The following is a 70310-nucleotide window of genomic DNA, read 5'->3' as shown; positions in this document are numbered from 1 at the left end:
GAGCGTGGGCACTGGTCCCTGCTGGCTGCAGTGGCTGTGGGCTACCACTGTGGGATGTGCTCTGACCTGCTGTGGAATCCCTCCATCCTGCCCCAGGATCTCCTGGGACCTGCTGTGTCCTGTCCCCGACTTGCTGCATGATGTCCCCCAATATGTTGTGGGATGTTTCCCCCCTAACCTGCTGTCGGAATGCCTCCCTGCTCCCTGATCTGCTGTGGGATGTCCATAGCCAGCCTTGGGATGAGCCCCTAGACCTGCTGTGGGACATCCTCATACCTGCCGCAGGGTGTACCCCAACCAGCCCTGGGACGACCCCAGCACACCTTCAGCCACACTCTGGGATGTTCCCCCAGAACTGCTGTGCGATGTTACGTCCTACGCTCGGCTCCCCCAGAGCTGATGCGGGATGCCCCCAACACGCTATGGGGTGTCCCCAACACGCTGTCGGATGTCCCCTGAGCCAGCCCCGGGCTGGCCCCATCCCCGCGCGGCCCCCCCGCCCTTTTCCCCGCAGCCGCGCACCTGGGCGCGGTGTGTGCGCGCGGCGCCCGCGGCCGCGGCGCTGCCGGGCGGGGGTGACTCAGCCCCGGCTTTATAACGCCGGGGCGGCTCCGAGCCCGGCTCCGCTGCGCCGCACCGCGCCCGCGGGGAGCGCCGGGGCCGCGGCACCGCACCATGCGGAGCCTGCGCGGAGCCCCGCCGGCGCTGCCGCCGCCGCTGCTGGTGCTGCTGCTGCTTGTGCTGCTGCTGGCCGCGGGGCACGGCGCCGTCATCACCGGGGTGAGCGCCGCCGCTCGGCACCGACGGCACCGACGGGAGCCGGCACCGGCACCGGCACCGGCACCGGGAGGGCTGGGGCGGGCCAGGGATGCGGGGCAGGGAGGGCTCCGCCGCCGCAGCGGGGATCGGAGTCCGTGTTTGTTCGCGGGGACTGGAGGAATCTCCCGGGATAAGGGGTGCCCGGAGAGAGGGGAGCGCTCTGCCGTGCGGGATGCCCGGAGAGAGAGAATCGCTCTACCGTGCGGGATGCCCGGGGCTGGTCTCTCTGGGTGAGCACCGTCGAGACTCGGGGTCTGTCCGCAGTCAGAGATGCCAGGACGGAGCGGTGTCCAGTGCGGTGACGGATGGCCGGAGCTGGGATAAGTGATAACGGGGACGTGGGAGGGAAAGCATGCCAGGTGATGAGAGGTGACAGGGCTCGAGGGTCCGTCTGGGATAAGCGGTACAGGACGTGGCATCCCTTTAGGGATGAGGGATGCCCGGAGCTGCGGGTCGGTCTGGATTAAGTGGTATCAGAGCCTGGGGGTCTCTGTGCGGTGAGTGATGCCAGGATGTGGCAGTCTCTGCGGTGGGCAATGCCAGGACTCGTGGGTCTCTGAGGTGAGGGGATGCCACAACGTGGGGTCTGTTCCTTAGGGGAGAGGGATGTCGGGACTCGGAGGGATTGTCTCCAGGCTGATCCGGGAGCGCGCAGAGATTCCTGCTGCTTTTTCAGGGCTGGAGCTGTCTCCCCACGCAGCCCCAGCTGTCCCCAAACCAGCTCTGAGAGGCTCTGGCTCAGGGCATTGCACTGCCCACTGTGCACCCCAAGTTCCTCCAGCCCTTCCGTGTACAGAGCAGGATTACAATCCTCGGAAAACGCTGTTTTCCTTCTTTTTTTCTTCTTTGTCTATGACTGTGCTGCTTTCCCCCCTCAATAGCCACCCCTTGCAAACAACTCTCTGTTGTTGCTGTTTTCAGGCTCAAGATTCGCTCTGGTTGTAAAAACACATTTTTTTTCTCAAGACGTTATTAAACCCAAAGCATTGCATCACTTTTTAGTAAAATGATTTTTTAAGTGTTTGCTTTGGATTAATAACTCAGCACTTGCATTCCTTTGAGAGTTTACATGTCTTTTGTAACCACCAGAAGTTGCACTCACAGCAGTGGATTTCTCTGTGGCTGTCCAGGCTCCCTGTCCGGACCCCTGAAGTCCATGAAACAGCTCGTGAGCATTTTTCTGGAAGTCAGATCAGTTCCCAGGACTGATTATTTTTTTAGAGCAGAGAATGTGAAGGAATTTTTTAATATTTGAGGATTTCAAGTTTATTTTAAGTAGAAAAATTCCCAGCAACAAGAGGGGCAGTTTATCTGTTATTAGAGTTGTGGCTACACCTTTAAAGCATAACTAATCCATTAAATAAAGGAACTGTGAGGCACTGAATAATAGATCAAGGACAAGGCAGATTCAAAAAGTAAAAATAGATTAGAACTAGAAAATGTTACTTTATTAACTATTGCTGAGCATTTCTGCTTAAACCACTTGGATTCATTTTTGGCTTTTGATGAACAGACAAATCTCAGATGAGAGCTGACGTAGGTGTTCCCCAACCTCTGAGCCTGCAAGGTACTTTTGTTTTGCAATTTAAGGATTTTTTCAAACTTTCCTCACTTCAGTGGTGGTTCTTGTGCTGACACCTGCTGCCTTTGCAGCTGGCATTTCACTTAGGACATATCCTTGGGCTGATTTTCCAGAAAACAGTGTTTAAATGAGGTGCTCATGTGGTGTTTGGGGAAGTTTAGGAGTAGCAGCAGGAATTACACATTGCAGATAAGGTGTGGGCAGGAACGCTTGGGTTGAATAGTTTCAAAACTTGTCATACATTTTTGGAAAGGGAGCCTTAAAAGTTCTGCCAGATGTAAATATGTGTGTGTGAGTTTAGGAAAGAAATAGTTCAGCCTGGACATTCAAGACCTTTGCTTGGTAGTACATGCTCATGTGGGTTTTTCATCTGAGTGGTGTTTCACCCCAGGACCAATCCCATAGAGATGAGTGGAGTTTGAGATATACAACTGAGGAAAAAAAGGGAGTCAGGAGCTGACAGGTGAGAAATAGCAGAGCCTGTGACTCCAGCCTCCAGCTGAGCAGTGGTCACTGGTGTGCTGGGGGCAGCCAAAATCACTGGACCTGCATTTTTATTTGTGACTCGGGCAAAATAATATCATGAGTGCTTCTTCTTCTTCTTTTAAATAAGAGAGAGGTCAGGAAGTGAATGTTATCTATCTAGCAGGCTGGAGTTACAGTTTATGGCCATATTAACCTTACAAGCAAATGCTCTGTGTTTGGGCTTACCAGCAGCACAGAGCTCTGTGTTTAGGAGCTGTTTGGGTCACACACACTTTTCAATAGTGATCTTAATACAACAGCTTCTTCCTAAACTACTGGCTGATCTTTACACAAGTGTTTTGATCTGGCTTCTGCTGGTTAGTGCAATATTTACCCAGTGAGTACAGTCTGAAGTCATTTATCATGTAAATCCCAAGGTAAGATCAGTGAGTTTTTTTCCCCTCAAGAGAATGTTTACTCTGAAATGCGCCTTCCCCAGAGCTGTTATCATCATTTACGTACGTTTTTGTGAGTTTCCCATTTACGTAGTGCTGACCAGTGCCTTTGGTCTCTCACTGCTGCTGTCAGACACCCAGAGCAGTGAGTTAATCAAGCTTGCATTTGGGGTGTAATCAGAACCTTTAAGTGATGGCATTTCTCACTGGAGAAAGGAGACTGGTTTTTGCATTAAATCTATACAAGCTTTTGTTTAAAAAGTAACTGAAAGATGTGCAGCAACTTGTTTTCAGACCTTAATGTGGCAATTGCTCTTCATGGTTTGTGGGTTTGAAAACATACCCACTAGTTTGCATTTTGGTTTTTGCTTATCTAAGCTTTATTGGGTAAGTGGCTAAAGTATTTTTTTGCCTCCCGTGAAGGGGAATGCTACCACAGCAGCATTTTTTTTTTGGATGTGAGCACTTATGCAAAGCCTTCCTTAAGACCTCTTTTAGCTATGTGTAATTCTAGATAACCACAGAATCCATCTTTAAACTTCTGTTTTAGCTACTTCCACTTGGACTTCTCTAACAAAACTATCATGCAGTCTTGCAAGGGCACTCACAACCATGGTATTATCATATAAAGTTAGAATGAATAGTTACCTAAAAGACATAAAATTAATGGATGGTTTCCTACCTTAGCTTCTCCATAAGACTGGTTTGGTGAGTCTTTTGGTGACAAGTTTAGTGTGGTTGGTCCTTACTCCTGCCTGAGCTCTCTCAGGCACTGATCTGGGAGTAGGGAAAGTGAGTGGCACATGGCATGGTCTATCAGTGCTCAGAAGTTGGGACTGTAAATCACTGACAGTCCTGGGTTTTGCCCAGAGCAGCTCCATGTGTGGTCCTGGCTTTAAACAACCTGGTCTCAACTCCAAAATGTGCCAGGAGCCCGCACGTTCCAATCCACGGGAGACACAAGTATCGCAAATCAGCCTTAAATCTTATTATTCAGCCTTAATGAGCCATGATAACTTAGGGGTGCCAGACGCAGCTCCTGAGCCCCTGATCTGTCCTATTTCTGGACTACACTTATTATTAATTTAATTTGCTTAATGCTGTGTTGGACTCCAGGCCTGCGAACGGGACCAGCAGTGCGGAGGCGGGATGTGCTGCGCCGTCAGCCTCTGGATCCGCAGCCTGAGGATGTGCACCCCGATGGGAAACCTGGGAGACGAGTGCCATCCCTTGAGCCACAGAGTGAGTACCTCACCTTGGGGGGGGGGGGGGGGTGTGCTGTGGGGTTGGAGGAATGTCCTGAGCTGTGCATCACAGGGCATAAACCCACATGTGGTGGAAAGGCAGGGAAAGTTCCCATTCCTTACGATATCCAGCCATCTGCATCTGTATGGGAACAGTGGTGAAGGTGCCTACGTAAGGAAGTGCATTACTGTCAGAATTATGCTGAAGAGAATCTGAGGATGAAAGCGCTACACGCTTCCCAGATTGTTTTCTTATTAGTTTGTTGTTGCTGCTTTGTTTCGCTTAGCGATCCAAAACAGCGTCAGCAGCTCCCAAGCCCAGCCCTGCCAATCCTTACTGGTGAGAGCAGGAACACAGCAAGTGCCACCAACCTCAGTGGCAGTGGACGAGATCCTGTCACAAGCCTAAAAATGTCACCAGTTGGTGTTGGGACACCTGGTGTGTTGAGAAGGCCTTGACACACATTTGGACTTGAGAAAAGTCCCCACAGGCTCTCTTTGTTTCCATTCTACATATTAATTTCAGATATTTTGTATGTACACATATATACACACACACTGTATTATTAATACAATGATTTTAACGAGTGCATTTATTTAAGGCTATGTAATTATGTATTTGTTATGCAGTGTGAAAAAAGCTGCTTATTTAAAACACAAAAGACTGAATGGGATGTTACCAGGGAGCTCGAGAACCTGGTGCTCTTCAGAGCCATCCTCAGGGAAGAGCACAGCCCAAGAGCCATCACAAGTAGAAGATATAAGGCAATAAATTCTGATCATAAATGTGCAGCTAGTTAGCTGACTCTCTCATTGTTTTGTCCAAGGTCTGGCCTCTCAACTGAGTGTCTACAGTTTATTTTCTCAGTTTTAGGAAGTTTAAGGCTCTATTTTATTGCAATTTAACTTTTAAAATTTCTGCCGTGATATTGGGGACCAAACTGACATTTTTACTATGTGATGTAGCAGGTTTTTCTTGTAAGGCCTCTTTCCATTACCTGGAATTAGGATAAAAGAAATTGTCTTCTAGAGGGGTTTATGAGCTTATTGTTATTGGGCAATAATTTAAACTGTCTGATATATTTCAAGCTGAGTGCCTGGATAATTACAATCAGAGAAGATGCCTGTCCACCCCAGACTTATTCAGTGATGTTTATAAGCTTTATGAGGTTAATTTTAGATTTTTGATTCCTCACCCTGTTGATCTTCCTGAGAAACACAAAGCAAATCGATTTACTATAGAATGTGAAATGAGGTTGTTCTAAGGATGGAGGGTTTGCTCAGTGGTTCCTCTCTTGTAAATACTTGTGTAGGGAGAAGCTGGGTGCCCTGATCACCAAAACCTTTCATTTACCTGCAGGAAAGGTCAAAAGCAGGCACCACCATGGCACTTGGGGACATCCAGAGGAGCCAGGAGATAACTGGAGGAGATGGCTGGCAGTTGGGGCTCTACCTTCCAGTTTCCTTCTCAGCAGCTAGATGGTGATGGACTGATGCCATTAGCAGTCCCAGCTGGAATTTCCAGGCTGGGTTTGAGGCAGGGCCAGGCAGGGTTTTCAGGCAGGGCCAGGCAGGTGAGGTCTGGCATTGTGGGAGTCCTGCTGAAAGGAACATTTTCTTGCAGCAAGTGGAATGTTTGGATAAATCACCCAAGCTGTTGGAAGAGCTCAGGGTTTGGGTTTTGCTGCAGGGCTGTGTGTGGGCACCCAAAGGGGTGAATCCCATGGGGAGCCCCCACTACATATGGTTGTTGACTCTCTGCTCACACTGAAGCAGAAGGGCTGTGGTGGGTTGTGAAGGTTCTTGCTTCCTTTTTTCCTTGCTAAGGTCAGGATTAATACATGGAAAACGTAGATTCTGAGTTTGGACTTGGATGTTTATTATTTCTTATCTATAGTACAGTCTCACGTGTCGTGAGTTCTAACTAGCAAGGTGAGACATGGCTCTGTCTATAACTCCTTCCAAGGTCTCTTAAGCATAATTTGTCCAATAATGAGATGACACCTAGATTATTTACATTTTTGACCCAATAATGACCACCCAAGGCCCGCAATGCAGACCTTTTTCACCCAGTTAGAAAAAACCACCTGAAACCATGAAGAAGAAGGAAAAAGAAGGTGAAGAAAGAACAAATAACCTCCATCCTAAAGTCTCCATCTTGCCCCATAAATATTACTATGTACTAAAACCTAAAATCCTCAGTTTCCACAATTCCAAGAGCGGGTGGCATGGGGAAACCCACAACATCCCTTGCCCTGGGGCTGCTCTGGGCAGGAGGCTGGCGCTGTCCCAGGGCACTGCAGGGGATGTGAGCCCTCTGCCCACCTCCTGCACCCAGCAGGGTGTCACTGGAGTCAGGCTGGTGCTTGGCACCATGCACAGAGGACTGTGTGGGACTTTGTTTAAGACAGAATTTGTACACTGACACAAGAAAATCTTGGAATATTAAAATTCTAGGCTTCAACCACACAGAAATCTGGAGATGAGGGAATTAGAGCTGCCTGCTTGGCTGGTAGCAGGCAGGTTTTGTACCTCTGTGCCTTCTTTGCTGCATCCAGGGAATGCTCAGTGTGTGCAGCCAGCTGGCAGCACCACAGCTCCCAGACATTTCCCACTTGGCTGTCCTGCTTGGCTCCTGTAAGAGGCAGAGCTTGTGACCAAGTTGTTGAAGAGTGTCAGTACATGTGCATGTCATGGCACAATTAAATTAGTCTAATGTACTCCATATGTGCTCCCTGCAGCACAATGTGGCTGGAGGAGGGTGGGATGAAATGAGAAACCTCTGCCCTGTGGTGAAAAGGATCCTGCCCTAAGGGAGGTCAGGCAAGGTGACATCCAGAGGTCCCTTCCAGCCTGTTTACCACGGGATACCGAGGTTCCCAGGTCCCGCCCTGTGCCGTGTGACAAGGCAGGATTCGGGACACGCAGAAAGCCGTGCACAGTGGCACCACAAAACGTGATGTTAAAGGCCAGTGTAGTTTCACAACGAACTCCTTTATGAAACAGGAGTAAATGGAGACTATGTGTCATCACAGATGTAGATTTACACAGCAACATGACTGTTAACATCCTGCTCTGGATGGATGAGGGCGTACAACGGGGCTGCCTTTGCCATCCACTCTGTGCTGCAGCCCGTGGGGAACAACTCTGCCTGTGAATGGGCAGCACTGCCCATATCCCCATTATTCCTCTCATTTCATCCCCCCAACCACCAGTGCTGTGGTTCTGCCTGTCACTGATGTCCTTGCTTTGTCCCCAGGTCCCCTTCTCCGGGCGGAGGACGCACCACAGCTGCCCGTGCCTCCCGGGCCTGGCCTGCCTACGGACTGCTCACAGCAGGTTCAGGTGTTTACCTGCCTTCAGGAAAGAAGATGTCTTTTTTTAGCAGGAACTGTTCTGCACTAGAAAGAGCCGCTCAGTATTTTTGTTCTCTCGTTGTTGTGACCCAAAAAAAAAAAAAAAGAAAAGGGTACTTGCCAGGGGAAACCCTTCACCACACTTTCCTGCCTCACTAACATCAGCTGGAGATGAGACGCTGCTGTTGTGGCCAAGGTTTTCAGGAGGGATTCGCAGTGGAGGATGCTTTCATTTTGGGGTAGCCAAACCACATCTACTAGAGCAGGGGCTGATCATTCCTGAATCATTTTGTGGGCTTCACAGTTCCAGTTTGACCCCAGAATGAAAAAAAATCCAAGTTTATAGCCAGTTTTGGGAAAATTTGGCCACATCTTTACACTTTGGAATACCAGAATTGAACTGAGGGTTGGATAACTGCATAGTGTGAAGCATATGACAATTGCCAAAAGAACTGTATTTATATTGTATTTTGTATCTTTATTAATATAATTTTATTTGTAAGTTAGGCGCATCTCTAGGGTAAAGATTTAACCAATAGATGTAGTTTTACACTTTTAAAAAGTGGCAGGTGGAACCAAAGCATTTCAGTATTCAGAGCATTAAAAGACTTTGTTATTTTAGTATTCTAAGATGAGAAGTCGTTGTTACTTGAATTGGTGTAAAACTACCTGATCATCTCAAACTGTGTATTAAGATGTAGTTTATATTAAAGAAAAAAGGAACCCTGAAGTTTATTGTAATAGGCTGCCTGACTTCTTGTATATGTATCAAATTTGCTGTGCAAAAATTCTGTATCAGAATAATGGCAGTGTATGATTTGATTTATTTTAATATTATAACATTATTTTGTCATTGTGGTTTTTCGTTTTTATTCAGTGTAATCTGTTATCCCACACTTGATTCACCCAAGCTAGCAGAGCTCCTTATGAATAGCTTAGAAAAGATTATGTGCCTCTGGCTGTTTCTTGGGAAACTTGGAATTTACAAGGCATGAACTCCTCAATCAAGCTGCAGTTTCAGAATTTGGAGGAATCTTGGTGTAAATAATACGAGAGGTTTTTCTTGGCTCGTGCCTCAAAGGATCAACTTTAGCTCAGCAAACATAAGATTTGTGGGTCTTCTATGAAATACTGTGCGACTTCATATTTACTTGTCAGTCCCCAGAGCTGAAATTCCAATAGTTTGTGTGAGATTCACATGTTTCTTGCTCTCAGACATGCAAATGTATGCTGGAACTGGAAAAGTGAAGTCATTAATCTTTCAACAACCAGTGCTTTGCTACTGGTGGAGATGGGGGGGTTGGAAATGTGAGCACACTATATATCAAGGCCAGACCTGTAAAAAGTAGAGGAGAATCATCCCTGTGAGTTACCAGGTACCTTCTACTGGGCTCCACAACCTTCCTCAGGAGACAGATAACAGTAACTGGATTAGTTGTTGCCAGATCCTCATGGATTCTGTGTATGTTAGGGAAATAAAAGTCTTGAGAGAGGTCATATCCTCCTGGCTGAACGCAGCCCATCCCCAGGGTACCCTCTGTATTTTGCCTCCCCCTTTGCAGTGGTGATACTGCAGCTGTGCAAGTGGTGACAGAAAAAAAAAAAAAAAAAAAAAAAAAGGACTGAAGTGGCACTAAAGGGTCATTTTACATCTGGTTTGCATTAATGTGCTCAGGTACAAAGTGCCTGTATTAGATCTGAAGTCTCAGAGGGGCTCAACACTAACCCAAGGGGCTGGTGAAAGGCCAAGTAATTTATTGAGTTCAAAGTGACATGCCAGCACTGCAGAAATTTCATAACCTGGATTTAAAACCAAACCCCAGGCCTGATTCTACCACTGTCACTAAATGGGGGGAGGGGGTGTCTCCCCAGACACCCTGTGCACCCACAAACTCTGGGTTTGCAGAGAAGGAACACACTGAAAGTGTGGGGGTTGCTTTTCATGTCTGTCCCCATAAAATAAGCACAATACCATGGACTTCAATTTACACAAAAACAAGAAGAAAAATAGAAGCAGTCCAAATGTGCCTGTGTCCCATCTCTTGCTCCATTTTTAAAAATCAGAGCACAAAAAATGAACCCTAGAAGGAAACAGTAGCCCTGCCCTTCATCTCCTGCTGGCATAATCCACCAGTGACTGAAGGCAGTGACCCTGGTTTATATCATTGTAAATGAGTGGACAGTTATACCTAAGGACTGCCTCAGACCTGCCAAACTGAAATCCTAGGAGAGTTTATCAGACAAGAGCAGAGCAACTTTGTAGTTGTAATTTGTGCCAATTAACTTGTGGGATTAAGCATTTATCTGGGTAACGAGAGCAGCCCCAATTACACGAGTTCAAAGTTCACCCCATCTGTAGCAGGTGGAAGTTCCTGTGTCCTGCAGACACTCCTGGACAGAGTATTTGGATGGCGCAGCTTTGAGAGGTTCATTATCCCATAGTTGTCCTTGAGGGGCTTCTCCACACCTTCCCAGCTGATGTAGGAGAGATAAAGGCAAAACCTCACTGTCCTACATCCCCACTATATTCACTCGGCAATAATTATTACGATTCCCCTTTTAGTAATTTAATTTCCATTAATTGACACTCACAATGGAGGTTAGTTGAATTGAGAGAATCATTCTGGAAGGAAGATTAAGCTTTTGCATCCCCATTATTTCCAAAACTCTGCCCTAATCAATTATCTTTTCTCCCATCCTAGGGGAGATTTCCTCTCCCAAGCACACCTGCAAAGTCCCTTTAATTTCTGTCTGCAGTGGAAGGGTCTAGGAGGGCACCCTTTTACCTTTGCTTTACTCAGATAATAGGCAAACCAGTGACCACAAGTATTTCCAAACATGAATGGCCATGCAGTCCCCTCTGCTCTTCCCTGGGGCCAACTTTTGTTTTGAGTTGCACAGCAAATGACTCAGGATGACCCACAGAAAAGGCCGCCAGCCTCAAGCCAATCCTGCCACAAAAAGCTTTCTGCAGTCCCCTGTGCAGCTCAATTTGCCCCAGAATCAGCCTGGAAATTATCTCAGGCCAGGGACAGCCTCCTCACCGGCCTTGAAGAAAGGCAAGGGGAAAGGCACTTGCAAGAGAAATCAGATGAGAAAATAGAACAAAACTTCTGCAGGCCTGGAACCTCCTTGGTGCAGGGGAAAAGCCTCATTCCCCATACCCACAGCCTGTGAAGAGAGAGGCTGGCTTAAACACTTCCCTTTATTCACTGCACTTAGATCTCTGCCAATGTGTGTTTTAACTTTATTAATATTGCAGTAATTTCATTATTAATAGAAACATGTGCATTAATTTTTAATATTATATGAATATTGATATTACAGATACGCTATAGAATAATGTTGATATCCCGCCACACTGGAGGCATTTCTATGTTTATTACCAGATTTTGAGTTAGCAGAGAGGCCTTGCAGGAAAGGGCACCACAACATATAATGAGTTGCTGCCTTAATTTGATTACATGCTTATTAGGAAAGGGAAAATAAGGTGTTTGGGGTTTGAGGGTGCACAGCTGGCTGAGCCAGCACACACCTGTGAGCCTGGGGGGCTGCAGGGAAGGTTCTGCTGGCAAGCACCAGCAACCCCAGCTGAAATCCAGCTTCATCTGCATCCTCCTGCCCACAATTCACCCCTGGCAAACTTTGCCACTTCCAAAAAACAGTGTTACCAATTTTTGAGGGAGGAGATGACACAAAAGTAAATTATTCCGGTTGTGTGGCAAGGGGGATTTAACTCTGCCTGGGTCCATACAGAAGAGACAGGTCACCCTAAGCAAATACTGGTTTTACAGAACTAGTAACTAAAAGGAGATTAACTGGCTGAAGGTTATTGTGGTGTTTGAGAAGATAAAAGGGAATAATGCATACCTCTGTGAGGAACACTTTAAGGTAAGAAAAGTGATTATTGTTGGTATTGTTAGTTTGTAGTGGTGTGGGAAACAGTAGTCTTGTTGTAGACCCCAAAGCTCTAGTGTTTGAAGATCGTATAACATTCCTTGTCAAGAGGTACTTTGCTAATTTTCTGCATCAGCACAATCCAACAAAGCAAACGATGACACCAGCAAGCGTGACCCCATCGGAGGTCCTTGCCAGTGCCTCCCCCCTGCCCCAGGAGCTCTGGGATTTGTTGTTTCTGCACAGATGGATATTCAAAAGAAACAGAAGGTGCTAAGAATCCCTTGATTTAAACAAGATGTCTCAGGAATTTGATCTTGACAATGTGTAACGTGTTTTCCAGGAGGAATTAGAAAATTGCAAGAAGAGAATAGACTGTGCAAATGCAAGAGGATTTTGGTAACAGTAAAATCAATGTGCCTTTCTCTGTTACATAGATATGAAATGACAAAGCAGCAGGGGTACAGTCGTTAGACTGATCAATAATTCTGAGCACAGGAATGAAGATGAGTTTAATGCACATCAGCAAATCACCTGTGGTTTCTCAAGGAGAGGCACGAGTGCAGGCAGACCTAGCCCAGTGCAGTAGGATACATTCCAATGATGTGGCATGTCTGCCTCGGAGGATGGTGGCAGCCTTTGGGTCACTGTGCCCAGTCATCAGGGCTGGGAAAGGCTGGCTGGGAAAGGCTGAAGCTGAGTAATCCTGGTGCACTGAAGGGAAGAGGGTAGACGGCAGCTTGTTTTGTGACAAGGAGTACAATGCAGGGTGACAGCAGAGTGTGCAGGAGAGGAGGAAAGAGCAATATAGCCACAGAGGACAGGTGTAAACCCTCCTCCTCTGGCAGGGGTTTCCCAAAAATCTGAGTGTGAGCAGCTTAGTGGGGCAAAAAATGAAGGCAAGCACAATGTCAAAAGGACAGAAAGTCTCCTCTGCCAAACCTGGGAAACTCTGTGCACATCAACTGTGTGCCAGGAGTGCCCAGAGCACCCCAGACTGATGCTCCATTGCACTGTGGCACCAGATATCAGAGTGTTACAGGCATGTCCCTGTCCCCAGAAGTTTACGAACCTCACAGACCACAGAAAGCAAGTGCCTGAGCTGTACTCAGCGTGTACCTGCATCGCTGCAGCCTGAGTTAGCCTGGGCTGCAATGCTGTCCTTGCCCTGCATCCCAGCACATGGTGCAGGAAGGACGGGCCCTGTGGAGCTCTGCACTGCACTGCTTGGGCAGTGTATCTCCTCCTGAGCTGGGAATCCCACCAGATCTCCCAAACTCTGGTGCCGTGCCTCTGCCACAGCATCGTAACACACAGAAAGGATTAAATCTGCTTTTAAAGCACAATGTGGCTTTGTAAATCCCAAGGCAGTAACTCAGTGCAGAAGCAGACTAAAAATATGGCCTGGTTCCAGCCCAGCAAGCAGGGCTGAATCTTCTTTATTTACTTTTTCTCTAGCACATGTGAGAGCACTCATGTCATTTCATGCATAGCTTTGTGGGCTCTTTCACCACAAACAGGCAGAAGTGCCTCCTGCTGCAAGGAGTTTCCAAACCAGCAAAGCTGATATTAATTCCAGGGGGTGCAGGGTTCACCCTTTATTTACTCCTCCAGGCTACTTGGGAGCCCAGGCAGCAGAGCACACCTCTGACCTCTTTCATGGGACCAGAAGGGTCAGCTCAGGGAAAGGTGTCAGTGAGGCAGCTGCCAACATTCTCACTCTTTCCAAAAATTTCACCGCATCCTGTAAAATTAGCAGGTTTTTAAATTTTTCCTCCCCAATTTCTTTTCTCACACGGATGAAACCTTGATAGAAAGGTTCCCTCACGCCTTCAAATCCAACAGCAAAATTTCTTGACTGTGATGATGCCATAAATCCAGCTCCCTTCCCCACCCTTTCATTAAACTCTCCAAAGTCACTAACAAACCTTCCACACATTGTAGCAGAGCCTTCAACTATTTGGATTTGGTTTATACCAGCACTTAGGTTCTGACAAATATTGAACAAACAGTAAGAAAATGTCTGTCCTGCTGAGTATTTAGGATCTTCTGAGGAGGAAAATCATTGCCAAACCCTGTGTCCCCACTGGAGGCTCTGTTGGCAGGTCCTGCAAAGCCCGGTTTCTGCAGCCTCCCTCATCACCCTTTGGTGATGCTCAGCCCAAACATGACCCTCCTGGCTTTCACATCACAGCTCCAGCTTTACCTCTGCCTGTGATGCCGCTGGTTCCTTGGCTCAGGTGCCCATGTTCTCCCCCTGCAGTCACTGCAGCTTGGCTGAAGACATTCCCTTTTTGCCCACGCCCAGATGTCTCCTGGGGCTCTGCTGGAACTGGCTCCTGAGGGCAGCTCAGCCCTGTGGGCACCCAGAGCTGGTCTCTGCCCCAGGGCCATTGCACCCTGTGGCACCCAGGGGACTGTCCCCTTGCCCTTGGCAGAGCACACTGAGGGACCTCCTGTGTAGTGTGAGCGTGCAAAGCCTAATGAGAGAGGGAAAGGAAAAAGTCCAGTTGATTTACTCGATTATCAAGCTACTCAACGGTTTCCTTTCCAGTACCCTCGTGCAAGTGCTCAGTGACAGATGGGGCAGATTGAGTGGTTCGATGCAGTGAGGTAATATTCCACTAAATCACTCTTCTTTCTCTTACTGTCAAAAGGCACCCAGACTTCAGCCCTTCCTCTGAATCCTCTGGTGTTTCCCTCTTTAATGACAAAGCCATTTTAGCTCTACCTCTGCTAAAATTTCTGAGAGAAGCGAGCACTGCTGTTTATATGCTGTGATAAAATGGGTGTTGTAAAACAGTTAGCAAAAGGAAGGAGTGAATCACCCTGAGACAGAGAGGGTTCTGGTGCTGTTTACTGGTGTTTCTGATTTCTTTCTCTTGCCTGTGTGCTGGGGCTGAGCCCCAGACCCCAGCACAGGGACCCTGGCTGGGCAGGCAGCAGGCTCTGGGCAGGTGTGCCGTGGGCAGGCGCGCAGGCTCACACTGCACGTCTCACAGATGGAAGATCCGTTTTTTTTCCTCTGGGTGATTTGTTCCAATGGTTAATCATCCTCACACAAACACAGCATTGTTTTTTTTTTAATGACATACCAGTAAAAAACATTCAGAAACTTTAGGATGGGCTTTCTCTCCACTGGGCAATCTCTTGATTTCTGCCTACTCTATGAATGCCATGATGAGTGCCTAAAATTAGCTGTGGCTTCACAGCTTCCCTGTGCCCTTGCAAGACTAGCTTTGAACTTGAAAGCCTCCTACACAAAGTGCTTTGTGCTGTCAACCTGGTCACGGCAGACGAGAAAAATGTGGCACTGAAGACAGTGGTCTTCCAATAAATACATCCACAGTACAGCCATGCATGACTCGAGATCAAAGACAGAGTGCAAGTGCTGAGGTCATTAAACATTAATAGAAATACAGAAATGCAACAGCTTGCATGAAAGGCTGAGCTTGACTTTAAAGTGATGAAAGCTTGTATAGTCAGCGATTGTTCACCCGTGATAATGCTCTTGCCATCAGTGGTTCTGTGCGTTAGAAAGGTGAATAACTAATCATTCTTGGGATAAAGCATCGAGGTGTGGGGCAGTTAATGACTTGTACCTAGTGAAAATAGGGTCGGAGATGCTCAGCATCAGCAGCTCTAGGGAAAGTCAGAGTGCCACAGATGTCAAGTTGGAAAATCAGCTCAGGGTCACCAGTTCTACAACTGATGGATGAGTAAGGATTTACCCCACACAAGTCCTTCAGGAATGACATGGCATCAGAAGTCACCAGCATAAAAGGAGGTTTGGGGTAAGATATCCATAAGCACAGCCCCAACCCAGCACGACTCAGCACCAGCTTTTAGGAGACCATCTTCACGGATGGTCTTTCTCGGATGGCTGCATTTCTTCAACGTATCATATATTTTTTAATATTCTGAAGCATAAGAACGCTTCAGCATTCTTAGCATGGGAAATGCTTCCTGGTTCCTATCACAATAGAGTTAATTATAGCCTGTGCAGTGTTTTGAGCAACTACAAAGGAAGCTGTGCTAAAAATGATGACTTTAGGAAACCTCTATTAGAAAACAGCCCCCTGCCATGTTTCTAATAATTTTTTGATTAGCAGCATAACTATCTAATAAGGTTTCTGGGGTATTCTGATACTGTGTGGAATGATCCAATCTGCAGCCTGAGCTAATGAAGTGATACTTAGCATTGCATTCTGCCAATATGTGTCTGTTACTCTTGTCTGGAGCCACTTCCCTCAGGGCAGTTTGTTGGCAATTCTGAGCAAGCGCAGGTGCCTCCAAAGAGCAAGGTGACTGTGCTTAACCATGTGGGGTGAGTGGCAGAGGTCCAGCCACATCCTTTTCTGGGAAGAGAGGGAAAATGCCAGCTTTGCTCTCCTCTGAGCTCTGCACAGTGTGTCCCAGAGCAGCCCCACAGCATATGGCAGAGCAGCCTTCTGAAGATGTAGCTGTACCACATCCAGGTAGAGCCTCAGGAAGGAACTGTTGCCATCAGACTAAGCCAAATTCCCGCCCTTTTCCTCGAGGCTACTGGCTTCACACCATTTTGGGAGGCAGCTTTGCCTCCTCTGTGCAGACCTGGCTTTGGAAAAGCAAATGATGACAGCTTGTGGGTTACGCATCCCCTGCTCATCCTCCACCTCTAGCATGACCACTGAATGAGACCCTTACCCAACAACATAATTTGGCTGAGGCCAAATGTTTCAGCTCCTTTCCTAGCAAACTCTTTCCAAATCTAACAGCAGAGCTACAAGCACCCCAGAGTACTGCAGGCACCGAGTGCTGTAAATCAGAGATCATCCTAGCTGCTAACTGGGATTTCAGACCAGTGTCATTTTTCAAGCTGGCCTGACATTTAAGTCTCTACTAAAAACCTCTGCTGACTTCAAGATTTTGATGGGCAACGCTTGTAAGGAATGTGTTAAATACCTGGTGAGTGAAGATGCCAGCAGCAATCAAGATTTTTCTGGAGCAGCTCTCAGCACAACTGCAATCCCTCACCGCAGATATGCAGAAGAAACATGCTGTGACCTCTGAGCCAGACTGTGAAGAATCTCTGGGGGAGATGATATTGGTATTTCCTGTGGTATTCAGCACTTGTGGTGCCCAGAATATGGGAAACTATCATGCAGCTGCCTGGAGGGGTGGAGAGAAGACTGAATGTACATTCTGGTGAAGCACAGGTCGATGGAAGAGCTGGGAGAGCCCCGCTGCTGTGCAGCCCACCAAACCTTATGAGTACTTTGTGTTTTGGCCAGTAGGGATGGGGAGAGGGGTTCAAACCATCTGAGTCTTTGCAAGAGAGCCCAGGACTTGTACAAGCAGCAACAGCTTCTCATGTGGGAATAATTATTAACACCCAGATGTCACTGAGTCTCAGCCACTGGCACTTCTCAGTGACACCAAAAGTGCTCTGGTTTCTGTTGGATGGAAGATTTACAGCCACACCTCACAGTCGCAACAGCAGCAACCATCTCTCCCTATGCTCATTCCATCCTCCCCAACATCATTTCTTTCTGTGTGGTTTGTTTTTTTGGTTTTTTTTTTTTTTTTGGTTTTTTTTTTGGGTGGTTTTTTTTTTTTTTTTTTTAATCCAGAGCAGGTTTTCATCCACCCCAACACCCCTTCTCTGATCTTGGTCAAAGCATTTAATCTCTGTGACCCACTTTTCCCCTATGCAGACTAAAGGCTGCCATGAGAACATGTGAATGCTGTGCTTAGGAAGTGGTTTTTGGGTGGTGTTTGTTTGTTTGTTTTAAACTTTCTTATATTTTCTCAGATTTCAGAAGGAATATTTATCCTCTGGTGCTTCTCCAGCCCCTTCTGGTTTTCCTTACTTTCTTGGTGCACTCTCAGCCAGCAATGTGATGTTTGTTGGTGTGCTGGCACTGAATACTCCTTAATTTTCTGCCACGTCCTTGATATTTAGTTTCACGTCTTTTGAAATTAAGCCCTATTGTACAACACCCATCTAAGCCCTGAATTAAAGCAACTGGAGTTCCTTCTCTTTTGTACTACCACAGCTAGGATCATAATCTGACTGACATCGCAAGTACCTAAAATATAAAATTAACTTCAAACATGAACTTCAAACAGCACTGATTTTGCCCTCAGAGTATATCAGGAGTCCTGAGACAGCCCTGGAAGCTGTGTGCAAGCAAAAGACATGGTATACAGATAATTGGTGGGTGGTTTTTTGTGGGGCTTTTTTTTTGGGTTGTTTTTTGTTTGTTTGTTTGTTTTTGTATGCTTGTGCTGTAGCAAGGCTGGGTCTGGCTGCCACTGATGGGTGATAGCAAAGCACCCGTTATCTTCACCAGATAAGAACCAACTCACCCATCTTGTGAGGGCATCACTGAGCTGGGGGATGCCTCTGCACAGAGCCTGGCATTCAATACAGCAGCACTGCTTGATAAGCCAAGCCTAAATAAAACCATCAGGTCACCCAAAGGTGAGTTTTCATCCCCCGCATATATGATTGACTCTACGACTTGTGCTCATTTTTTCTACAAGTGAAAAATCTGGTCCTTGCAGCTTTTAAGGAGGTTTTAAAATAACTATTTTCCCATCTCTGTGGTTTAAATAGAATCATAACCATACTACTTATAGCCTGGAAGAGAGAGAGTATGCCAAAATATCAGACATTTTTAATAGAGTAAAGAGACAGAAAATATTGGCTTGGTTACCAGCAGGATTAGGAAAAAGATGGCAAGATCTGAGTTACAGATCACAGTTCTAGGCCCCCACTATGTAGGCAGCTTCTGAGGGAAATACGAGATATGAGAAAAGTTCCAAAAGTTGGAACCCTGCAGAAAATGCCTAAAAGTAAACCAGGGGTATGAAGTACACTTGGAACACAATTCCCAGCAACAGCAACCATGCCTTGCCCCACAATCTTTGTAACACAGCTCTACCCCATTGCCATACAAGACTCCCTAAGCTATTATCTCATATTCCAGCCTGAAAATATAATTAGCACTGATAACCAGCTGCTGGTGTGATCTGAAGTATGTGACAGCTTTCCTTCTGTACCCAGGTACATTTTCAAAATACTTTAGAAGATTTAGAAATGATCCTTAAGTCTTTGTTTTCAAGATACCCCATCCATGGTCATATTTCTTAGCCCAGCTCTGGCAGCACTGGTACTGCAACTGTACCAAAAAATTCGAATTGCACCCTTCTCCTTATGAACTGCAGGAAATGCTGCCTTTCTGGTGTCCCACTCCCAGCTGGGGGTGGAAAACAAGACTTAACCCAAACCAGGAGTCCCACCTCATTTCATTCCCCGCCTCAATCTGAAGCCGCCACCTTTGCCCTCTTCTGATCTGCCATGTCTCTTGTGCTCCCTTCAGAGTCACAGGACAACATTTCTCAGGTGATGTCTACCAGTTTTGGACTAGTCTCTACTCAGCAGATACAGATTTCTTCACGTAAGTTGAGGTTGTACCCCTGCCATTTTGTGTGAGACTTGCTCCAGCACATGTTTGTTACATGCTGCATGATCCATCAGAAAGGGAAGCACCTCAGGGACAGCTTCCTCTGAGATAGCTAAGAAGTTGTGCCAGGGTCCTGCCATCAGGTTACTGGCTAAAATACTTTCAGAGACGTTTTTGTGGAACAACAGAGCAGGTTAGAATGCCATGCTTAATAAATGTGAGCTTCCCATTAAGAATATAGTTCACAAATGGGTAGGGTATTGACCAAGCCACAGCGTTAAAAAACTGCTTTGCCAACTAAAATTAGCCATCCACAATTAACACACTCTTTCCTATCATTAACAGAGGAGCAATTAGCTACAACAGAAATTTGGTTTCAGCAGACACAAAGAATTGTGCTATTTAAACCTGTTGCCCATCATGAATTTAAGTCTTCTTAAAAATAGCTTTAGTCACTTTTATTGGTATAAACACCTAAATTGAGATCTAACAGCAAATAAGGATTGTGCTTGTCCATAATAACCTTAGCTGTGAAATCTACTCAGACACAAGACATACAACCTTCCACATACACAAGTTATTTGTCAGCAAAGCAGAATGCTGCCATTCTGAAACAATTACATACAGTAAAGGTTTTCAATATTTTATTAAAGAAAACAGTCAAAATGTACAAGTATTACCCAGGTTTGTAGATAACTTCCTATAAAGGCAGTAAAATATGAATTTCAATCTAGGTTTTAAAAACTGCTATAGTTGCTTATTTTTAAAGTTGGTATTTTAAAATCACGTTTCACAAATAGTTCTGAAATATTACCAAATGAATAGTGCAACAAGAAAAATTGAAATTAGTTCTACACTGTTTGCATGTCAAGCAAAAGTTATAACTAACGGCTTCAAATACTCAAACCATTTGAGAATGAATGAACCCAACAGCTCCCACCAAAACTGACTTTTGACCACATTAGGAACGTCCTCTTCATGTTCTTCACTTAAAATCAAATAATAATAAAACAACACCTCTTGAGGTCATCAAAAATAACTTTAGTATAAAATTGTCTTGGCCCTTATCAAATATTACATGAGTAAAATTGTTAAGCCTTTATCAAAACAGACAGGAATAGGGAAACAAAAAAAAATGTCATGGCCTTAATCCGTATCTGTTGGAATCATGTTTAGAAACGTTAGAAGCAAGACCAGAAACTCGGAGCCCTGTTTTGTTTTTAAAAACCACACAATCACAAAGAAAAAAAAAAACAACAGCTTCTTACTGCCTAAGGTTTAGGGGTGTTCTGCTCAAGTACCTGTTCCCATAGACAGCAACCTGTTATGTTCTGAAGAGAGCATACGCAAAATATAGAAAAATAAATAAAATAGCTTCTTACAGCCTAAGGTTTGGGTGCTGGGTGGTGGTTTAGTATGTCCCCCACAGGTCACACTCTCTTGAGCTCATATGCAGAAACATGGAAATTTATATCCATCTTTCTTTTTTAGAAAGAGAAAAGCCCCCCTACATCCCAAAGCTCTTGAGATCGCAAAGGATGGTGCCCTGGGTGCTCTGGATGCTTTGGCAGCATGGGAAGTGGGCTCGGAGGCAGACCCTGAGCTCCTTGTTGAAGATGAAGCACAGGATCGGGTTGACCCCTGCCTGGGCAAACGTCATCCAGACGGAGGTGGTCAGGTACACCTGGGGGATGGAGCTGGCCTTAATGAAGACCCGCAGGTAGCAGGCCACAATGTAGGGGGACCAGAGCAGCAGGAAGAGCAAGGTGATCATGTAGAACATCTTGCAGAGCCTTTTCTCCATCTTAAACTCCTCCAGCACCAGCAGCCTCTTGATCTGGCTGTGGGTGGCCTGCCTTATGCCCACGAGGGTGGGCGGCGTGGGCCCCCTGCCAAAGCCAGCCGTCCAGTTCGCCGCCGCTTGGCCGGTGGCTCCCGGCCCGTGGAAGGTCCAGTTCTGGCTGATGGCCGGTACCAGCTGGGCCGGCTTCATCTTGCGGTGGCCGTGGATGAAGAAGAGCAGCTTGATGTAGACCAGGTGGGTGGCGGCGATGACGGCCGCCAGCATGAGCATGAAGCCCAGCGTGTCGTTGGCCTTGACGTAGCGGTGCTCGAAGATGCACTGTTCCTCCTCCCGGATGAACTTGTAGGTGCCCACGTCAAAGACGGGGGGAAAGGCCATGGCCATGGAGAGGGTCCACACCATGCACACCACAGCCAGGCAGGTCCAGCCCGTCATGCGCTTGGCGTAGAAGCGGTGGTGGGCGATGGCCATGTAACGCGTGACCCCCACGCAGAAGAGCAGGAAGGCGGCGTGGAAGCAGAAGAGCACGGCCAGGAAGGCCAGCACCTTGCAGCTGAGGGGCCCGTGGGGCCAGGCGGCCCCGCTGCGCACCGACAGCATGACGAAGGGGAAGCAGGCGAGCGAGCGGAGCCCGTCGGCCAGGCAGAGGTCCAGCAGCAGGTAGTAGGGCGCGCGGTGCAGGTGCCGGTCCTTGAGGATGAGCCAGGCGAAGAGCACGTTGCCGGCCAGGCTGACGCAGAGGATCAGCCCCAGCGTGGCGAGCTTCAGCCCGGAGGCGCTCAGCAGGCCGCCGGCGCTGGGCAGGTGCGGGCTGCTGCTGCTCCCCAGCTCGCTGCTGTTCGCCATCGGGTCCTTCCTCCTCCTCCTCCTCCTCCTCCTCCTCCTCCTCTCCTCTCCTCCTCCTCCGCGCGGGCAGGGCCGGGGGCTCAGGGCCGGGGGCTCAGCGCCGCGGCAGCGCGCCGGGGCCGAGGGCCGCGCCGCCCGGCGCCCCCATGCCCGCAGCCGCCGCCGCGCTGCCGCCGCCGCCCCGGCCGCCCCGGCGAGGCGGGGCGCTGCCGCCGCGCTCCCCGCGGGCCATGCGGCTCCCGCGCCCGCGCTAGCTCCGCGCCCGCCGCCGCCGCCGCCCCGGGGGCATCGGGGATGCGCTGGGGGAGAGAGGGGGGCGCGGAGCGCAGCGGAGCCTCCCCTTACCGCCGGCAGCTGCTCCTCCGCGCCGGGCGAGGGGCCGGACGAGCCTGCGCACAGCGGCGGCGGCGGCTCTGCCCAGCTCCCGCCGAGGACAATGGGGTAAATCCCCCTCCCTCTCTCCCTCTTTTTTTTTTTTTTTTTTTTTTCCCTTCCCTCCTCCTCCTGCTGCTCCTCCGTCCCTCCGCCCACGCCTCCGCCCCCCGCGCAGCCCGGCCCCTGCGGAGCGCGGGGCTGAGCCAGGCGCGCAGCGGCGCGGAGCGGCGCGGAGGTCCCGCTGCCGCAGCGGGGATGGGAGCGGGACCGCGCTGGGCGGAGCGGAGCCGCCCGCAGCCGGACCCCCGGCCCCCGCCCTTCTCCCGCCGGGGGCGAGTGCGGGCATGGGGCTCGGGGGCAGCCGCGGGGTGCGGTGGGGCGCGGTGAGGTCTCCGGCGCCAGCGGCCGTGGCGGGGATCCCCTGCATCCCCTTCCGGAGGATGATGACGTTCACAGCTGATGGAGACAGTGTATCTGGGCATGAGATAGGTGTCTATGTGCCCACATACACACGTACCGGCACCTATGGCATGTGAATTGGTTCAGTATAGCCACACATTAGTGATATACCCGTGTCACAGTCACCAGTGTGCTTCTGCTAGATTTGGCCATATTAAATGGCCATTTAACTTTGTGCTCGAAAGCAAGTCCAGCAGCACCTGTTGCAGTGCAGCATCTGGGTGTGCTATCCCATGCTGGGCAGGGGATTTTGCAGGGGAACCTTGCAGCAAGCTTATAGGGCAAAATGTTGCAGTGTGAACATCAAGGAAAAGGTGCCTCTTCAAGTCAGGAGCCTGACATTTGGGTTCCTAGTGGAACCTGTCATTTGGGGTCTGACTAGGGTTCTTAAGAAGGTCAAACAGGATGCTCTCCACGTTTCTGTGTTGTTCAGGGGCTTACCAGCTCCCAGGCTCTGTTACACAGGACCCACAGAGGGTCCTGTGTAACAGGACAGGGCAGGTTTTGTGAGCTGGATAAACCACATTTGACCTGACGAGCACAGAGCATCTGCTCATGCACCTGTTCCATTGGTGCAGGTTTATAATGGGCAGTTTAATGTAGGCCAGTGAGACGCAGATCCTTGTGCTCTGTCTCCCACTTTGCCATCCTTGTGTTATGTAGGGCAAGGCCTCTCTGCGTGCCTTGTAAGGCATGCACCAACGCACGGCCCTGGGCTCACTGGAGATGCTAATGCAATTATCGTACTATTACTGAGTTTCCTTCATGGCCTCTTGTGAAGGACACGTCTGAAATCCTTTTTGAGCATTCTATTAAAAGCCATCAGTAAATTCAGCGTTATTCCAGAAACTGTAGCAATTAAGTCATCTGCATCAGCCCCAAAAGTGAAGGCTGGTGGAGCATCTTTCGAGCGGATCTTTCTGGCTGGTTTCAGAAAGCCTCTCTGCATGTAGTGGGGACCAGGCTCTGACCCTGATCGTGCCACCAGACGTCCAGAGTAGCTCTGCTGAACTCCTGGCATTTTAACAGTGGTGAACCAAAGCCAGACTTTGGCCCAAGGATGTGTCGAGGGCAATCTGTATCACACAGGACTTTATTTGCTCCAGGATCTGGTTTGTGTCCGTTATTTATTGCAGTGTTAGGAGACCAAAGAAATCCTGAGAGGGGGAAAAAAATAGGTGGTAGATAATTGAGGCTGTTTTTTGCTTCCTACCAGTGCATCTGAGCTGTTTTCAGTTGTTAGGTTTCTCATTTGCACCGAAGTTTTACTGTGACAGAGAATTGCCCACGGGTTGTTCAGTGCTTTGTGCAATTTTCCAGGCGTTTCTCACATTCATGCAGTGACTCGAGTGCCGGGTTCGCGGTGTCCCCTCGGCAGCCCTGGCACCTCTGTCGGGAGCACTGTCTTTGCGGAGGAGCTGGGACACCGCGTGTGTCGCTGGCCCCCGGTGCAGCACAGGAACAGGCTCTGCCAAGGCGGGCTGCCAGGAGCCGATGTGCTTTGCCAAACATGAGTACGAGGATCGATTGTCCTTGGGGGCATGTGGCTTTTCAGAGGAGCAGAGGAGCCCTTATGGCCCGTGTTAGCTCTGTGGTCTCTGCCAACAAGTGAACAAAAGGGAATAACACACCTGCTTCCCTCCTCCGCTCCTGCGGGAAGGGTTTCTCTTCTCCCTGAACGCTCGCCAGCGCAGCTGAGCTGGCTCAGGAGCTGCCGTAATTCACTGCTATCTTGCCAGGCCAGCAGCAAATTGCTAGCTCATCTTTCTTCCACCTGTAGCGAGAAGAGAGCCGGCAGGGAACGGTGTTTCATCCATTTTCCCAGGGCTGCTTCCCTGATGAGCCTGTTATATAGTGCTATAGGAGGTGCGAGCCTAGAATTTGGCTGACTGAGAGATGTGACACTAAAGGGACAGCCAGAAAGAGTGGAGAAAATAAGGGGCAGACAGGGGGTTAATAGTCTTTATATGAGCAGGCTTCTCGCCTCCCAAAGGGGCTGACCTGGCATTAGACCCACCAGGAAAACTCTGCCTGTTAGTTACACCCTGCCAGGAGAAGAGCCCTCCCTGCCCCACCACACAGGCAAGCCAACACCAATTCAGGCTGCTTCGTGTCTTGTTGCGTCAGACCCATCAGCTTCAAGTAAGCTCCTTGTCCAGACTCAGTCTCAGCTTGGACATTAGTGCCAGACTTACAGCATTTGACTGAAAAATAGAAATAGGGTATATTGTTACCCCTTTGCTGTTGCAGAGGTGCTCAAGGAGCTCTTCCCACCTATGGACTGCAGTGCCTGTGGAAGTGTCAACCACTGAGAGCCAAGAGGAGCAGCAGGGACTGCTGTATCCACATGGCAAAGCCTTCATCTTTGGTGCTGCTTGGCTCTGCCAGGTGTCCAGCCCTGAGCCAGGCAGGGACACCTCTGTGCATGGGTGTAGCCCTGGACACTGAAACACTGAGCACCTACCTCCAGTGCTCTGGCAGGGGCTGGAAACACGGTGCTGTCCATTGATTTGGGAATAGCCAGATAAAAGCCAGACCCATCACAGCAGTTGTGGGGAACGGGTAATTCCCAGACATTTTAAAGGAGAGTGTTAAACTATTTTCCTTTTTCCCTTCAATCACTTCCACAAAAGGAGTTTAATGAAGAGCTATTCTCTGCTTACAAAATGGTGCTGCACAAGCTAGATGGATTCCTCTGACCTTTCAGTGTGCTTTACTTGAATTGGCTGCCTCTTCATGTTCTCCTCTCACTGCCTTGAACGGGAAAGACAGCTGAAATAGGGACTCTTACAGCAAATACTGTGGCATATTGCCTTCTTTCTATCAGTCACTGGTGTGCTTCCTGAATCCTTATCTATTTATTATTAGTGGTTTTATTTGTGTTCCTGTGGCTGGGAGCTCTGCATAACATTTCTGGAAAGAGAAGTGTCCTGTACCCCTGTAACAGTGTAGTAGAAATCATTTTTGTCCCTGGTGTGATGTAAGGGAAGAAGTAGGAAATGTCTGGACATGCCTGAAGGACAATCCCTGAGCTCCACCATGGCTGACACGCCACAGGGAAGCAGGACAGGTGAGAGCAGTCAGCCAAAGCAATTTTGCTGTCACAGATAATTCAGGCAAGGAAAAGTTTTCAGGCTTTGCAATCAAGGAGATGGAAAGGTCAGTCTGGAGCAAAAAGGGATAACAGAGGCTTGAGGTGGATCTGGCACAAAAAGATTAAAGGCCCTCCTTCCCAACTTCCTGTAATTCCCAGAAAGCTCTCTGGATGACACTCATTATTTGTGTTATCTTTGCACCTACTGGAGTGAGTCAGGGAGACCAGGGTGCTACACAAGCAAAACAAAGAGCTGTCCTTTTGCCAAGGAAACCTAAAATCCAACAGTGCTGTGGGAGAGAGAGAGCTGATACGAACCCTAGAGAAGGGGGAGAATGAGCAAACCACGAGGCTGCAGCCTTGGGAATGGCATCGGAATAACGGTGGCTATCAGTCATCCCTGGAAGGGGAGGAGGGAGTGTCAGGAGCTAATGAGGCAGGTTTGTGGGTGTTTACAAGGATCATGATAACACTTTGTGGCAATGACAGAACAGAAGAAGACACATTAAGGTAATGTTTGGGCACTGGGTAATGTGAAAACAGCGTGAGAAGATTAAAATCCGCAAAATTTACAGTACTACCCAAAATAACTGCTCTGCACAGGAGCCATGTTTGCCCTCTGTAACCAGGGCACAGGTATGGTACTTGCCAGCAAAATGAAGGCAGATTTAAACAATGCTGGAAAACCTCCACTCTGCCTCTTGCTTGCAGAGGATCCAGATGTCAGATTGGGAATGGGGCAGTGGGCACTGCCATCAGGCTGGGAAGGGCATAAGCCAGCAGAGCCCAGATCTGTGCTCAGCAAAACACTAATGAAGGATTTTGGATGTGGTTTTGTTCCCATAAATATTAGCACAGTAATGCAAAATGTACAGATGACACCAGAGTGGATGGGAGTATTAATGTCACTGTTGAACGCTGATTTCCTGGATGGCAGCAGAGGATCTGCAGGGGAACAGTCACAGAGCTGCATCTCTGTGACAGAGGGGTATCTGACAGCTAGCGATCACATTTTTCAAGGGCTTATTCCTGGCTGTTTAATACTTCACATGCTCTCTTGGGGAGGGAGGAGGGAAGAACGGAGGAGTATATTTGGCACAGCAGGGAAGTGGACTCGGGTCTTTTCCATCCCTTAGTGCTGTGCTGTTGCAGGGGGAGAGAAAGCCTCCTTCCACAGCAGTACTAATCCTCCTCCACAGCAAGATGAACGTTTTGAACTTGAACAACTCCTCTCATTTTTCCCCCATGTGATTGTGAGTCAGGCTGAGCTTCTCTATTCTTCTCCATAATTGAGTAGGAGATTATTTTGACTGGAAATAACCAGACACAGGTATCATGGCTGTGAAAGCCTCCATGCATGCCACTTGCTAAAAGTTCTGTAGCCTTCTGCAAAGGGACCTGGTCTTTAAAGGCTTTGCTCAATGGAGAGGGAAGAAAAGCAGAGGGGAAGAATAGCTCCTTCCTGCTCACTTCTATCACTGTCTCTGCTAAGCTTAACCTGCTGAATTGTTGGTGACACACTGTTCTTCAGAAGCAGCTCCTTTGTGGAAGACCTCCCCTGTGACACGGGGAATAGCTGCTGTGAGACAGCAAATATCCCTGACATGATGGCTTTCTACAGGAGCTCATAGCTGCTATCCAGTCCCATAGGCATGCTGAGATAGTTACGAAAAGCCGTTCCTGTAAAACCTCCCCAGGCACAGATTTTCCTGTCCTTCTCTTCCTGTATCCATAGTTGTCTTCCATGGGATGCAGGCCAGCTGCTTGGGTTGCATTCCCTCCCCTCTGTCCCAGAGGCAGTGAGTGATGGAGGAGTGCAGGGCAAGCAAGAAGCAGATGCAACATGAGGCTGTGTCAGGGCATGTGGCTGCCTCTGCTGCCGTGGCAGGGGATGCTGCCAGATGCCAGTTCTGGCTCTTGGTGGGTACCAGGGAGGGGGGTGCAGCCTTGTGGCAGGGCTGAGTTTTAGCTACACACACTCCTACCAGCAAAGCCAGACACTAAGGAGCATTTCAGAAGATCAGGCTTTCTCCAGTATATACATAAGTGGGATTTCTTCAGGCTATTGAACCAGCCTGCTGCAGACTAGCCAAGCCCAGAAGTTTTATCTGTGCTGTGGCAAACTCATGCCACTGCTGATCTGCTTGTGCATCTAATGTCCCAGCTGCTTGCTGAAGAGCTAATGAGCTTTTGGGGATACATGGGTGCTATAAACTCCTTAGGCCAGAGATAAGCAGCTTATTGCCTTTAGGAGCACTGCCAGCCCTTGGCTCTGCTGCTGTGGTGCCTCTCAGGCCCAAGTTCTTCGTTAGCAGGAAGGGCTGTAAAGTCTTGAAATAAGTGTGTTGCTGATGACACATGTGTACATGTGCATGCTGCAGCCATCTCCACAGGGTGAGGTAAAACCAGGCAGTGGGACAAGCAGGCAACATCAGGCTTTTCACACTGTTGTCACATCCCCCCTCTGTGTGACTTCAACCCTCACAAAGCACATTCCCTGCACTGAGGCTGTGCTGTGTCATCTGTACAGGATGAATCCATCACCCTCATCACAGGAAAATGGCCTTTGGCACCCAGCAGGAAATTCACCATGGACAGTGTGGGCAGCTTCAGAACAAAAGGTGGCTATGTTGGTCATGAGCCAAATTATTTCCATTGCTATCCTCCCTTTGCTTTTGGATAGACCTACTGTGAATGTCTGTCTAGAAAATTCACTGGGTAAAAAGAAATGGAGGTAATGCACAAATGAAAGTTCACTTGCAAAACCAGTGTGAAGGCAAATTTTTGTTTTCTTCATATGAATTCAGCCCTTGCTGTTCTCTAGTCGTTGTCTGCAGTATCTACCACCAAAAGCCATCCCATAGCAACTGGCCAACAGGCTGAGGTTACTACTCCTGCTAAATGCTACAGAGCCTTCAAATCTGCTTGGCTAGTCAAAGCATCCCCATCCTTATTGTGTATTTTAATTTTTTCCTCCTCTTTTACCCAGGTATAAAGTAGCCAAACAGCTCTCTTTCAAGGCATAACTAGGAGCAGAATTTTGTATGCAACTCTCCAATTTTTATTCATTTGCTCTCATTGGAGCAGTTTTGGAATTAATCTACTCATCAGGGAGAGTTATTGGAAGTGCTGGAAGTACCTTCTGATACCATCTTTTAATATGAGTTGATAAAAACTGAAATCTGATTTCTTTGCTGCTCCATTGTCCTTACATGATACCTTTCCTGTTGTTTTACACTGTGCACAGCTTAGAATGAAGCCAGAACTACTCCCTTATTTCGGCACTCTGTGCAAGTGGATATCCTCTCCTTGCCTGTGGCCCCTTCCCCCCACAGTTGGTGGAAACGAAAGGATGAGCAATGTAAAACCTTTGGTGTGACTAAAACTGTGAGATTTAACTGTACCAGAGAGTCCATGAGCACTGCTTGAATGCTAAATTCACAGTTAAATGGGTGTTGTCTGTTGAGATAACGCCCTTGCTGGGGTGTTGGAGTGGGATGATGATGTGGCAGTGTTCCTGTGACACAGTGAGGTCAGCTCAAGGCTCTCCACCACCGCTGCTGGAGCAGCACAGACAGTTCAGTGCCATGTCTGGAATTCAAATCCAGCCATCAGCAGATTCATGCTCATGGGTTGAAAGTCACTAACTGACCCTTCTGCATTTAAATCACTTCTTCAACAAAGGCGTCCTCTTGCCATTTAACTTTGAACTGTAGGAATAGAGCACATTAAAAGGTTTTCCAGTTTTAAAGAGTTAGTGGGTCTCAACCAACTTTGTGGGATAAAGTAAAGCATGAGAAACATTTTTTCACCAGACTATCCTATCAACTGAGCTTTTGAGGCAGAATGATGAAAAGGAAGCTATTCTTTTAATAGTGCTTTCTCTCTGGTAAAAGGTCTTGCTAACTTGTTGAAGCGGAGCTTGGAATAACAGATGAAAACTGTCAGAAAAGCTGTGATGTACTTTGGATCTGAGTGAAAATTGTGTCCAAAATCTGAGTCTGCCCAAACCCTGAGTTATTTGCCAAAACGCCCCAGGATTCCTTGGATCATCATGCAAGTTGATAAGGGTAAGAGCTTATTTGTTTGGGGTTGGGTTTTTTCTTAGGCATTCCTTTTGTGCAAAGGGGTTTTCTTTGGAAGTGTTGGGTCATTTAATTTTTTTTTTTTATTTGGCCTTTTGCCTTTACATTTTATCTAACAAACTTCACTTCAGTGATGCAGGACTGATGAGGAAAAACCTCTCAGGGCTGTATTAAACCTGAAGTCTCTATACCTGAGAGAAGCAGGGCCTGGGCTTTTGGGAAGATCCAGCAGGATTGTGCATTTTTTGAGATCTTGAAAAAGTTTTTTGGGGTTAAACAAAAACAAAGCTTAGGTAAAAAAAGGGACATTGGTTATATGCATGGCACAAAAGCCTTGTAGAAAGCCTCTGGATGCCACTGGCATGCCAATTGATTTACCTTTGCAATAAGGATGTGATCACTGGGAGGATCACGGAGAGCTGTACGAATTCTATCGGTGCAATGTGCGAGCTCAGCCTGGGAAACAAACCTCATCTGCCAAGTTCTGTAGGGCCATTTCCAGCTTTTCTCCTCGAAGGAGAGGCTCTGCTACCAATGAATAAAGTGGGAATTTTGACACTGATTTCAAAGGAAGCTAAATTGAGCTCCATGAAAAGGGAGCAGTAGCACGCAATGCTGCTCTTCGTTTTTTCTTATTAATGTGACTAATTAAATGTTTGTATTTTTCAAGCACTAACAGTTTTTTTGATAGTCGTTTAGAGACTTTGAGAAAGTCAATAATTTTGATGAAATAGGACTGGAGACTCCAGAACAAAGTCCACATGGAATCCGTGATGTTGCTAGGATACAGCTATTAGTATTTTCAGTGGCTGGGTTATTTTTTGGTTTTTTGTTGATTTTTTTTTTTTTTAATAGAGTTGGCCTAACCTCTCTTACAATCTGTAGAAGAACACGTGACTGCCTGATCCCATTTACCTGATGCTCCCTCGGTTTACCTTGATGAAGCCAAACTTGACCCTTTAATTCCAGCCACTTTTATGTGTGAAGAAGAAACACAAAGAGCAATTTTGACCCAAATCTTGGTTTTTTTTTTCAATGAATGTGCAGGATTTTCTCCCTGTGGGTGTTCCATTGCTGAAGCCAGTCTCCCTCTAGTGGTTTATTTCCAGAGGGGGCCTTTGCTTTGCTGGCTTGGACAGGTACCAGTTATGCTGGTGCGATGCCGAAAGTGGAATGATCCTTGTGAGATGAACCATAGAGCAGCGAGCTCATATAAAAATATTATGTCCTGTAAGTTTTATCTGTTAGAATGTACTTTTTTTTTTCCTTTTTAAAATATCCATAGTAGTAGGGGGTTTCCATCAGACTCATTCTGCAGTCCAGGCTAACATGGTTTGTGCAGTGTGTAGGATGTGACTCTTGCACATTATTTCCTTCAGCTGTATGCTGGGAAGCCTGTAAAAAAAAGATCAGTGTTTAAGCTCATGTTCCACATCAAAGCCAGTGCCAGATGTGGTGCCAATAACATTATGACACAGAATAGCATTGAGGATGGTGCTATTTTGGGATCCTCATGTTTGGGGAAGCAATATCTAAGTGAAACGCTGCAGATATTTTACTGGAAAATCAGGAAAAGAAAGGTATTTGGAGTTTGTTTCCAACATATAGCTTTGAGATCTGTCAGGTTTCTTGCATTTATGCTCCTGACCTCACTTTTTCTGTGCATCTCTTTAGTGCCTCAGGGAGCCCCAGTGCTTTCCAAGTGTGGGGAACAGGGAAGGATAAAAGCAGAAGCCCAGTATCCAAAGCTAGGCAAGGAATTCCAGTCTCTTAATACGTGATGCAGGGACTGGATGTTGGGTTAATCCAGTTCAGCCCCTCAAAGATGGCTAGGTAAAGAAATAAAGATCTAATCTAAAGCATGATGAAGTCAATCTATGCCCTTATTTAACTGTAAAGGGTTTTGGATGAGGCTCAGCCTTCCTTCACAAGTGGTGGTAACCAGAGAGAGCTGTGATTCTGGAATGCATCAAGGATCCTGGAAAGACTGATATCTTTCCAACTTGTACACTAACTTGAGGTAGGTACTGCCTTCTTCACGCTCATATCTGGCAGAATTCCATCCTGTGATTTGCTTTTAATAGACCAAAAGAGTTATTGGACCCATTTTTTCCTTTATTAACTGTAATTAGAAAGCCTGTTGGAATCTAGGATCACCTGCCCCAGAAGTTAGCAAGCTCCTGTTCCATTTCCACAGGAGGTCATGAGTGCCATCTCCTTCCCATGAAGCATTTTACAGCAAGTTCAGTTATGTAACAACTTGAAGGGTAAGGTTTTACTTTTGTTTGCCTTTTACTTAATGCTCAGCTGCTATTGGGCAATCAGGACTCTTGGTCCCTTGGGAGATGTTAAACCACCTTCCTTTGGATGCTACTTCATAAAGTCTGCACAGTGGTTTCCATGAGAGTGATTTTGGAGCCAATTTTGGATTTCATTTTTGTTTTCACTCCTCAGGATAGAGTTTCTACACAGTGTCCTAGCCAAAGCCGACTTGTTTTTAGTTTGTAACTTGAGCAAGAACTATTCAATTTATTTTTGGTTATATTAAAAAAATGCATTTATTCCTAGGATGTGGACAAAGTTCCTTGTTTGACTTGGGCAGGTTCATGTATTTGAAGGAAGACTTCTCTGGGAACTTGCAGGCACCAGCTGCTTGAGGAGCCTCTCTTGTGGAGCAGCTACTGTGTGGAAAACCTTCTGTCCCAGGCAGGACTGGACACAAGCCTGTAACCAGGGGCAGTGAGCCAGGTTGTTTTTAAGACAACAAAGTTATGCAATATCATTTAGTTCTGACATGTTCCCAATATGCAGCAAATGAAGAACTCACTAAATACAGTATATCTCTGGCCATATCATTTGAATAAAACTTGTTTCCATGACAACCTCTGCTTAACAGCTTGGCTGATATGAAATCATTCCTAGATGAGGGAGCTTTTGCCAAAAGCATTGGGATTCAACACTTTAGTATTGTCTTTTAGGGTTTAAAAAACATTTATTTAAGCCTCTGGAAGCAAATATCAACTAAAATCCCTTCATCCTCACCTCTGTTTCGGCTCTCGGTTGATCAGTTTATCTTCCTGGGAACCTCTCAGAAGCAGCTCCTGTGTTACTTAATATGCTTCTGAAGTCCCAGGCAGTGTTTCAAGAGCAAGTGATCGTGACACCAGCATTTGGTAGAGAAATTACATTTCAAGGCTGTTGGCTCAGGCTGTGAGGCAGCAGCGGCAGCAGCTGGGCACAGCAGCCGAGGCTTGTGCTCCAGCCATCCCTCAAGTCCAGGAAGGTTTATGTTCCAACCAGCTCTGCCTCAGAGTGAAAAAGAGGATCTTCAGCTGGAGAGAGGTCTAGCTGAGGTTTCACACCATCCATTTTTTTGTCAGCAGTACTGAACAAATGCACGTTATCTCTTAGATATTTTTTAAGGTGCGGTACCTGTCGCCTCAAACAGCTGTGGAACACTTCCAGGGTGGAAATGCACTGTGACTGCTTATGTGGTGCTTGTTCCCTTCCTCCCTTCCAGGTGCTACACTATTAGAATATAGCTAAAATAAGCCTACTGCTTGCCTAATATTCCTTATGTGTGCAGGCATTGCAGTTGCCACAGTGATGGTGCACAACTGTCAGCAGGGGAAAGGGAGGTCCTGATGGTTTTAAGAGGCATTCTGCCCCCTCAAAACACCATTGTATTGTAGCAGGGGGATTTCCTGCACCAGCTGGGAGCAGGGACTACAGCAAAATCTACTGGAACAGGCAAATAATGTTTCAAGCACATGTAATGCACCCATTGCTGTCAAGATTTTGGGATCAGCAAGGATTATAAGGGTAGGGATTTAAATCTCAAATGAAACCATGGAAAGAGGTATGAAGTATTTATTGTTTCTTCTGGCTATAATGTGCCTTCTTCAGCTCTAATTCACCCCAGCATGGGGCAACTTGGACCTTTATGTGGCAAAAAGGTTCAGGTGTCTGAAACTGGGTACAGACAAGCAGTGCTAGGAGCATATAATATGGGGTAGAGCAGTATTCCCCGCTCCAGTTTGTTGGGTTTTTTTTTCTCCCCAGTTGTTACCCGGGAAAATTTCAGCTGTTAGCCATTGGAAATGAGCTCAGCTAATCTAATCCTGCTCTCCACCCCACAGTCTTGCTTTGTAAGGCCTTCACAGAAAATTAGCGGCTTACCTGCAGAGCCCTGCAAGGGAAAAGAAGATGTGGCTGGGAGGAGAGGTAAGGAATGGAGCCACAAGCCCTTTCTGTGGTGGTGAGCTTTAAGCAACTCATCTGTGCCCCATCTTGTAGCACAGGGCTGCACCATAACACAGTTTGCTTCTAGTAAAGCTGCTTGAGAAGTAGGTACAAGAGCACAGGAGGCATCACCAGGGTTTCCTTAAAAAGAAACCTTCCAAATATGTCGCAAACACCGATAAAATACATTTTTAATTCAAGTCTTATAAATACCTCTCTGAAAGTGATAATAGCTTCCTGGGATTTTTAATCTCTGAAATGATTTCACTCAAGGTGTGCTGGCAGCATGAGGTAGCTGAGCAGAATCAGGATGCTGTGCTCGTGATCATTTTTCCTTGTGAGATTCATCTCAGGAGACTCTTTTTTCCCTCTGTATCACGACTTCTTAGAAGTCTCTGTAGGCAAAGGATGCGTTAATTTGATGCATCCTGTGATTGCCCTTCCTCCACAACCAAATTAATTTACTGTTAGTTGAGATTCCCACAATGTTCCTTGTGCCACTGTGAAGCCTGGTATTTACCGATGTAAATAAGGAATAAATGGAGGCTTTACATATCTCATTTAGAATAATGATACAGCCCGTGCCTCCTGGCTCTCACTCTCTGTCTCAGAGGTGTGGGGGGTTTTATTTCTATAGTGTTTCTTGCAGCCCAGGTTGTTTATAAGAGAATGATTTGTTTTCAGCATGAGCTGAAATGTTTTAACTGATGAGCAGCTCCCTCTTAATGGAATCTGGAGTTTTCACTGAAGCGTGTGGTTCCATCAGAGGCAGGTGCTGGATTCAAAGTTAGTTTTTGTAATACAGTCTGGTGGGGTTGGCCTTATTTCCAGAGTGATGCTGCTGCATATCCAAAATTTAATACTGTGTTGGCAAAATCAGCAGAGGACACCAGAAATGTGTTAGGCGTGGAGAGTGTCATTGGCAGTCACAGAGGCAAGATGTGGCCCTTTTGGGTCATAAAAAATTAGCACTCTCCTCCTCTCCTCCTGTCTTCTCCAGCTCTTCTGAGAAAATCTGTGCCTAGATACAGCCATTTATTGTAGAGGGTTTTTTTCAGAATTAACGTTTTTGGTGGGCTCATCATTAAAATAGAGAGAAAATTCTCAGAGTGGGCATACCAATGAATTTTTAGATTCCAAGCTCTCCCAAATGGTCATTATCTTGCCTTCTATTTAAAGAGGAATAAATTAAATTGCAAGAGATGGTGCAACTGGTTTTGCAGATCTTATTTAATTGGGACTAGCAGTTTGCATTTTCCATCTGTACAACATAATCATTAACTTTTTGTGTTTCTTCATTGTCACTGTGCAGACTGCTTTTTATGGGTGAACTCTGCCCTTTCTTACTGTTAGACTTTTATTTCTTTAAAGGAGTGAGTCTTTATTGATTTTTCTTTTAGGATGAAGTATATATAAAATTATTCATCCTACTAAATGTGCTTGCAAAGAACCCTATGTGATTCATGGTCTTTGATCCTGTTACCACTTATGTGGGTGTTTAACTTTACTACTGTGCACAGTCCCAATGGGAAGAATCTTAATTTAAAAAGTACTATTCTAAAAATAATGTGAGGGGGTTTGCACATGTCCACGTTCTATTGTGAGGAACATCTCCCTGTAAAACCAGGCATGTAAATTAAATGGGCTGTAGAGAAGATGGGAAAACAGAGAAATTATTATCCCCTAAGTCTGGAAAGGTTTGATGTTGCACTGTCTCCATCCATGGTCAGTCTGCACAGCAGCCATCTTTTCATTGTGCGAATGTAGAAAATGTTTTGTCTTAAAACTTAGGGTTTTGGAAAGATTTAGTGGTTTGGTCAGCATTGCCAAGGCAAACTGAGCACGAAGGTTATTTTGCTCAGTAAGGCAGCCCCAGAGACATACTGGGTCTGTGGTGTGACCTGTGTATGTGCAGAGAAGGGGCTGCCAGCAGCCTGTGTGAACGTGCAGGGGTTTTGTGTCCTAAAAGTTGGACTTTTGGAAAGGTTCAGTGTTTTAGTCAGCACTGCCAAGGCAAACTGAGCACGAAGGTTATTTTGCTCAGTAAGGCAGCCCCAGAGACACACTGGGTCTGCGGTGTGACCTGTGTATGTGCAGACAAGGGGCTGCCAGCAGCGTCGCGGTGCAGGGTGGTGGCACTAGGTACCCCGTGTGCCCCCACGCCTCGTGGCCGTGGGTTGTTGTAAAGGTCTCAAGAAGAAGATCAGAGATTCCCTTCAGCCATGCCCGGCAGGAGAGGCAGTAACGGGATGGAGCGAGGCCCTGTGCCCCTTTGGGGTGCCACCCATACTCTCCAATGGTCCCCTGGCCATGCCCATCTCTTGTCATCACCCTGCCCCTTTCCCGTCTGTCTGTCCTTCCCGTCGCACCTCGTCCCCATCTCTCCGTCCCCCGCCCAAGCCCGAGTCCCGCTCGCCCCCTCCCGCGTCCCTCCTAGCGGCGTCCCTTGTCCCCTCCCCGCGCCCCGTCCCGCCCCTCGCCCCCCCGCCCGCCCGGGGAGATGGCGCTCAGCCCCCCCGAGCGGGTCGCGCCGGGGCTGCCGCTGCACTCGCCGTGGACCTTCTGGCTGGACAAGTGAGTGGGGCCGGGGGGCGGCGGGAGCCGGGGAAACCCCCTGAGTCCGTCTAGGAAGGGATGCGCATCTCTGGGGTTATCGGTTCGCTCGCCCGAAGATTGGATCCGGGAAGTTAATGCTGGGCTGCGTTATGGGAAACGTGCTGGTGCGAGAGACTGTCCCGGTGCCTGTCCCCATCGAGGGCGTCGGGAGAGGTTCCACGTAGTGAAACTGGTTTGGAAACACTTTCGGTTCGGTAGTTCAGCGGACACACGTTGGTCCAGGTACGGTCGGTGCAGGTTTGAGCCCTAAATTTAGAGACGACGCTCGCCAGCCCCGGGAGTAGAAGGGTAAAGGTTGTGCTTTGCTGTTGTGGTTTGTGCATCCCTGATGGACCCAGTGACATGCCGAATCTTACAACTCTTTAATATCAGGTCTGGCTCCCGCAGGTGATCAGTTCTTAAATCTGAAGTGATACGTTTTGAAGGATTAGCTACAATTTATTAATTACCTGCGGGTTCTTATTACACATCGTTTACTTGGAGTTTGAGCCTCTAATGCCGTGGAAAGAGGCTGCCAAGGGAGATCACCCCTGTGGTGCACACAGCGAGGCATAGGGAAGAAGTGCCAAAGTCAAAACTGAAAGTTTCTTACCAGCATTTGATGTTGTTTTCATAGCATGTACTTTCTGGCATCTTGTTATTTAATCTACCGCTTCCATTTCTCAATTTTTCGGTATATTTGTCCTCTCTCCCCATTGCAGAAGGCAAGTTTATCAGCTTTTCTGCCACTGAACATACTGCCCCGTGCTACTGGTAAAATTCTCCTCTTTAGTTTTTTTTTCTGGTAACTTTTCAACTCATGACAGAGAAATAACAAGAAACTGTTGAAAACTCAGGTCCAGCAAATCAAATCTAATAAATAAACCCACCAATTATTTCTGATTACTCCTTTTGCAGCAGTGACGCAGTTATGGTCAGGTTCGGGATCCAAGTTGTATTTTTGCTTCTTTGTTTTAAAAAAGCATCTTTTGAACTGGTGTTTAATCAAGTCACCAGCCAGGTCTGTTTGTTTACATAAGTCATGTGGAGGTAAGCATGTCTATTTTTTATAATCAGTGTTAACAGTTAAAATCCATTTTGAGTTCCCGAGTCCTTTAATTTTTTTTCCTTGTCTTACTTCTACAATGCTTTAGACTCTTAAAATTCAGTTATTCTATCGATTTATTTTTTTTACTTTTCAGATCACATGTAAATGCATTTAATGAATGGTGTTGTTTCTTAATTTATATATCCAAGAGTGTATATATAAGAAAAAAAAAGTGGGACCATAAATACACAAAACTGTGTTTTGTTTACCAGTAAGAGGGATAGAATTATGACAGGAAACAAGAATGACAGCAAACAAGACATGTTTTATACACTCAAAAAATCATTTAAGGCATTAAAAAGCACACGAGAAATGGAACTGTGATCTTAATTTACTGCTGTGTGTGGAAGTTCTCGTCTCTCTGCAGAGCCCCACAGAAGTGGCTGGGACGTTTATTGGTATATCCACAGAGATTTGGTGGAGGCTTAGGCTTGTATCTGTTGGATTTTCTGTAGAAAGTAACTGTGGGCACTTTTTTAACTGACTTCAGTAGCACCTGGTGTGGAGCAGTGCAGTTTCCTCAGGAGATGGTATTGATTTTTGACCGCTGCTACATTTTACCCTGTACTTAGAGAGAAAAGCAGGAAGAAGTGATGCTTAAGGATAAATAGATGTTGAGATGGATACGTAGTTATCTCTTTCTATTAAATTACTGTGAGAGAGATCCTTGACATACAATTTTAAGATCTCCAAAACATATCTTTTCATTAAGTCATGCTGTTAAAATAAATATCCATCAGCTAAGTGGTACTTTCTGTAGCAACTAGTGATGTGCTACCCTTGGGGTTCATGGCCTTGCTTTTATCATAGCGGCACTGGATCCATCCCCTGCTTTGGAAGTAAATGCCTTTGTTTTATCTATATCAGCACTTGTTTCTGTGAATGCCTTGGCACAGGCTGAACACCTGGAGGGTGGCATCCTGTGGCCAGGTCCTGGTTCATCATCCCACATGTGTCACAGAGCATCTGCATTTCCTGTTAGTGGTAAGCCTTTCTTGATTTCCATGTCTGAAATAGCAATCATCTGACAGTGCTCTCTGCTATCTTATCCCGTAAATGCCTTAGGAAAATGAGCATGATGAAAGCTTCAGGAGAATATTATTCACCAGTTTGACAAAAAAGATCCTGTCTATGATCTTGAAATGCTTGCAGGTCAGCAGTTCCAAAGAAGGTGCAGAGAAGCTGGCAGGTGTTTTCCTCTTAAGATGAATGATATTTCCTTTTTAAATGTAAAAATGTTATAAGGTCAAGTGCTAAAAGTTTGGAAAACACGAGTTTAGATCTGCTGTTTACACAAGCCCATTCTATAGATTTCCAAGTTCATACCCACATGTCTCATTGGTAGCATTTTTGCCTGCAGTGATGTTAGGGAACAGGGTGAATTTCAGCAAGGCTTGCAGGAGCTTTTGGTGTCACCTTGGGAAGCTGATTCATGCTGGTGGCTCTTTACACTTGTGCTCATATGAGGAAGACTCTAGTTCTGCTTGTAGTGGCTTCTGGCTCTGAAAGGAAAGGTTGTCTTCTTAGGTTTTGCTACCTTGTGTTGTCTTTCAGTTATTTTTTACAATGAAGTGTCAATACACATCACTGAATATAACAAATAAAATATGAGCATTACACTATGTTGTGTAGCACGTTCAACACCGGAATTGCACAAAAGGAAGAGTCAAGTGACATGACCATCAAAGACTGGGCTGTCCTGGATAACAAGCCACCTTATGCACTTGAAACCATCCCTTAATGGGATTTGAGGCTGTGGATCTGGGTGTGATATTTGTGTAAATACAAAGCTGTGAAGATGGTTATACTTTTTGATGTACATGTGGACATGATGCAAATATCCTACTTAATAAACTTTGCAAATCCCAGCTGTCACTTAGGCTGGGTATCACATAGTGTGGTTTAACCCTAGACAAAACCCAAGCACCACACAGATGCTTGCTCGCTCCCTCACCAGCGGGATCAGAGAGAGAATTGGAAGGGTAAAAGCTGGAAAAGTCGTGGGCTGAGATTATGACAGTTTAATAGGGAAAGCAAAAGCCTCACACGCAAAGCAAAACAAGGAATTAATTCACTTCTTCCCATCGGCAGGCATGTGTTCAGCCACCTCCAGAAGAACAGGGCTCCATCCCATGCAACTTGGGAAGACAAACAGCATCACTCTAAACATCCTTCCTTCCTCCCCTTCATATACCGAGCACAGTGTCAGATGGTCTGCAATATCACTTGGGTCAGCTGGGGTCAGCTGTCCTGCCTGTGTCTCCTCCCAGTTTCCCATCACTTTGCAGGATCATGGCCTGCTTGCCCTGTTTTCTCGCCTGACTTTGAACAATGCCCTTTAGATAATCTTAATTCTCTTGCAAGAATAGTTTAACTCTTCAGTATCTCTGTGAGGGGAAGTATGTGCTTAAAAACACTGTCAAATAAGCAGTGTTATTTGTCTGCACCAGCAAAGACAAAATATTCTTACATAAGGTATTATCCTTATGCGCTGGTTTTTCTCTCTGTATGTTGTAGATGAGTTCTATACAAAGCTGAATAGATGCATTTTGATAACTGAACCATTTTAATAATGTGTTAATCTTCCTAACTGAACACATCAGATATTTGAAACTAAACTTAATAATTTCCCTTCCTCCCTATAGCAAAATTTATTTATCTAGGATCATCTATTCCATCTATTACAGCTTATGAGTAGGTGGCTTACAATGAAAAATGATGGTTAATATTATAAGGATGTTCAATCCAGTAAGTGCATTTTGACAGGCTTTGATGGCTTGAAATCAGTCTTTGTATTCAGAATGGATTACCAGATTTATTTAGTTGCCACAGCATGTTTTTGACTTTATGCTTTGTAAGTAAATATTTTGCTTATTTATACCAAAAGCGGTTGTGGCTAAGCACTTACAGGGGTATTTTCAAAACTGCTTGGCAGCTTTTAAAGCTCCCGCTAAAGCTGTGATGAGATTCCCACTGGGAAACAAAGGCCAGTGTGAGCACATATGAAACAACTTCTATACTTAATTCTTTGCAGGAGAACAGAAAAGCTACAGTTCAGCATCAGAAATTAACATAAGCGCAACCACCTGGAGGTTTATTCATGGATAAAACAATGGAATTTATCTTTGTATCCTTTGTTCTTTATTCGTGCTGGAATAATGAAGGAGTAGCAAAGAAAGCTGGCATTAGGATTCATTTTGTGGGGATTATTTCTGTTTCTACATTCCCGTGTGATTCACCACGAGATGCTGTACAGTGACCTGAATAGGCAACTCAATTAGTCCTGATACTGCACTAAATTTTCTCCTAAAACGGTTCTGAAGATGCAGTGGCAGCACAGGGCATGAAACAGGCAGACCAGAAGAACCACTGAAATATTTTATGTACACACTCTCCATGGGAAACCCAGATCCACAATTGTAGGTGAGGTGGTGACAGAACTACTGTTTCCACCCCCAGAGGATCTGTCAGTGCCAGGCTGGTGACGTGATCCTGCTCCTTCCTGTTCCTGTGCTCTTGGGGTTTGGCAGGGTTCATTGGGCTCTTGGAAATGAATTGTTCACCATCGCAATAACTGACAGGTCAGTAGGGCATATTGGATTATTTGTATTGCTGATGGCAGTAAAATGATCTGAATGGGAAGAATCCTGTAATGGCTTCATGTTGAGGGTCAGTATTTGCAGGGTCTTGTTTTGTAGCACCAGGTGTACTGAGGTTTTTACACAACAGTCTCGCTACTCCTACCTTATAGCCTTGTAGTGCAAGTTTTTGCTGGAGAATCACAGAAATAGGAATTTCTACAGATTCTTTCACTTGAAAATCACCTGTCATTTCTGCTAACTTAATTTAAACGTAACTTATAGTGTGTACTCGAATAAAAAGAAAATAAATCCCAATTTCATGGGTTTGAAGGCATGAAACTCCTGAGTGAATCCGTGAGTTTCTGGGTGAAACAGAAACACTACAGTTCAGATTTGTCAGCAGTCCGGAATTTTGCAGGAAATTCAAGGCTTTTTTCTTCTGTCTGTCTGATTAAAATGCTGTCTCAGCCTTATGTTCATGCATCAAACCAAATTTTGCAGGTGTAAATTCTGGAGCAAATGATCCTTTACTTTTAAATTGATGCATCATAATTTTCTCAATTACGGTTTTTAGTAGGATTTTGGTTTTGTTTGATTGTTTGTTTTTCAGATAAAAACATTTGGGTGTTCATGCTCATATCCATAAATGACTGACACTTTCCAGAGCTGAATGAAAGGCTGAAATAACACTGTAATCTGGTGGGCCTGGAGCATTTACCAGGCAGGTTACTAGGAATAAATGGTCACTCACCATAACTTTTAAAATAGGTAATTTGCTGGTTGGTTGGTGCTTTCTGCCAGCTGATCTCAGTTTCTCTGGAAAATGTTGCTTACAACTATCAAAATGAACCACTTTATAACCTTGGAGCGGTGTTTTCTGCCTACCTGTCTTAGCTGCTCTTTTAAATGGCGTTAAATTTGCTAAATGGCTACCATGATGATCTAGGTAACCTTTGAGGGCCATGGCTAGAGAATACATTTTAATCTTTTATTTGAGCAGACCTTTCTATTGAAGCAACTCAGTGACAGTATCAGCACGAGGATATCAAGTGATGATAGTGTCTGTTGTACAGCATATGTAATGCCAGATGCCTTGGTGACTGCTAAGCCACCGGTGGCAGAAATAGTCCAGAAGAGGAGTAATTTCTTGGGCAGTGGGGTGAGACAAAAAGAGGCAAAATTTATCTCAGGTTTTGCCTAAACGTTTGTATTCCATTCTATATGGAACAAAGTGTTAGGAGAGAGGTGCTGGTATGGTTAGCAAGAAAAAAACAAGGGGTAGTTGGTTGTAAATCCACTACTCTCTACTGACAAATAGTTAAATCACTTGATAAGTTTTAAAGTCTGATTGAACTTATTACCCTTTTTTTTGTGCTTTCAAAAGCAATCTGACCAGCTCTGTTGCTGTAAAATACGGTAAATTTCTCTTTTGGCTCTTAATGCTGAGTGTACAGTGTGCATAAAAAACACCAAAACACACACACAAAGAAACCCCAGACCTCCAGACCTTACTATGATAATTCCTTTTATCACGTTGATGACAGATTTTTTTGTTGCTGGTTTTAAGTTATCAGTTTTTTCATGGGAGTTCTCATAGTTCATGAGCCACTGGACTACAAGCTGTGCCATGCTGATTTCTTGTTGATTTATTTTGTTTGTTTCCTGCCAGTTCCACCATTGTAATGTGCTCTTAGTTCTGGTAATTAACAGGGAAATAGTAAAGCAGATGTTAGTTTGCCTGTTTCATAATGAAAAAGTTGGGAGGTATTTTTCTGCTGGTTTTGTATGTATTTTTAAAGCAGCTTATTTTACTAGGAGCCTTGAAAAAACCTTAGAGCTATTATTAGACTTTTGAAGATGTGATGCTGTTTCAGTAGTTTTGCATATTAAATTTCTTACTGCACGAGAATATCTAGGGTTTGCCCAGAGCTTCAATTATATCTGTAACAACTGAGTGTAACTTCAGTGTTTCCCTGGACGTATTTCATGCTGATCAGATGTATCAGGGAGGGATGCTGAGATCTGGTTTGCTTTTATCCTTTCTTCAGCTGGTACCCGAGCAACAGCTGCGTTTTCTTCTGTTTCTTTAAACCTTCTCTCTTGCTTCTGTTTCCAGATTTAGTAATTTTACACATTTTTGTTTCCACTTCTGAGACACAATGGGAGGTTGCTTTTGTCTTTGATCTTCGTTTTTCTTTAGAAATCCTACTTCAGCTTCTGAAGGGAAAGAAAAAATGTTTCTAGTTCTAAGAAATTGAATGTGCCTCAGCAATTTTGACCTCATTCCCCCAAAATTGTGCCTGTGGGATTGTGTGCTGGGAATTGTAAGGTGGGTGTTACAATGCAGTTGGTGCAGTGACAGGAACACAGGGATGACTGGGGGTGTGGATGCACTGTCCCATGTCTAACGCACTGAAGAGTAATGTAAAAAAAATATAAATAGAACCATTTAGGTTGGAAAGGACCTTTCAGATGATGGGATGCAGCTGGTGCTGTGTGTGCCTAAAGAATCACGGAATATCCTGAGCTGGAATGGACCCATGAGGATCAAGTCCAACTCCTGGACCTGCACACGACCGTCCCCAAGGGTCACCATGCCCTGTGCCTGAGAACATTGTCCAAGTGCTCCTGGCAGCCATGGGACTGTGACCATTCCGTGGGGAGCCTGTTCAGTGCCTGACCACCCTCTGGGGGAGGGATCTTTCCTGATATCTTGTGTAAACCTCCCCTGCCACAGCTCCAGCCATTCCTGTGGGTCAGTGGTCACCACAGAGATCAGTGCCTGCCCCTCCGCTTCCCCTCATGAAGAACTTGTAGACTGCAATGAGCTCTCCCCTCAGTCTCCTCCAGGCCGAACAGACCAAGTGACCTCAACCACTCCTCTTATGGCTTCTCCTGAAGGCCCTTGAGAGAGGGAAGCAGCTCTGGGTGGAGCTGGTGATGGTCAGTATGAGGGTGAGCTACAGAAGCTGAACCATGCCTGGTGTACCAGGGTGCCTGGCAAGGAGACCAGCCCAAGGATGTCTTGGCTTTACAGGCCGTGCTGGTGGTACGTGTGACTTGGCGGCATCGGTGCCGCCGGTGGAAGAACTGCCTGGAGTCATGGACCTTCCCTGGGTGCGTCGGCTGCCATAGCTTGACCTGCGGGACTTGGGCTTCTCCTCAGCCCGTGTGCGTGTCCCACCATCCAGGGGTAGCCAGGAGTTCGGGGCGGGTGTGGCCGGCCCCGGTGAGGGCAGTGCGGGGCTGAGGGAAGGTGCCGCCGTGCCCGCGCCCCGCCGCCGTGCCCGCGCCCCGCCGCCGTGCCCGCGCCCCGCCGCCGTGCCCGCGCCCCGCCGCCGTGCCCGCGCCCCGCCGCCGTGCCCGCGCCCCGCCTGCCCGCCGGCTGTGCGCCTGCGCCACCTAGCGGCCCGCGCTGAGGGCCCGGCGAGGGTAGCGCCAGCGCAAGCAGTGCGGATGAGCTTCCTTTTCAAAGCGTGAAGCACTGGGAGCGCCTTAAAAATGCTAAAAACGGGGGCTGGGGTGTATTAAATGCGATTGAAAATAATTCCGGAGTAGGATCATGCGATCCCTTTTGGTAGCCCATCACCTGTGAACAGCAGAGCTTTTGATGGTGTGTGGTAGCTCTGAGAGCGGCACTGTGCTGCTTGGCTAAAACTCCTGATGCTTCTGTTTAGTTTTACGAATTACCTGGCAAATATTAATTTATTCACAAGTAAAAAAGAACTTTAGCTCCTGGCTTTAAATGACGCGTGGTAATTTTGGGTTGGACTTTCTCTTTGACACGTGAACATTTCAACTTCACACTCCTATGATTCACATTCCCTCTCCGTCTCCTTTCTCCCCCTCCTTGATAAAATAAATATTTTAATTAATCAGTGCTTTGTCTTCAAGGTCACTTCCTGGTACAACAGCGGCTGAATGTGCATTAAATTTGAAGAAGATTTATACAGTGCAAACAGTGCAGGTAAGGCATCTGGCTCTGCTACAGGAGCTGCCACATGTTATTAATGTAACTTCGCACCTCAAGTTTCGTTTTTCCTCCAAGGATGAGTCACACCTGTAGCTTTCCTTACCTGAGGTGTGAAACGTGAGTGTTACTGGTGTTGTGTGTTTGGATTACTGAGTCAGTGTTTGAATTTCATTTGGCTTTCCGGATGGGGAAAGGAGGAGGCGTATTGGATTGGGCATGCTGGATTCTTAAACCTTCCCGAGTTTCCATTAGTACATTGAATTATTATATTTGATGTATTTTAAATATCTTTCCAGCCTTTTCTCCTTTTTCTAATACAGAAACTAATTGTGCAAAGACTAAAAATTGCAGCATGTGGTGCCTTTTTTTTTTTGGTGGGCTTTCTCTCCTTGAGTACATACCTAAAAAATAATTCTAGCAAACTGAATTAAAGGACTCTTGAACTGTGTGATACTTGCAGCACTGAGAAATTCTGCATGTCTGTGTTATCTGCCATTGCCTAGTAGTGGGCATCTCTTGCAAGTAAAATTGTATTTCTGTTTTAATACCACCGTTAGCATGAAGTGTGTAGTAAACTGGTATTTGTCTCCTTAACACCTTAGTGCCAAGCTGACTAGTTCACTAAATCTCTGAAATTTTAGCGTAATGCCAGACCCTTCTCTTTAAGAAGCACACCTGTAGCAATCTACTGAAGTTTTAAATAAAGCTCTCTCATGAAGGTCTGCACAACTTTGTACATTGCATGAGATTTCCGAACACAAAACCTTCCAAACTACATCCCTAGTTCAGAAGAAAAAGAGCTCTCAAATGTTTCCACAGCCATCTACCAGTGTACCTCTTCTTCTTTTCCAAGTAGCTTTAGGGTTTGGGCACACAACCATTTAAGAGTAAGATCATAGTTGAAACTGGTGTTTCATACCAAGTTTTTATATTTTTAGTAGTCTTCAATTTGTTTTTGTGGCTGGGTAAAGGTAATGGCTGTTAGGCAGTGTTGCCAAGGGCCACAAAATTTTATCACATAATGTTGCAATCCTTGTTTCTAAATTGTGCTGGTGATTAAGTATTAGATATTACTTAATGTATTAGATAATACTTAAATATTATGTCTAGATAATACTTAATGAGTTGCACTAATGATTAATTTTGCATCACTTAAGTTGATGCAATTTCAATCTTTAAAATCCTTTCTATTCCCAACTGTTGGAAGAGAAGAGATTGGGATCTTTTCAATCATCCCTCCCTTCTGCTCACTACTGCTTCTGCGTGCCTTTTTATCCACCTCAAACCTGCCTGACAGCTTCTTTTTTAACCAGCAGAAACACTGGGAAGTAATCCAGTGGTTCCTGGTAACTTGAATCTTTGAATTTGTCCCCCACTCCTGTATTAACACATGCATCTCCTGTTCTTAACATCTGGTTGAAACCTTTCACTCAGACAAACTAGTTGGGTTGCTGGTTAGACATTTAGTTCACCAGAATTATTGTTTGTGGTGGTTTTGTAACTCAGGAGAATCATAATGACGCTTAGGCTAGACTTAAGTGAAGCAAGGTTGATATTTGATATATATATATCTTTTTAATATGCTGAGGAGGCTTTAAGTTTTGGTTTGTTCTGATACTCAGTGTAACTCTGGTTTTGATGATTTTTTTTCCCTCTGTATTCAAAAGGATAATCCACATTTGGACTGCTTCCCTTTTTTCCACCTTCATGTATGCAGGATTGGCATCTAAAAAAAAATCAAAGTAGAAATGATTCTGTAAGAAGTTCTTTTCATAGCATTTTATTATAACATTGAGGGTGCCCATTCCCCACGGGAAGGATGTGTAATTGGTTCAGGGAAAATTAGCAAGGAAATAAATCTGCATGAAACACTCTCTTGTGTGTTAATGCAACCAATATTTTTCCTTTTCAAGGATTTCTGGAGTGTCTACAACAACATTCCTCCCGTGACAAACTTGCCTCTGAGATGTAGCTACCATTTAATGCGGGGAGAAAGGCGCCCGCTTTGGTACGTGTGTTGTCATCAGACATTTCTGGGAATGGGCAGTGGAATAACTTGCAGGAGTGAAAGGTGTGGGACAGCAGGGTCTTGTTTCTGTTGGCTGCAAACACCTGAACTCAAGAGACCAATGAAAGAAATACCCCAAAGTTCTTGTTCACTTTAAAAGTGACTTGTACCACGGAGTCTTTATTAAAAACACAGGCTGTAATTTCATTGTCCACCTCTGGATGTAAATGTACAAAAATAGATTATGAAATAGAAGCTAAGGAATTAGATTATGACTCTGAATCTCAGTTCAGGAATACACAGAATAAGTTACTTCTATTTTAATTTTTTTAGCTTGCACATTCCTTCCTTTCCACTGAAGCTGGTGAAATAATGTTGCAGACAACTGACGGTCCTTCACTCCTTTTCACCTGTGCAAAAGTACAGGTGAAGTACATGCTGCACATGCCTATACAGGCCCATGGACCTTGGTTTAAAAAGTAATTTAAGACATTATGAGGTGTTTCATTGCAGCAAATGACTACTTGATTGTAGGATAGTAATGGAATTAAGTATAAATTGGTGTTTTCCTTTCTGAAATCAAACTGCATCCCTTCTTCCTGTTGCAGTTCTGTCACATCTCAGAGAACCTCAGCACTTTCTGGAGAGTTTTGATCTTTTTAGCATCATTTACAAAGATTGTGATTGCATTAGGGTTCATTAACTTAATCATAGTTGTGTCATTTTGTGGTGATTTACTACAGGAGTTTTCTGTCCTAATCTACTGATGTAAATTTTCTGAAGTGAAATGCATCTCAAGGTCTCTGTTACTTTTCTGAAAATACTGTGACTGGTCAGGATAGCTAAAGTGGGTATGAAAAAACATTGATATCTGTGTAAATCAATTGGGCCATCGTGTGCAGGCCTTCATATCTTTGTAAGGATGAATGACAGCATTTTGGGGTTTGATTTTTTGGGGGGCTTATTTTCCCTATTTTTAATTTTCATTTTTTAAGGGACTTCTAGAGGTGTAAAATGCAAAGATCATTTCTGAAAATTAAACACTTTTAAAAGCATATCAAAGTAATTTTGCATTTTAGGAAAGGGATTGCAAGAGATTGATCTCATCATCAGTAATTTGCTAACTTTTCAATAATTACTGCCAAGAAGCTTTTCTCAGATTGCCATTACAGTATACTGGCCAATTTCAGCATTCTATATTTTTTTCTTTTAGAAAGAAAGAGAAATCCTGAAGTAAGAATTGAGGATGCAGATATTTGAAGATGTCCTCCCAAAGTTTCCCCCTCTTTTCCCTAGCATCTGGCAGGATTGGTGGGAGACCATTGATCCTGAGGAATCTATAGGTGTCACACTGGGTTTAGATATTCCAAAGATGAATTTTTAGGTTGTTCCTTTAATTTGGCCTTTACAGAGTTTTAACAGGAAACTAGAAGCCCTGATTTAAAGTCTTAGAAAAAGAATTGTGACAGAATAAACTTGAGAAGCTCACAGGTTAGTGCATTGTGCCTTTGTCATTACAAGGCAATTTAATGGTTACATCTGCCCTGACCCAGGGCAGCTCCTGTCATTTTTTTAATAAGGGCAATTAATTTCTAGATGTCACAAAGCTGAAATGAAGTGTGCTCATGTTCTTTTATTAAATTGAATAAATGGAAGAGTAAGAAGCTGCTTCTGTGAAAATATGCCAGAGGTTTTCCAAAATTAAAGGTTACCATAGTAAAATGTAAAATTGTTTTGTGGCTTGTTCCCATACAGTGTGCAGCCACTTCAAAGATAGTCTGTAGTCAGGGAAAATACAAGTCTTTTCCAACACACAAAACTTGGGAAAAGGATTAGGTGTTGAGAGATACACTTCATATGAACAATGAAAGAATTATCTCTGATGTCAGAAGTCAGAGTCATGCTCCCTGGAGTTAGTAATTGCATTTCAGATGGGATTTTTCTGGGAAAATTAAACCACAAACATAGGGTTATGTAGATGTGAATTTGAATGTTTATTTTCACTGAACTATTTCCCATAACAGGGAAGAAGAAAGCAATGCCAAAGGAGGTATATGGAAAATGAAGGTCCCTAAAGAAAGTACGGTATGTTACATTGACTCTTTATTCAGAACTTGTTTAGTAAGGGAGTTTCTTTAAACTCTGTTTGATAAAGCTGTTGTAAAGGTTTTTACTTCTTACATCACCCAACACAACAACCAAACACTACTTTAATTTCCATAACCTTTTAAAAGCAATGAGTAGAAGTTTCTTTCCCAATAATTCCATATCTCTTGCTTTAGAGAACATTTGGCAATGTATTATAAAAATAAATGAAACCTACAGTGTTTCAGTTTGGAAACATGGTAATTTTATAATCACCTTTGTTCTCAAAACTGCTTATAGGCATACAAAGAAAAATAGAAAGACCTTTTCCTGATAATCTATGCTAAATTATATATTTTATTTTCATTTAAAAGTGTAGAAGATGAAGTCTATTCAGCCATATCCTTGAGCTCTAATGAAATAACTGTGTTTCTCTTTGCCTCTCTAATAAAATGCATGTGAGTAACTTCTGTGAACTGCCACAGAAAGGAGATTTGACCTCTTCACACATGGTGTTTATGTGTGTAAGTGTGCTCTGGATCAGACCTTTAAACAGAAAAAGTGAAGTGTCAGAAAAATGTGACAGCCTTGCAGAAGACATTAAATGCTGAAAGATGGTACTCAAACTTTCAGCTGAAAGTTAATTGATTTTTGCCTGTGGGCTTTTTCCTTGTATGTGAGTTGCAGCTTTCCTCCCCTGCAGTCCCAAGTGGTCACAAAAGACTGAAATTGAAATTGTCTTCTTCCTCCTATAATCCGAGGTGTGAAGATTGTCAGAAGTGACAAGTGGTTTGGAGAGCCTGAATTACTGGGCAGTGAATTTAGGGACCCCAGAGGCCTTGTGTTTTAGAGGCTGAATGACAGCCCCTTTTTGACATGAAGGTACTTTTCATCTCTCAAACTATGCACCACATGGCCTCGGTCACTTCTGAAAGGTTTGCTTGAAGGTGAACTTCAGTCAGCTTTCAGTGCCTTGGAAATAGCATAAATAACACCTTTATGCCTGTCTCTCATTTTTTTGGCTTCATTCTTCATCACACATGGGCACAGCATCTCCTTGGCTACGATGAACCATCTTGTACAGACCAAACAATTAATTCTATAACACAGCATGCACTTACAATAAATACTCCTTTTTGTCTAGACAACCTCAGAAAGAGAAGACACTCAAAATGGAGCTAGCAAACCTAACTTTTAATTTAAGAAATAATAATGTGAATGTAACATTTTTCTGCCTCCTTAGGCTGCAGTTTGGAAGGAGCTACTGCTAGCAACTATTGGAGAGCAGTTTACACATTGCTGTGCAGCAGGTAATGATTGAGACATTTCTCCATCATTTCTTTTCACTGTATTTGCTTCTCTTCTAAGCATGAATATCTGATAAAAGTGTCTGTTATAGTGACAGTGAATATCCTCTTAGGAGTTGTCTTTCACTGTCTATCATACCATGAAAAAGAATGGCATTGCTTAAGTTTAAACAACAGTTCAGAAATAACCTTTCAAATGGTCTCTCAGACCCTTTATACACTGATAAGGTTGTCTTGGGGTCACTTTAAGCAAATATATGATATTCAGCTGTCCACAGAGGTGGTTCTTGCCCTTGGCCATGTACTTCTGATACCACCTTTATGTTGTGTTAGCGACCCTTTCCTTGGGATGCACAGAGCAGCTGTGCCATGGAGTTCACAGCTGGATCAGCCACTGCTCCCAGCTGTGGCATGGCCTTTGAGCTCTCCACAAAGCTGCGTTCTGAGAACTTCACACCAAAAAGGACTTCTTCAGTGTAGCACTGAGTTACCAGCACTGGAAGCAGCAGCAGTAGCCTGACTGGGGCTCTTTTACTTTCATTAATTTTGTTTTCTTTTTTGCTTCTGTTGCTGCCTTGACAAAATGTAAAGGAAAAAGAGAGCGAAGTCTGGAAAACCTGGTGTCTGGTCTCCACCAGGTACTGTTCCTGGGGTTTTAGTTGTTTCACCCTCATCCTTCCATTTCTCCTTGTAGACATCACTGTAGGTAAATTGCCTTTAGTAGTTCATATTGCTGACATTACTGGAGGGAGTCTTGTGATTCCCTCCTAATCAAATCTAAGAGTGCTAATTGGAAAGATGAATAATCCTATGGCGCCTCATAAAAAGTACCATGAGGTAGTATTTCCAATAACTTCTAAAAACAGAGTTTCTTTCTGGTAACTACTTTGTCTGGTTTGAACACTGGTATTTTCCTTACTGGAGATTGCTCTTTTTTCACATCTTTATTTTTTTTCCAGCTTTTGGGCACTGTTTCATAATACATAAGTAGCAAATTAGACATGTCTCACTTTTAAAGTATTCATTAATGTTTCTTCCCCTTCTGTGCAGATGATGAAGTAGTAGGGGTTAGTGTCAGTGTTCGTGACCGTGAAGATATTGTGCAAGTCTGGAACATGAATTCCTCTTCAGCAAGTGAAGCAAAAGTTTTAGAAAAGGTTCATAAACTTCTCCCACACACATCTTTTAAAGCGGTCTTTTATAAATGTAAGTATTTTGTACTGTTCATTTCTACCTTCATTAGAAAAACAAGATGCTGCTAGGGTATTTCTATGGGAATATCCTGCCTGATTCATCATTAATCACTTAGGAATGTAGCATCTGTCATTGCATTAAAATTATGTCCCTTCAATGTAGAAGTTAGCTATCATTCAAAAGATATTTTTAATTTCATTTTGCAATCTGTTTTGTTTCATGATAATGTGCCTGATTCACAAAACAAATTAAACAACTCTCCTAATAACTCTCAGAGTTATTATTAATAATGCTACATACTGTCCAATTTAAGTAATTTAGAGGAACCATTTGCAATCAGGATTTGAAGGGATCTCATATTTTAGGCTCCCTATAAATGTATTATCAAGCAGTGTACTCTGAAAGATCCCTTGTTGGCACATTGTGTTCTCCCTTGACTGATTTATACATTTTTATCTTCTCTTTTTTTAATCTTTTCAACTCCTTGACAGAGTTTACATGTTCTTCTATTCCTTTTTTTTTTTTTCTCCTTCTCTCTTCCATAGCCCACAGAGAGCACCATGCTTTTGAAGGCTGATCTGGAAAGCATTGAGTGCATTGTATGCCAAGATCATTTGTTGTTGTTTGGTGTTTTGAGCTGGTGTGCACAAGGAGGAGGATGGTGGAAGCCCTGCAGGAGCGCTACATGTGGTTGGCCCTTTTGAGTTTTTAACATTTCCAACTGGCCTATTGCTACTGAAAATGAAAAAAAAAACCAAACCCCAAACAGTTGCCTTGACCACTAAATACGTGATTCATTGCTTCATGTTGAGTTGGTGTTTTTAGTTCTTAGTTGTTTCTTTAAAAAAATCTTTTGGCCACTTGTTTGTTCAACTTAATTATATTTGTTCCCATTTCTTTAAGATGGTTGACTTTTTATTCTGTGCTGTACTTAGTGAAAAGCAAACATGCAGAGATGCTATGCTGCTTTTCCAAGATGTGCTGTACACAGAGGAATCCAGACGTGGGGAAATGTGTTTTCAATTTTCACTTTGAAACATTCCTATCATGTTAAAATTTACTCACTGGTTTTGTCCCAAGAGAGAAAGAGATTGCACTGCACTTATTGTAATGTTCAGTGTAATTTGGTCTTGCACTGACAACAGCACATCCTGTAAATGGAAAAGGGTGCCTTAAATGAGCAATTAAAGAGAACACATTTATATTGGGACTAACCCTGTGTAGGATGATGTTAATGTCTTTTAATTGTATTGATTTCAGAAGAGCCCTTGTTCAGGTTAGAATCAGAAATTTCTCAGTAGGAAACCCTGCAAACTCAACACCTCTGATTTAAGGGTGATAGGGTATTTATGGTGTTATACTGTATGCTCTCTTATGGTACCTTTCTGTACATCCATGAAAAGGTGTCATGAATAATTTGTAATGAATTGTACAAACTGGATCCAGCCCTCCCACTTCCTTAAGTACATCAGGCCCATGTCTGCACCCACAAGGTCAGTGTCAAAATTGCTGCTGGCTTCAGTGCAAAGGAAGAGATCCCATTGTCTGTAGTTTCAAGCCCTCAAAACTTCCTAAGTGTCCTTTTTAAAATAAACAAAAAATACAGAAAAGAAATTTGTGTTGCAGATTGAATAGGAATATAAACAGTGTTGACCTTTAAATGTTTGTCTATGTTAACTGTTTGAGATGTTTTAATATCCTACCAAAGATTGATGTGGTTCCTTTTAAAAGAAGCTGCAAGGTAGAAATGATCATACCCTCTGCTGAGCACTCCTTCATCCTTTAGAGGTTTTTGTCTGGCAGCTCTTTAAGTTGCACTGATTTCCACATCTTCAGTATATTAAGAGGCAGCCATAAAAATCAAATAAATTTAAAAATAAGTATCACACATTTGAGATTTTTTTATAACTATCTTGTACTTACAACTTTAACTTTTATTTATGGATTAAAACTGTGTAGTTAATGAGCATTATTAATTAAACACATTTTCTAAAATCCAAGTGTCTTCCTTCTGTAATTGCTTTCTGAGATGAAATGTTACTGGTCCTGCTTTTTCGAACCTGTGTATTTTACATTAAAACTTACTCTCTTAAAAGCTGTCTGTTTTGTTCTTAGATTAATGTTTTTTTCAGTGAAGAAGTGTGAAGTACCAGTGGATACTTGCAGGGATGTACCTGGACAGCCTCCAGGCCTGTGTGATGGAGGGGAAAAGTGACTTCAGAGAAGTGAGGGTTAGAACATAGTGAGGAGAAATGTTTTCAACTGCTTGATGAGCAAGATTTCTCACTTGAAAAATTTCCCTGTCTTTGGAGGAAATGTAAGTGGAATACTAATGGAGAATTAATCATGCACCTCTCCCTCTGCTTCCTTTTACTTTTGGAAACAAGCCACAGCCTCTTATTTCTTCCCCAGGTTTGTTTTCAGGATGGATGTTGATTCCGGTAGAGTTGGAGCTGCTGGCAGAAGGGGCTGATCTGGTGATGTCACTGGAACTTTCCAGTTTAAGGTATTACTTTATTCATCCAACTGCAGGCAAATATTTTTATGTTGCTGCCTTGTGTGCCTCTTTATTATTAAAGACCTCTCTGCTTCAACATTGGGTACAGACTTAGAGGCATCATTCTAGCTGTAGGGTAGGGTAGCTACAGGCTGGCTGTCAAGGTCCATATTTCAAATTGTTGTAATTTTTTCATTCTCCTAAGTTTCTAGTCTATAAAATCAGGGATTTTATTTTTTTTTCCATATGCCTTAATTCTGCCTTGTTTAGTATTACGTAGAATAAGGGTTGATATCTTCTCAACTAAAATTCAGTGTCTCTTATGCCACAATCCATGATTGGGCTTGGATCAAACTGGGCAGTGCAAGTTCACAGGAACATGACAAATTGCATATTGGAATTTTGCAACCATTGATTTGAAGAGCTAGTAGAATTTTTGAACTGTCCTTTCATCCCTATATCTGTAGGAATGTATTTATACCAAATGATGTTCAACAGTTAATTTTTATACTCTTTTAAATATTCATTATTTTCACCTGGAGACTTGCTTTATTGAACTTGATTAAATGAGCCCCCTAGTACTTCAAAACCTTCTAAATTGTTTAAATGGATATCAGACGAGTGCCTACAACTTCCTATCAAAATTAATTTCTGCTGGCATTTCAATGTAAAATTAAAACATTTAACTTCCATGGTGACAGACTGCAAAGAAACTCCAGACTAGCTGAGTGAAAGAAACCTGCATCCCTCTTGGGGTGGGAACAAGCCCTGGCTGATCCCTCCTGCAATGAAATGGTGACCTCGGGCACTATCCAGAAAGGCTGAAGCTTTTTCCACAGCTGGAGCACGTGTCACTTTTATCCAGGCTGTTTTGTGAATTTTGTGGAAAGTTCATGTCCTTGATGCACCCGGGAAGCGAGGTGAGATGAGAGCCAAGAGGAGAGTTCTGGTTGTGTTTACAAGTGTTTGTAAGCGCCTTGTAAAAGTGCTCACTGCATCCTCCTGGGGCAAGTTTGGATGCTGCCTGGTGGTAGGTGGAGGGAGGTGTGGAGCTGAAGGGGCACTGCACACAGGAGGGAAGGGGGTGCAGCCCAGGGGAAGAGGAGAATACTGGCCAGGCTGTGCTTGAAGCCACCTGGGCAGCTGGAGCCAGGAAGGAGAGCCATGGATTGCTAAAAGGAATGAACAGTTTTTTCCTGCTGAGTGTTAGACTTGTGCTGGTCTGCACCTTCCCGGGGCTGAAGACAGCCACTGGCAGCAGGTGGGGGCCCAGCTCTGATGCTCCCCCCACCTTTGTGGCTATCACTAATTGCTCTCTGGGGCTCTCCAGGCTGCAACACAATGGCTGCTGGAGGGATTAGTTGGGAATTTCACTTAACGGGGATGAAGGGATGTCTTCTGGGGCTGGCTAATTAACAGGATTTTACTCTAGTAATTAAATAGCAGTTTGTTGAACACAACTTAGTTGATGAAATCTTTGGAAAACATAACAATTAGCAGGCAAGGAATGGCAGCTTTGCCTCAAAGCCTGTCCCCAACCAGTTTCTGGCATGGTTTTAACCTTTCCTTCTCCAGCAGAGACAGCCTTGACTATTAATTTAATTGGGTGTGCTGCTGTTGGTGGACAGCTTGGTCACCCTCTGCTGTCACAGCAGCTGGTTCGTCTTGGGCTTTATCTCAGCTGAAGGGGCTTGAGATGAGCCACATGTTGCTCTCTCTGGCACTGCCTTCTCAAAAGCCAGTGCTGGAAGACAGGAGTGTTTGCTTCCAGACAAAAGAATATTTTTATTTTTTTATTCTTTCTATGGCAGATTAACCAGAGGGCATGAAATCTAAGAGTTGTCTTAAAACATAAACCTGACAGAGGGAAATTATTGATCCCACACAGCTTATATAAACCCTCTCATCTGCACACACACATGGAAGGGGGAGGTGCCTTTGGTTGGAAATTGTTCCTGTCTTCATCTCTCAACTTCTCCCTGTCTTGTAATGATTCTCTTAGGACAACAGGGATGAGGAAATTAGATTAGACAAACAGTGGGTGATTCCACAGTTTGCTATAAAAGCCACCTCCAATCTTTGCTACACTTTGACAGCTCTCAATTTCTTAATTTGACAAGGTAATGAACACTGGATTATTTCTGAAGCCGAATGTACCACAGCACAGGGGAATGGGGGTTGCACTCTGCACGGGGACTACCCACCTTAGCAGCTTCCTCCCACCCAGGTTACAAAATCTCATCCCTGGGAGGGAGGTGGTATGTGCAGGATCCAGGCTTGGGAGCTGTGGTGTTGGTGCAGGGCTCTGCAGGATGCTCCCGTGCCAGGAGACAAGTGGACCTGCCTCGGGAGCGTGTCATCTCCAAGAAGCCGTGCGGCAGCTTTTGACCTCTCCGTGTTTTGCTTGGCTGGGCAGTACATTTTTTCCTTCCACTCTCCCCGGGGCTGTGCAGACAGTGGAATGGACTGGCTGAGCCAGCCAAGCTAAATACAGCAGGAGACATCCCATGGGTACCTCCCAGGCACAGCATTCCTGGAGAGGGCGGGTGGGCATCCATGCACCTGCATGGCTCCTGAGTCCAGCCTGGTGCCCTGCTTCTAGTCAAGGGGCAGGAAAAAGAGCTTTAAATGTGGTAGAGAAACTACCAGCTGTTTGTAACAGTGTCAGTGGGAAGTGCAGCAGTTCTGGAGCAGTCCTGAGGTCTTCTTGCACAGTGGTGAGGCCAGGAGCAGAGTTTCAGCTTTTACTGCTCCCTCTCCAAACTGCCCGTTGCAAGCCCAGTGCCTGTGATGTGCTCTGTCTCCTGGAGGAACTGGGAGCGTATCCACCAGCACTGAGGCTCCATAAATAAATAAGCACATGGGAGCAGGCTGGAAGAGAAGTAGGTATCATTCATCATACGAGGGGGCCTGGAGTATGTTCAGCTCATAATGTGTAACAGAGCTATGAACAGGCATGGGATGGATCCCCTTCTTTTTGGATCGTGATTCTGTGTAATAAACATGCAAGACAATTTGTATAAAATAGTGAGGATTCTTTCCTAGAGAAGTCATTTAAAGCTATATTTGCACATCAGTGAACAGCTCAGAGGAATGTTTTGTAGTTACATTTCCATACAAGTGTGCAAAGAGAAAACAACCCAGTCAGCAAGTGATGGATGGTGCATGTAATCCTGTGCCATGATGTGCCCTCCCTGGGTAATCATATTCCATGGCCTCCCACCAGGGAAGCACCCATCCTGGCACCCCTGCCTCCCTCCTGGAGCTGTCACAACCATGGGGTGGATCATACTGTAAATCCCATCAAAGGTAGAAGGGATTTTTTTCCTGCATGTCTTTGGTCATGCAGTAGGGGGTTTGGAGTAGGAAAATCCTGACCCAAACGCATTAGCACTGCTGGCTCTTAGCAACCTTTCAAAATAATATTTGCCTATGAAAGGACAGGATGGCCTGCCAGGTTAACTGGGAAATGATCCTGCATTGTGGCACTGGCATGGTTCTGCACAGAAAGCTTGATGGCTTTTGGTTTTGGGGTTTTTTTTTTCCTTCACTTTGCAATAATTTTGGGGAGACTTTTTTGGGTTTTTTGTGTTTAGTATTTCCCAGCCAGCTTGTTGGTGACTCCCTACATCTACACCCTGCAGCAGCAGTGCCACTCTTCTGGCTTTGTGTCTTGGATCCCCCATGCTCTTGCTGTGACTTTGTGGTGGGGATCAGACTTTCCTGGAGTTTCTCCCAGCAGGACACCTGACAACGGGAGCACAGGGTGGGCCCTCTCCATGTTTTCAGAAGCAATCAGGGTAATGTTTCTCCCTCTGGAGTCAAGCTATCTACAAAGGGGTGTGAGCATCTTCACTGCCCTCATCTTCAACCTTCCTTCTTCTTGGAAAAGAAGTTATCTCTGCTGATTGTTCTCTATCCTTGAGCTTCCTTGGAAGGCTCTTACGTTTCTAAAGTTTTTAAGTTTTAAGTAATTACCAAAAACTCTAATTTAATATTTTCGGGGGGGTTTTTTTGTTTGTTTTGGGTTTTTTTTGGTTTGGTTTTTTGGTTGATTTGGCTTTTTTGCGTGTGTGTTTTGTTTTGTTTGTTTGTTTGTTTGTTTTTCTGGGTTTTTTGTTTGGTTTTGTTTTTGTGAGTTTATAAATTTAAGGCCTCAACAGCTCGACAAGAAAACACCTGCAAAGAGCTGAAAGCAAGTGGATATCCTGTGAAAGGCTGGCACTGAAGCTGCCATGAGATGGCACTGCGACATCAGGCATGAAACTGAGCCGCTCCATCCCAGCAGGGTGTGAGGGGAAGTACCTTCCTGGAGGGAGAAAAACTGCCAGGGAAGAGAAAGGACTTATGTAAGGATAATTCTGCTATTAGTCAGGAGGAGCTGTCATGGAGCCGTGTCTGGACTGGACTTTTCCTGCTTATACAAAGCACATAATGCTGTAGGAATTCATGTATAAACAGTGCAAATAAGAGGGGAGGGTGGTTAAATTATGAACAGCAGTAAGGAAACAGATTTCTTTAACTGTTGCTGGCAAATTTAGAAAGTCTTTTATTTCTGGGGAGTTTCTGAACACAACTGCATGCTGAAAATAGTCATGGTATAACTTTTTTTCTGGACTCCTCGCTTTCTTTGAGCATACAAAAAGTTTAAAACAAGCTGTAGGAATAGGAAGAAGCTGTCATGGCTGAGCAGGTTTGCACCTGGAGTGGGACTGGCTGTGCTGCCCTGATGTTTCTCCTTAGGGATGGGATCTCTTCCCGGGGCTCTGGACTCCTGGTAGGACATAGGAAAAGCACTTTATGTTCATAGTTGGGCAAAGCAGCATCCTCCTTACAAAGGGCCAGGCAACACTGGTGGTGTCAGGTGACATCTCTAAAGCCATAAATGAAACACTCTCGAAAAAATGTTTTGCTAACCATTTTGCTCAAAGCTGGGCAGAAAGCATGGGATGAAGCATGCAACAATTTCTAATTAATCATAATTAGAAACACTACAAAATGGACGGAGCCTCTATATGCTGTGAGTGGCTTCTCCCCTCTCTCGAGCTAAATGGATTATCTGCCTTTCCCTCTCTTCTCCTCACCTAGGAAAGAGCTCTTTTGGTGCTCAGACCTGGCCTTGCCCGGGTCTTGTTCTTGGAAAGTGAACACAGCTCATCAAATGCATTTCTGCACTCAGAAATAAGAGTGGGCTCCATCTCCATGGCTTCCCTATGGTGCTGACCAGGTCAGAAGCAATTCTGAAGAAAAGGGCAAAGCCCATCCAGGAGAGTGGATTGGGGGTGGTGTTTCCTTTTTCCTGCCCCACAGCATGAGGAGGGATTGGTAACTGGGACCAGCAGTGGGATTTTTCCTCGCTTGTGTGCTAAACCACCCCGGGGACTGGCATTTTCCTGTGCTCCCGAGAGGAAAAGAGCTTTAGTAAGGAGTAGTCTGGTATTGGGACCAGCTTGTCAGCAGAGAAGCTCTTTGAGGGCTGTAACAGGTTGCTGAAATCCACCTGAGCTGAGAAACTTCACCGCTGCCACTGCTGATTGAGGTCTGGTTTTCCCAGGCACCGTGATCTGTGTTATCCCTGAAAAAAAAAAGCGGCCTCTCGTACTTGACCCACATTTCTCCGAGGTCCCTTTTTTCTTCCTCATTTTTATCCTCAATATCTGTATTTCAGTCCAGACAAGGAGCAGACAGGACATGTCTCCTTCCCGTGCCGCTCTAAGCCCAGCAGGCAGCCACTCCTGGCACTGCCGTACTTGGGGTTGGGCTTTTTTTTCTCCAAAGGCACAAAACTTAGTTTTTAAGGGTGTTTTTTTTCTTTTTTTTTTTTTTAATGAGACTTTGGGGAATAATTACCCTTTACGCTACTTCAAAGAAGTCCCCAGCACGATTAGCTGTACCCTCAGAGGACTGTGCCTGTTAGGAAAATACGCTGGCTTAAGCATCCTGTGAGTAATACAGACTTTGAGTGATGGTACTTAGTACAAATGGGCCAACGATCACATGCCTGAGTCTCCTAAAGCCATTCAGGAGATTTTTGCACCAATTGCAGCCCATTCATCAAAGTAAGATGCCAATAAGTAAAGCATTACAACGCTTTCAGAGGGGAGTGTGCAGAGTAAAGTAAGGGAATTCTGCCCCCAAATGGATATTCAATCTTATGACAAGGATTGTGTATTAAAAAAAGGGGAATGCCTTGGCTCCTGGCCATACTGTGATCCTAGGGATAATGCTTTATCTCCGTTATCTTTCAGCTGCTTTCCTGCCTCTGCCACATGTGGACATTGAAACATTAACAGCCAACCCCAGAAGTAAACCATTTTTAAGAGAGCATGTTTTTTGCTGGTTATATCCTGAGCTCTTGAGTTCATTTCCCAGCTTTTTCTCCATGATTCCAAGGATGAAGCAGGTACCCTTCCTATTTTTACCATGTCCTCAAGTATTTTTAAGGGAAAGCCAAGCACCTTGTCTGTCTGACCCTAGGACATGGTGTTTTAAGGAAGCCAGTTCCATGCAGTGAAGCCTACAGGAGCTGGCAGCACCACTGGTGTCAAATCATGGGGTTGGGATTCACCTGTAGGGAGCAATTGGTGCAGGCAAGAGACCTCTGACTCCACAGTCGAGCTGTGTGTGTGTACCTGGAAGCACAGATCCAGAGGTTGGAATGGGGATTTTTGGCTGCTGAGGTCATCCCATGGAGGAGCTTATACTGCTGTGCAAAGGACAGGTGTTGAAGGGCCACCAAAAGGACAGGTCTGACAAGGTGAGAGGGCCAGGCTCCCTTAGGTGCCAGTGGCAGGGAGGTGTCATGCAGTCACAGGGATGCTTGAGGGACACCAAAATCAAAGCCCACTAGGCTTTTGAATGGGAGGGCAGGGAAGCTCTTCCCTGCCCCAGACCATTTCTATCCCAATCAGCCCTGCTGCCTCACCCACACCGGTGTGTATGGGTTTGTGTTTAAACCATTACAAATGCAAATGATCCTTCTCAATTACAAAAGCCTGTTCGAACTGGCATCTTCGAAGGAAACTCTGAAAGAGCTCCTGGCACAGCTCTTCTTCAAATATTTGGAAGCTTTGCTAAGTCTCCTGTAACAAAGACCGGCGAAACCTCCTGCTCTTCTCCACCATTCCTCCTGTGAAGCTGAGTGCTCTGCCAGAGTGTATAGAGAGAATGTCACTGCTTGAATGGTGACTCTGTGACAGGAGGGGTGGCAATGGATGGAGATGACACCTGGGATAAAAGCAGGGCTGTGGTGGCTGCACTGCAGCCCATCTCCAGGTGCCCTGCTTACCTGTTGCTGCTGCAGAGCAGCACCTTGGGGAACACCTTCCTTGCTTCAGCATCCAAGTTTCTCTCCTTATTTTCCTGCTTTGTCCTACTGTATTGGCCTGAACATTTTCCCTATTCTCTGCCACAGGCTCTATCTGCACTGAAGATGCCCCAGCGCAGTGAGCTGTGGTCTGGGTGTCCCCCTTGTTGACACTGGCCAGGCACTCCTGCAAAAGGATGGATGTGAGCCATTTGGAGAGCCTGTCCCCTGGCCGGTTGGAGCAGGTGGAAGTGAAATGAATGATTAAATAAACCCAGAGGCCACTGCACACCCTCCCTCCAACAGTCCTTCCAAAGCACTGAAATGTCCTATTTCAGATTTGGTATCTGCTATCAATTGAGATTGAAGGTATTGATCCAGGCTGATTGCTGGGGATAATCAGTAAGTGGAGGGGTAATTGACTGTCATGTCTCTCATTGATTGGGCACCACAGTTCACAGCAGCCAACACTATTTTCAAGCACTTTGCAGCATATCCTTTAATAAAGAAATACGAACTTTAAGAGTGATTTGTGTGTGCTGCCATTTAAAGGGTGGATGAGGACATTCTTAGTCAACATGTCCTTACCTTAGACAAACTGAAAGGTGTCACCAGGAGAATGCTGGAGCAGGAAAGCATGGATTTTGGTTTGCAAGTGTGTCACTGTGAGCCAACACCCTGCTGTGGGACCATCCCACTCCTCGCTGCTTGGCTGCAGCAGATACTGAGGGCCTTTGAGACAGCAAAGGCACTGCACATGGGCCAGAAGAGTGTGACCTCCTCTCTTGGTTGTTTGAAATGTTAAAGCAACAAATATTTTATATATTTTATATGTGTTCTACCAGGGCTCGTTAGCAACTGATCCAGAAAAACTGTTCTGGGAGAAGAACAAATTGGGAAACATCCCAAGTTGCTGCAATCAAATCCACAAAAGGCTCATATAAAAATTTTACGTATAATCAGAAGGATGGAAAAATTAACTTATTCCCTGCCATGCACTTCAAATTAATATAGACAAACATTATTCAATCCTAATACTTATGGTGACCATGAAACCTCTTTCTGTACTTACCAGGAATAGGCAGATAAAATTGCTTTTCTCCTGGAGAAGAGACTGGGTTAGTAGTCTCCAGTGTCTGCTGTTGGTTTTTAACAGTCTGTACTACCTGACTTTGCTGCCCCTCATCTGCAAGTTCCTTTGGGTAGAGACTGCTGCCTGTGAACAGAGGTCCAGTGAAATGAATGGGATTGAGTTGTTAAATGAATTTTTGTACCTAAATACCTTAGTGAACTTGGCTTTGGAGTGGGTTCAGGGTTGAAGGTCCCAATTTTGATTGCACAAACCCCAGAACTCGTTATGTTCCAGTTGCAGCTAAGGAAAGTAGGCTGCAGAGTTACTGTACATGCTGGTTTCCCACCTGAACATTGTTTACAGGCAGATTTGGAGGCTTCTTTTTGTGTTTCTCTCAGATTTCCCAATGTCTGGCAGCCTGTTGGGAGCTGCCAGATGTCCAGAGACGCTGACCTCGCCTGCTAAGCATGCACAAGCTCTTTCACTGCAGGCTCAAAGCAAGCCTAGTGCCTCCAGCACCACGGGGTTAGCCAGGCACGTGGTGTCTGGCCCTTTGAAGAGTGTGGAGGAAGCCCAGCACATGCCAGGGATTCTGTCTACAGCCCATACCAGCAGCACAGCCAGCTTCAGTCACTGTGATGCATCCTGAAGTCCTTGTCCTAGTCGGCAGCACTATTTGTTCAAGTCATTTGAGATTCAGGAGCAGTATAGTGGTGGGAAAACATGCAGGAAGAAGCCTGTGGACTTTGTGAATGTTTGTAAAGCATGAAGGCCACTCTGACAGATATGTGTCAGTGTGTAGCTGCTGTTCCTCGAGCACTTACTCTAAGCCCCAAAGTTGGGTTTTCCCCTTACAAATGGGACTTAATGAGCTATCCTTGACTTTACCCAGATTTGTCATTATTTCCTTCCCAGCTTTCAGGTGGTCAAACCCCGTTTCAGTGAGTTTTGGGCACTTCTCACCCACCACAGTTGCTGAGTCGAGCTGTTTCTCACCTTGGGTTTCGGTCTGTTAAACAGCTCAGCCCAACCTGCTTTTGGTTTGCTTTGTCTTGACTTTTTGGTGCTGCTGGTGAACCGAAACACCCATCTCTCATGTCGAGGGCAGGGCTGACTGGGGAACTCACTGAAGCCACTGAAATTTCACAGTGACAGGTGGCAGCCCTGCGGGCATCGCTCATGAGTCAGCCACGCTGCAGGGCAGCGAGGGCGCCTGATGAGGTTTCTCATCCCACCCAAGTTTCCTTTCCTGGGAAGCAGGGTGGCTGTGCTGGGGTGCGTGGGCTGTGTGAGTTCCCAGAGAGTCAAACCCAAACTGAGCTGACAGAAGAGCTGTAGCCTCAAGCACCCCAGCGAAAACCTCTTGTGCTGGAGGCTAAAACTGCTGATTACACAGAGCTGGCTGGCCCTGGGTCACAGTGGAGGTGCTGGCTCAGACCATGGTTAAATGTGCAAGAGAAACAGAAAAAATGCTGTGCTAGATGGGGTCAATGCATCAGTCACTTCAAAGAGAGGTAAAACCTACAAACAGCAGCCATGTGTTGCTTACTCCCCCTCAATTTTTTCTGTTAATCCCAACAATCCTATACTGGTGGGTTAATGGAAGTGTAAGACTGGGATCCCCTCCGACCCCTCTTAAAATAACTTGTGTGAGAGCTCCACACATGCTTTTAGTGAGCAACTGCACACTTTCCATTGCATCTGCTGAAGAGAAGGTGGTGAGAAGGAGGAAGAGGAAGGTTGTGTGAACCAGCAGCTAATTCTGAAGGACAAAAAAAATTTAAAAGTTTAGTGCCACAGCGTTAATTTACACAAAATAAGAAGCATTTCTCCTTATTGAGTGGATATATTTCAGGAATATATGACAGGACAAGCAGGGCAAATGCACGGCACAGTGAAACAAGAGTTAAACAACATCAAATCATCCCTGTGATGGATCATTAAGGATGTGGAGTCTAAATGTGTGGTAAAATTACAGCATCGTGCAGATGCTCCTATACCAGCGATTTATTTTACATATTGCAAAGTATAGAGAAAATTCCTAGTAGCAAATGCACACAAAGACCAACCCATCCCACAGTGAATGCACATTTGGATTGTTGGAAAAGGTGAATTTTGAGGGGTGAGGGGGATGAGTTGAGCTGCTGCTGCCTGGGATTACAGCTGCCTTCAGCTGGAAATGGGACTTGTTTCCCTGCAACCTCCCCACTTCAGACCAGCCATGTGTACAGCAGGGATGGATCAACAAGGAGTGAGGAGGGTTAAATAAACAACAGATCCAGGACTAAATAGGTAAATACTGAGGAATTATCTTTTTTTAACATGTATATATATATTGTAAAAAAATTTAAAGCAACATTCCTCCTGCTAATTAGTGTTTCCTCAGCACTGCGAAAACTACAGATGTAGGAGGAATTCAGGAAAAGTAATCAGCAGCACAATTAAGCAATCTGCCATAATGACAGAACACAACTTTAGGGATAGAATAATCAGAAACATATATATTTCTCCGTCTTGATTTTCACTTCCCACCCAATGATTTGCCTTTGCAGGGTGTATAAAAAGCAATGCCAGATAGAAATGCCCATATTTCTCTGCTACAGCTCTTAGACCTTGCTGCAGTGAGGATGCCCATGTTAATTCCTGCCAATCACTTACAACTAATGTTATTCTTACTGTTATTTTTGCAAACCTAATGTTTGATCTGCTTTAATCCTAATTTTGCCACCCTGTCTCGTATGAACTTCTTTCACTTCTTCAAGCTGGAGGGTCCAGCTCCTTTAAGTGGAAGGCATCCAGACAAGAAATCCTGGAACTGAGGTCTCTTTTTTCCCTGCCAGCCATCCCACCCAAGGAAGCAGAGCAGGGAGATGCTTCACACTGTGTTTGTGCAACCTCCAGCTCTGCTCAGGAGAGGAAAACGCCTACACCTGTGAGCAGACAGTGAGGGGAGAATGGGCCTGACCTACTCCATCTGCACAAGCTGTATTCCCAGAGCTCCCTCAGGCTGTAGGAGCCCACAAGGAAGGTAAGCTCCACTCCAAGGAGATGGTTTGGAAGGGAAATATGGCCCTTGAGAAGGGGCTACCATGCGTTTCAGCTCTCTGCCAGTCATGGACCAAGGCTGGCTGGAATGCAGCCCCAGGAGACAGGGAAGCTCGTGTGTTGCTGTGGGAGGTAGGTGTTCTCCTTACGCTCTGCTCAGGGGGCTTACTGGCTGCTGGAAGGGGGCTCTCATGAAACACTGAGAGGGAAGCAGTTTTGGTGGAGTCAGGAGTGATCTGTGTGCTGTGGTGGGCCACAGTCATTAACAGTGGGACTTGGTGAGTTCTGTGGTGGTATTTCCCAGGAGCTGGCGAAGTTACTGGAGAAGGCCACCAGCCTTTCCCTGGGATGTGGCAGCACTGCAGTGGTGCTGCAGAATCCTTTCAGGATGGTGGAACAGGTGGGTTTGCTGCTGAAGATGTCTGGATGGAGCTCTCAACGTGTGCTCTGTTCAGCTGGGGTGTGTTGGTGCCCTGTTATCCTCCCAGAACTGTGGATTTCCTTCTGCTCATTCCCAGGTGGAGCGTTTGCTTACTATTCCCCTGTATGGAAAGAGTTGGCTGGTCCTGGAGGTTCTTAGAAGTGTCTCAAGTTAGTAACCTCTGGTGTAAGGGAAGGCCTTAGGTGTTTCGAATTTACATGTGGCTGCTAAAAACTTAGCTTCCATCAGAAATAAGCTAGGAACTGTAAATGTTACATTGAGGAATCTTTATAAATGCAATTCTCTGGTTTGCATCCTATATAACCTAATGAAATGACAGCTATGAAGTTATATATTTCAAGAATTAAATTTTCATAATGGGATAAGTGCAGCTGGGAGCTCAGCACTCTCATAACCTGGAAAACTTTTATTTTTGCCTTAAGGGATAAACTTGAGATAACAACTTAAAGAAACACCTAACACTGAGGAGCCCAACACCTCCTCATGAGCAGGAAGATGTGACTTCTACCTGCTTCAGGCACTAATGAAAACTTGTGATGCCACTTAAATCTGTTTCTGGAATTTTTCTTAGTATGGTAAAAGATAGGGTATCTTGGTGGCCAGATTCTTCTGTCACTAAAGCTGGTGAAAAGTCACAGTACCATGACCCGTTCCAGAGTTCTCGGATCAGAGCTGATACTATTCTGCATGTTCCCTTTTCATCTGGGACACTGGCTTGCAAACAAACATACATACACAGATCTGTTCCTCCTTTTCCTGTGTGCCCATGTTAGTGGAAATCATTGGGAACACCAGGTCCAAGGAGCAGAGATGTGTCTATAAAACTCGTTCACAAAATCCTAAACCATGGAGGAATGCTGGGTTAATTTTTCATCTGAGTATCAGCTGAAAGTAATATAAACCCCAAATTAATGCAGACAATGCCTAGTCTGGTCTGCAGGCCCTCTTTATTTTTGAATTCTTTTCTGCTAAATCTCAATAAAAACATGGGGGTGGAAGGTGCTGCTGGGAATTTGCTTTTTGTTCTGCTTAAGTGCTGTATTTCTCAGCAGTCTTCAAGTTGCTCAGCATGAAGATATTGTTATATTAGAACTGCTGTGCGTTTAACACAATTCGGAATTTGCAGGCAAATGGATGTATTGTGTTGGGGCTTATCCACAAAGGACTGTGAAACTACAAATTACAACCCAGCTGCATTCTCTTATCTGGATTTTTTCCCCCCATGTGCCTGTGAGTCCTCCCCTGTTCACAAGCAGAAGGTGTAAGGAGAAACTCAAGTGAGAAAGAGACATAGGCCTGAAGTCAGAAGGGACCCTGACACTGGAGATCCTGTCCATGTCCGTGGCTGCTTTCCATTAGTAAAGAATGTGATGCCTCTGGATTTAGTGTTTTTGTGATTGCCTGAGAACTTTGTTTCTGTAATTCTCCCTAAAAAAACTGTGGCAAATGGGGTAATAGTCAACACATCCACTGATTGCTTCTCTGACAAGGAGGAAGAAGGGGGCTACTGATTCTCTTGGATTGCTAAATATGGAAATAAAACTGGGGATCCACCCCTGTTGTGTTCTCAGCTGTTCTTGCTCCTCATTCTTCCTCTTTGAAGGGAATGAAAACCCCCTAGTAGGTCCCTATAGGAGAGGTAGGAGGCACTTACACTCCGCAATAGTTTGAGACAAGGCTTTAGCAGCTCTTGCTCATCCTGGGCAGGTTTTACTGACCTTGACTTAGTTACAGAGCCAAGGCCAGGTTATGTACCAAAGCCATGTGCCACAAGGCTTGGGGACAGCACTGGAACAATCAAGTCCGTCTGGGCAGAGGTGCTGCACCCCAAAGAGACAAGTTCTTGGCATTCATTCTTCAAAGCAAAGGGCCATATTAGCTGATTTGAGTGATACTCTGCACACCTGCTAGGCAGTAATAGGCTGAAAACTCAATGACTCCACTATAATGTTGTTATGTTTATTTGCTTCCTTTCAAATGGCTGTTTCTATGAAGGATGCTGACAAATGGGACCTGAACTCATGCATTTAGTGGGCCAGGAAATAAATATATCAGGGAGACAGTACTTCTTTGGACTCTTCTGAGACTTGGGAGTTGCTGGCCATCCTGTTTGCTGGCTCAGTTTAAGCAGCAGAAATGTCCATGTGTTCTGTCAAAGCACTCTACTTGTGACAGGCAAAGTGCTGCCCTGACCTGGAAAACCATTCAGAGCAAATAAATGCATTAATTCAATGTGGAGTATCTTATATTTGATACACACCACTTCCTAATCACTTTACTGAACATCTGGGTTGCCTTGAAATGAAACCAGTGATGGCGTCATCTGCTATTTGGACATGGGATCCATTTCGGAAGGCTTTTTCCAGGAGAGCACCTCTTGGATCCTGGTATGATTTAGGTTGGGTCCTACAGGTCTAATCCAGAGTAAATACAATTAAGGGTTGCTTCACTGCTGAAGGAGGACAGAAAGTAGCACACAGGAGCCAGCTGGGCCCTTTGATACTTGTAGTCCAAATTGTAGAACCATCTGGAAAAGTGTAGATGTTACCAAGGAGCAGGGATTTTTCTTATGTCTGAAACAGGGTCTGTGCCCCTTTCTCTTAGAGCAGTACAGGTATGTTCTTGGAGAAGAAATAAGAATAATTTGTTCTGACTGTTAACACGGTACAAGAGGCTGAAGTTAACCCCGTTGTGCAGGTAAAAGTTGCAAAGGAACACCAAGGGTGCAGGGACACTGCACTGGCTGCTGTGTGTGAGCGACAGCGATGACTTAATGAATGAGAGATGCACTCGCACTGCAACTCAAGCTCAGCTGAGCAACAGCAAGAACTATTTGCAACATCTTTTTGTCAACATCTGTTTGTCTCTGAGTTCATGAAAGTGGAGAAAAATCTCATTGATTTTTTTTTTCTTTGTGTTGAAATTTTGCACAATTGTTTCTGTTATTTTGGCAGCCAAAATGATTCTGGAATGTTTCACCTTCTTTTTCCAAGTTTTTGAGCTGAGTTGTTCAGTTGAGGTTTGTCACATAAACCATGAGATTTTACTTCTGCTGCTAGCCAAATTATAATCTTTATATCATAAGCCTTTTGTTGTTTATTTCTTTTTCTTTAAAACCCCAGCTTCTGGAATCATGAGAATGCATGAAAATCTCTACTCCTGCTTTCTGTCATGTGTTTGTTTTCCCTTGAGTTTTTAGCTCTGAGAACCGTGGAGAAACTTCTGGGTGTCATCTGAAAGATGAAAAATGGAATTCATTACATTTTTCTTGTTTTGTTTTGTTTTTTGATTTTTAAATACCACTGGGATACTTTTCGGAAACTATGACTCATGATTTTCAATGTTTAGATTTGGCAACGCTGTAGTTCTCTGTGCTGCTTCCCCAGGACCAGGAGTGTTGGAAGAAACCATGTGGGGCTCGTCTCCACGGACAAGTTCCAGCACAGAGAGCCAGGGTGTGAATTCACAGTGCCCTAGTTAGGCTGCAAAGCTTCCCCACGAGGATGCAGAGTGTGCAGTACCTGCCCTTTGGAAGCATTCTCAGGGCATGTCTCTAATATCCAGCCCTAGAGCTCTCACCAACCTGCTCCAGCTCTGGACTGAAGGCAGCAGGGCCATTTCATGCACCAAACTGCACTTAGTGGCATGGACACAGCTCCAAGGTGATGCTGCTGTGGGGGTATTGAGCACCTCCCAGCTGTACTGGGCTGTGTGGATGTAGTGGGTGGGATACCTTTGGGTGCTCCAGGTGATGCTGAGCCACCTCAGGTGCCCAGGGCTGGCTTCTCCTTCTCCTCCTGCCACACATCCCCTGTATTTGAAGGGGAAACTGAACTGGTCCATTTTCTGAGCCTGTTGGTGAGGACTTGAGGCTCTGGAGCTGACCTTTCCACACAGTTAAAGCAAATGTGCTCAGCAGCAGC

At 45.2% G+C, this 70310-nt stretch overlaps 3 protein-coding genes across 7 annotated transcripts; 2 read left to right on the top strand and 1 right to left on the bottom strand.

Annotated features, from left to right (window-relative positions):
* Positions 1–675: 675 nt before the first annotated feature.
* Positions 676–8032, top strand: PROK2 (prokineticin 2). Its single transcript, XM_066195337.1, has 3 exons — positions 676–780; positions 4438–4563; positions 7825–8032. Exons 1-3 carry the CDS (start codon positions 676–678, stop codon positions 7948–7950), a joined length of 357 nt encoding a protein of 118 aa, XP_066051434.1. The 3' UTR covers positions 7951–8032.
* An 11453-nt stretch (positions 8033–19485) lies between these two features.
* Positions 19486–21920, bottom strand: GPR27 (G protein-coupled receptor 27). Its single transcript, XM_066195640.1, has one exon. It carries the CDS (start codon positions 21917–21919, stop codon positions 20777–20779), a length of 1143 nt encoding a protein of 380 aa, XP_066051737.1. The 5' UTR covers position 21920; the 3' UTR covers positions 19486–20776.
* Positions 21921–34087: 12167 nt separating this feature from the next.
* EIF4E3 (eukaryotic translation initiation factor 4E family member 3) lies at positions 34088–54084 on the top strand. Of its 5 annotated transcripts, none has more exons than XM_066195623.1 (7): positions 34088–34156; positions 45353–45425; positions 47345–47439; positions 49464–49524; positions 50768–50834; positions 51882–52037; positions 52571–54084. In XM_066195623.1, the coding sequence occupies exons 3-7, from the start codon at positions 47414–47416 to the stop codon at positions 52600–52602; spliced, it is 342 nt and encodes a 113-aa protein (XP_066051720.1). In that variant the 5' UTR covers positions 34088–34156; positions 45353–45425; positions 47345–47413; the 3' UTR covers positions 52603–54084. The 5 variants fall into 5 exon arrangements, with proteins under 5 accessions (XP_066051720.1, XP_066051719.1, XP_066051721.1 ...); XM_066195622.1 differs by lacking the exon at positions 34088–34156 and adding an exon at positions 36674–36748; XM_066195624.1 differs by lacking the exon at positions 34088–34156 and adding an exon at positions 36759–37012.
* Positions 54085–70310: the final 16226 nt, after the last annotated feature.

The sequence above is a fragment of the Chamaea fasciata genome, unplaced genomic scaffold (assembly GCF_029207755.1).
Source record: "Chamaea fasciata isolate MVZ Bird 193981 ecotype frontalis unplaced genomic scaffold, bChaFas1.0.hap1 SCAF_13, whole genome shotgun sequence".
NCBI lineage: Eukaryota > Metazoa > Chordata > Aves > Passeriformes > Sylviidae > Chamaea > Chamaea fasciata.
Note: the sequence above shows the minus strand (reverse complement) of the source record. Positions and strands in the feature narration are given on the sequence as shown.

Excerpts from the sequence above, each read along its gene's own strand:
- PROK2 (XM_066195337.1), top strand. The coding sequence starts at position 676 with ATGCGGAGCCTGCGCGGAGCCCCGCCGGCGCTGCCGCCGCCGCTGCTG. Across the intron at positions 781-4,437 it reads ACGGCGCCGTCATCACCGGG|GCCTGCGAACGGGACCAGCA; the intron begins GTGAGCGCCGCC and ends GTTGGACTCCAG. Across the intron at positions 4,564-7,824 it reads GCCATCCCTTGAGCCACAGA|GTCCCCTTCTCCGGGCGGAG; the intron begins GTGAGTACCTCA and ends CTTTGTCCCCAG.
- GPR27 (XM_066195640.1), bottom strand. The coding sequence starts at position 21,919 with ATGGCGAACAGCAGCGAGCTGGGGAGCAGCAGCAGCCCGCACCTGCCC.
- EIF4E3 (XM_066195622.1), top strand. The coding sequence starts at position 36,675 with ATGGCGCTCAGCCCCCCCGAGCGGGTCGCGCCGGGGCTGCCGCTGCAC. Across the intron at positions 36,749-45,352 it reads TGGACCTTCTGGCTGGACAA|GTCACTTCCTGGTACAACAG; the intron begins GTGAGTGGGGCC and ends TTTGTCTTCAAG. Across the intron at positions 50,835-51,881 it reads TACACATTGCTGTGCAGCAG|ATGATGAAGTAGTAGGGGTT; the intron begins GTAATGATTGAG and ends CCTTCTGTGCAG.